Source organism: Heterodontus francisci, chromosome 12 (genome assembly GCF_036365525.1).
Source record: "Heterodontus francisci isolate sHetFra1 chromosome 12, sHetFra1.hap1, whole genome shotgun sequence".
Lineage (NCBI taxonomy): Eukaryota > Metazoa > Chordata > Chondrichthyes > Heterodontiformes > Heterodontidae > Heterodontus > Heterodontus francisci.
In genome coordinates, this window is record NC_090382.1 from 112,015,068 (window position 1) to 112,067,599 (window position 52,532).

Below are 52,532 nucleotides of genomic sequence, written 5' to 3' on the forward strand. Positions count from 1 at the left end.
TGATCCCTGCAGAACACCACTAGTCACATCCCTCCATTCAGAAAAGCACCCTTCCACTGCTACCCTCTGTCTTCTATGACCGAGCCAGTTCTGTATCCATCGTGCCAGCTCCCCTATGATCCCAGGTGACTGCACTTTTGTATCAGTCTGCCATGAGAAACACAAGCTTAAAACCACAGATGGGGAGGGACTTGTCACATGACAGTCATTCAAACATAAAAGTTAGCAGTGTTTCTTCTTGCTAAAAGAACAGGTCGCTCCCTTAAACTTCCTGGGTCTTGGTTCTTTCTTGGATATGAGCAGCCATTTTGTCTTCACTTCACAAGCCTTGCAATGTAGGATACAGTGTGGCAAATTAGGTGACCATTCTAAGCTGCCGGAAAAGTCATCTTTTTATCAGTTCTTTTTTTTAATTTCTTCAAAAAAATTCAGATCTCCAGTCAGTGAATTAAAGAAAATTATCATTCTTTATCAACAAAGCAGGTTGGCATGACAAGAGGCAGTTTTCATTATAAATGCGAACATAAAAATTCACAACATAAAAAACTTATCAGGAAGCTTAATCAGCATATTATATATTTCAAGCAAGTTGTGAGTAAACAGATTTAGTTCGGAAGAATATTCACACCATTTGCTTTATAAATGCATGACTTCACCATGTGCATACCTATCTAGCCCTAGCCACCCAATGTAGCATTATATCATAGTAATGATTACTTCGGAAGAGGATATGAAAAATATCCCTTCTTGCACATTTCCGAGTATGTTGCTTCCTAAGGAATAGCTGAGGTGAAAGTTTTTCATGGATAGTTTCTAGTCGTGATAACAATCGATAAGGAAAAAGAAATTCACAATCTGCCTGGAATATATTCGTTCTTGTTTAGGTGACCTTAGTTTAAGAGTAACATTTGAAGGTGTTTCTTTTGTCGAAGTTGTATTTTTGAGCGCTACGCTTGTGTGTGTGTATTTGGAGGGAGTATAGTAAACAGATTCGATGCTTAATCTATCACAATGAAGAAAAAATGTTCAAAAAGGAGGAAACATAATTTCAGTTGTACAACAATAAATCCAAGCCAACCACGAGGCTTGCTAAAAACGTCTCAGCTTTAAGAAGTGTGCTTCTCCTTGATTGGCTATGCCTCTACATGCTTACAGCTGCCAATGAGAGCGTGCAGTTCTGACCGGTGATCCCTACTGCTCACTTCACTGACATTCACAACCAGAGCCTGAAAGCAGACGGCGTGGCGCTTTTCAAATACTCGATATGTAGCTGGGGCGAGAACTCTTGAAAGTACGAGGATTGTTTTTGAAAATTATAAGAGTGACTTAAATATTCGCGTAATTGTTTTCGCGTAAACTCGTCGTCGTCTGGTAACAAAGGGATGTGCATCAGATTTATTCCTGGGAGATACTGAAGACTCGATGCATCTTGTTGAAGTAATTATACTTCTCGCAGGTGGCGATGGTCTATTTTAAAATATTTCAGCTATTTAAGTGGCAACTATTCTTCGTTTTGTTCTTGTCTGTCTTCGTTTCTGGACAGATTCGGTATTCGATTCCCGAAGAATTACAACTCGGCGCCTTTGTTGGGAATATCGCAAACGATTTAGGATTGGATGTAAAACAGCTCTTACTTCGCAGTTTTCGGATTGTGTCTGGTCCCAGGAAACAATATTTGAAGGTAAATTTAGACAATGGCGTTCTGTTCGTAAAGGAAAGAATTGACCGAGAACAGCTTTGTGGGCTAAGTCTTACTTGCGTGCTGCCCTTAGAGGCCGTGATTGAAAACCCGTTGAATCTCTACCATATTGAAGTGGAGATTCTGGATGTAAATGATAATTCGCCCAGTTTTCCAAACAATCAGCTGCGCCTTGAAATTTCAGAGGTTGTGGCACCAGGAACGCGCTTGCGCCTCGAGTCCGCGCACGATCCAGACGTCGGGACCAACTCCCTGCAAAACTACTAGCTTATTCAAAACGATTATTTTATTCTCGATGTGCAAACACGCAGTGAAGACGAAAAATTGCCATTCCTGGTGCTGAAAAAGTCCTTGGACAGAGAAAAGCAATCGGCTCACAGGTTAGTGTTAATTGCCAAGGACGGCGGGGTCCCTCCGAGGTCCAGTACAGCTCAAATAATAATCCCAGTTCAGGATGCCAACGACAACGCACCTATTTTTGCCCAGTCAGTTTATACGGTTAGTATTTTAGAAAATATACCCAAAAGAACCTTCGTAATCAAACTAAATGCTACTGACTTGGATGATGGTTCCAATGGAGAAATAGTGTACTCTTTTAGCAGTCATACCTCTGCTAAAGTTCGTGAACTGTTTGATCTGAATTCTCGAACCGGTGAGATGAGAGTCCGAGGTAATCTGGACTTTGAAGAAAGTGATAGTTTTAAGATTAACGTGCAGGCAACTGACAAGGGGCTTCATGCAACCCCAGTGTATTGTGATGTGTTCGTGAAAATTATTGATGTAAACGACCATGAACCTGAAGTGACACTGACCTCTCTGTCCAGTTCAGTGCGTGAAGAGGATCCTGAAGGGACCGTAGTGGCTCTCTTTAGCGCAGCGGACAAAGATTCTGGAGAAAATGGACAGGTGAAATGTCATATCCCAAAAAGGCTTCCTTTCAAATTAGATATTTCTTTGAAGAACTATTATAGAGTGCTTACCCAAAAGCAATTGGATCGTGAAAACATCTCCAAATATGACATCACCATCACATGTCGTGATTCGGGAACGCCACCTCTGATATCCAAGAAATCCATCATGGTGGAGCTTATAGATATAAATGACAATGCACCAAGGTTTACGCAGCCTTTCTATACAGCGTATGTGATGGAAAATAATGCGATTGGGAATTCTATAATTTCCGTGACAGCCTTTGATCCAGATGTAGGTCAAAATGCTCGGCTAAATTATTCTATCCTGGAGACTCGTGTCCAGGACCGGGCAGTAGCCACGTACGTCTCCATTAGATCAGGGAGTGGTGTTATATTTTCTCAGAGATCTTTTAATTACGAGCAACTAAAAAACTTTCAGATCGAAGTTCAGGTACAGGACTGTGGAGCCCCACCACTCACCAGCAACGTCTTGGTGGATGTTATTATCCTTGATCAGAATGACAATGCCCCCGTCATCGTACATCCATTACCCGAGTTCGGTTCCACAGTAATAGAGACAATGTCAAGGTTTGCCGAACCAGGCTACCTGGTTGCCAAAGTATCGGCCACTGATGTTGACTCTGGTCAGAATGCTCGCCTTTCTTACCAGATTCTCCAAGCTACGGACCCTGTACTTTTCACAATATCACCAGACACTGGAGAAATATGGGCAATTCGTGGTTTTGTGAACCAAGATGCCACCAGGCAGCGGTTGATCATTGTAGTCAAAGACGATGGAACGCCAACACTTTCTGCTACAATGACCATTATCTTGTCAGTGATTGAGGACCATATGGAAGATCTCTCCACTACAAGTAATTTATCTGAAGATCCCGAGTTTGCATACTATTCAAGTGTTTTTCTAGTCATCTCTTTAGGTGTAATATCTACTATTTTCTTCGTGGTTTTAATTATTCTCTCTATTAAAGTGCACACGAACAGGAATAGCTTTTCTGATCGCAAATGTGACCTAGGCACTTGTTGTTGCTTTGAAGCTAGGAATTCGCTCAATGGCATTCAAAAAGCCAGTCGGAATCTTCAGATACCTCCGAACTATATTGAAGTATTTGGGGGTGACCCACTTTCACAAAGTTACCGCTACAAAGTATGTTCCAATTCAAATTCAACTGTGAGAGAATTCATTTCCTCCAAGGTGTGGAGTTCATCTGCAGGAACGGTACAGAGCAGAACTGAAACGATGGTCAAAGAAAACAACCTTGGGTCATCAAGCCCTGAGTCTTTGCGCAGCACTGTATCTAATCAGGTGAGGCTCTTCTGAAGCAAAAAAAACTCTCCGGATTTTATTTTCTTCTATTTATATTTATTTATTTGATTCCAATACAACGAGGTGGACAACTGAATAGGATCGTTAAATTTCTAAACTCTCTGTTTTCCATATTATTTTATTTCCGACGTCATATGATGAATGGCAACTCATTCAATCGCGTAGTGGTTCCGTCAAGTTATCTTCATATTCCTTTATTAATCCGTAGTTGTAGCTGGTATATGCCTTCTCATCCCCTAAACCAATAAAATCGCGGACTCGGAAATAACTATTTACAAAGAGTTATATGTAAGTACATTTAGGCGCTCTGAAATGGGAAACGAAGTAATCGTTGAACAGTTGTCAATGAAATAGTAAAGAAAAATTAATCAAAATTCCGTGTGTCAATTTCCCATCGATCCTGCCTCAAGTAAAATGCAATGCTCAAGTTGCATTTGTTATGGCAAAAGTTGAACAGAAGCAAATCTCCTGGTATTGATTTCATTGGTACACAGGAGCTTTACCAAGATGCTGCCTGGTCTGGAGGGCATTAGCTATGAGGAGAGGTTGGATAAACTCGGATTGTTTTCACTGGAACGATGGAGGTGGAGGGGCGACATGATAGAGGTTTACAAATTATGAGCGGCATGGACAGAGTGGATAGTCAGAAGCTTTTTCCCTGGGTGGAAGAGTCAGTTACTAGGGGACATAGGTTTAAGGTGAGAGGGGCAAAGTTTTGAGGGGATGTGCGATGCAAGTTCTTTACACAGAGGTGGTGAGTGCCTGGAACTTGCTGCCAGAGGAGATGGTGGAAGCAGGTACGATAGCGACGTTGAAGAGGCATCTTGACAAATACATGAATAGGAACGGAATAGAGGGATACGGTCCCCGGAAGCGCAGAAGGTTTTAGTTTAGGCAGGCATCAAGATTGGCGTAGGCCTGGAGGGCCGAATGGCCTGTTCCTGTGCTGTACTGTTCTTTGTTCTTTGAGGAATTCATTGTAACCACCAAACATTGCCAGCATTGTTGATTGTTGAAATAAATCGGCAATATCAAAGTAAATGAGTATCCAGATGAGAATAGGAACCATGTCACAATCATTCTATGTATCGCTATGTGGCCACTTTACGCATACCATTGTGTCATTAAGAATGGAGCCAGTTTGTAATAAATAGTGCAGGATTGTACCTTATCTAGAAGTATTTCATCCTACATGAGTGCCCAAAAAGATGGCACAATTATTTTTTTGAAAAAAACTGTAGATGTTAGAAATCTGAAATAAAAACAGAAAATGCTGCAAATATTCAGCAGGTCTTGGCAGCATTTGTGGAGAGAGAGAAACAGTTAACGTTTCAGGTCGATGACTTTTCATCAGGACTTAATTCTGGGTTAATTCTGTTTCTCTCACCCTGTGGTGCAATATTTCATGCCCTTCAGCACTTAAAGACCCTGCCTCACCTCATCTGCAGCCAAAACCCTCATTCCTGCCTTTGTCACCTCCAAACGTGACTAATCCGATGCACATGGCTGGCCTCTACCGTTCTCTCCCCTGTTAACTTGAGGTCATCCAAAACTCTGCTTCCCTGTTCTTACTCGCACCCAGCACCTCAGGCTCACTGATCTACGTTGGCTCCTCGATTTCAAAATTCTTATCCTTCATTCAGATCCCTCGATGGCCCTTCCACTCTCCGTCATATCCCCACGCCCCACAACACTCGGAGATATCTGCGCTCTTCTAATTTTGGCCTCTTGAGCATTCCCCATTTTAATCGTTCCATGATTGATGGCCCTATCTTTAAGTGGAAGACCTTAAGCTGTGGAATTCCATTCGTAAACCTCTCCATTTCTATTTCCTCATTTAATACTATCCTTAAAACCTACCGTTTTGATCAAACATTTAGTCATCTACCCTACTCTCTCCTTAAGTGTCTCGATGTCAAATTCTGTTTTATAATGCTCCTGGTTAAGCACCCTAGGACGTTTTACTGCACTGAAATTGCAGTATAAATGCAAGTTATTGCTGCTTTTGTTGAAGAAGCACGAAACAGAGAATAGCGGAACCAAATAGAGAGAAATCTAGAAGCAAAACGCTGTGATGATCACTTTCACAAAACCTATTACATTTCTAACTTTTCTCAATTCTGAAGAACGGTCACAGACCGGAAACGTTAACTCTGTTCCTCTCTCCACACATGCTGCCAGACCAGCATTTTCTGTTACAGCTGCTATCCTGCCATTTACATCTCATCTAAACATATATTTTGTTTCTTTACTTGCTCCATTACTACTCCTTTTGGCTTTGTACCGTGGAAACTTTTGTCTTTTAACCTGTTCTGGCCTCTACCCTATCACAGATTTCCTTTTTGTTTATCCCTCCTCTCACTTGTTCAAAACCTATTATATTTCTAACTTGTCTCAGTTCTGACGAAAGGTCACAGACCTGAAAGGTTGACTCTGTTGCTGTCTCCACAGTTGCTGCCAGACGAGCTGAGTGTTTCCAGCATTTTCTGTCTTTATTAACAAGAAGAATAGATTCGAGAGATATACAATGATAAATGGCAGTCGTCCTTTGATATGAGCAAATGAAAGGTGGTGGAATTGGTAAAGGGGAATTGACAGGGTGAGTACAAAATTAGTATTATTAGTTTGCAGGATAGAAGACAGGGGATATCTGGGACTGCCTCTAGATCATTTCGTGAAACTAGCACTGCTGTCACAGGATGAAAAGAAACATAGAAAGAAACACTTAGACTGCATAATCCGACAGAGTTTATGTCCATGGATCATAGTGGACTTGTGTAAAATATCTAAAACACTGTGTTATCTCTAGTCTACAAGCTAAGGGCGAACCATGCTTTAGTGTAAGTGCAGAGGAAGACATTTATTGGGTATATGTACTGAGAGAAAAGTGTACAAAAGCTGCAAACATTTACACAACCGTAAAAGAGGGCAAAGCAGAGACTATTATCAAATTTGCCATGTTCTAAAAAAGAATAGTAGACTGAATCTTAATACATTATTTGAGCTATTTTGTAACTAAGATACATGGACACACAAACCTGAGAGAGCAGGAATCAGTCAAAATCTAACTTCTCCGGACAGCGGTGGATGACTGTGTCGAACTGAATCTCTCGGGAGACACAGGGAGCGGAAATTATCAGCAAGTTCAAATGGTAACTGCGTAGGTATTTGGCGAAAGGAACAGCCCTGATGATACCGGCTGCAGAATAATTATGAAAACGAAAGACTTCTAAACAGAGAGACGACAGCAATCTATTTCGTTTCACAACATTAAATTCAAATTTTATACTGAAATTTACCAAATAGTCAAGCTTTAAGAAAGGATCAGTATTTTCATTGGTGGGGCCTGGGTATTTTCGCCTGTACCAGGTCAGATACCGTGTGCCTGTGTAGCAAGTTTAGATTAAATAAATTAGCTAAAATATTCCCGAAGTTTAACAAGTGCATTTTTGTTCTAAATTATAACTGTCAAACCAAATAAACTAAAGTTGTGTAATTAATTTCATTTTATGGACTCAGACGATGCTATAAAATACTGTGAAAATTAGATGACTTCATGCTTGAGATGGTATGTTATAGAATGTAATTCTGGTAAACATTGCAAATGTTGGGATCTGGTTCCTGAGGAGTTTAGCTACTTGATTCTTTTAGACACACAACTGAATGACCGTTGTTATGAATATTGCGGAGAATTTAGGGTTAGTAATTAATCATTTATTCATCTAACAGATATTGGATGGCGATGAGACTGAATCAATGGGATTTTAGCTGTAATGATAAGAAATGACAATGCAAGTTTGTCGGGCGATTCAAATTTATGACGTCTTTAGAACGCTTGCTTGATAATCCAGTCAATCGGTATCGTTCGAACGGCCACAGTCTGGTTAGGAATACAGTTAGGTCTTGAAGTTTAAAGAGACGTGAAACATCACTGTGGTTCCCCTCTCAGCGTGTGCATGATCCAGACTGGGGAACCAGCATCTTACATAGCATCTGGTTGCGAATGAACAGCCAAGGCTGAATACTGAAACAGCAAGTACGCATGAGACGTTCCAACGTTAGTATTGGAAAAAATCCTTGGACAGAGAAAAACACTAAGCCCTCCGTTCAGTGCGAAGTGACGAGGGTTACAGCGTTCTTGAAGTAATCAAACCAAATGCAACTGATTTGGATGATAGGTCTAGCAGAGATACCATAATCACACCCTAAATAATGAACCACTAAGCTTCAATTGCTGCATAAACAGCTTGCAATAGAGAGAAAAAAAATACTGCAAATGTTATCTTTCCAGTGACCACTTTTGGTACAGAGTTAAGCCAAAACGCGCAATGAAGTTAGAGCCAAGTTCAAGACGTGACAGTGTTCAGTTACGTGCAACATTAGAGTGCCATTATTTTCTTGGAGATCTCTTGATCTGGAACAGCTAAAACTTTCTGATCCGAGATCAAGCGCAAGACAGTGGAGTCCCAGTATACCCCACAAAGTTTCAGCAGGTATTGTTATCCTTGGCCAGAACATGGCTCGATGACAATCGAGACAATAACCTGTTACGCAGATCTCAACAAAACTCGTGGCCAAGGTATTGTCTTTTGATGATGATGCTGGCCGGAATGCCCGCCTTTATTACCAAATTTCCAGGGTACATAAATGGAAACTTTTAATACTTTGAAAAAGAGGCACAACTGCTAGGAATTCATGATATTTTAGATTTCTAGAATAATTTATAACCCTCCAAATTACTGTAAAGGATTTTGGCTGCACAACTTTAAATGCATTCTCTCTGCAGATGCCTGCGCAACATTCTAGCTTTAAGAAATCCAAAGCATTTTGATTGCTTGAGTGGGAATGCGCCTGCGTTCACCAATGAGAAGCTGAAGTGTAATGAAGATCACTGCTGGCCGTTTTTTTCTGTCCTTCCCGTCTGCGGTTGCATGCAAGCAGACACAATGAGGACTGGGCAGCGAGGTGCTAGGGGTTGTGCGAAGTGTTGCAGCTATTGGTAATTCCGGAAGAATTTACAAGTCACTAAATCGTCTCACTGAATTTAAAAAGAAACCGATCTTTACGAACAACCCAGCTCTTCTTCCAGGTAATCAATGAGGAATGCTGGCCCCATTCAAAGCGTGGCCCATCGTATTGGAGATACCTAAGTACTTCGTGATGGAAATGCAACATTATGAAATATTCTGGATGTTAAAATGGCAGCTGTTGTATTTTATATCCCTTTTATGGGACTTAGTTTCTGGGCAAATTTATTATTCGATTCCGGAAGAGCTGCAACCGGGTTCCATTATTGGGAATATCGCGGATGATTTGGGTTTAGATGTGCAGCAGCTGTCGCCTCGCAGGTTTCGGATTATGTCTGGTGTCGGGACACAGTACGTGGATGTGAATCAAGGCAGTGGGATTTTGTTTGTGAAGCAAAGAATCGACAGAGAACAGCTTTGTGAATCAAACCCCACGTGTGTGCTTTCTTTAGACGCCGTGATTGAAAGTCCCCTGAATTTGTACCATGTTGAAGTGGAAATTCTGGATGTTAACGACAATACTCCGACTTTCCCAAGGAGCCGGTTCCGCCTTGAAATCTTAGAGATTGCTGCGCCGGGAGCGCGCTTCCAGCTCGAGTCCGCGCACGACCCAGACGTCGGAACCAACTCCCTGCAAACCTATGAGCTCAGCCCGAATGATGATTTCGTTCTTGACGTGCAGACGCGCATTGAAGAAGATCAAATTCCATTCTTAATGCTGGAAAAGCCTCTGGACAGAGAAAAGCAATCAATCCACCAGCTAGTGCTAATTGCCAAGGACGGCGGAGTCCCTCCCAGGTCCAGTACAACTCAAATATTAATCTCAGTAGAGGATGCCAACGATAACGCGCCTGTGTTTCCCCAGTCACTTTATAGGGTTAGCCTATTAGAAAACGTACCGAAAGGAACCGTTGTAATCAAACTAAATGCCACTGATTTAGATGATGGTTCCAACGGAGAGATAGTATACTCTTTTAGCAGCCATGCTTCTGTTACAGTCCGTGAACTATTTCATGTGGATCCTAGAACTGGTCACATTACGGTTAAAGGCAGTCTGGACTATGAAGAAAGCAAGGTATTTAAGATCAACGTGCAAGCAATGGATAAAGGTCCTTATGCAATTCCTGTGTACTGCGATGTGCTGGTGAAAGTTATTGATGTAAACGATAACGCGCCTGAGGTGACATTGACTTCTTTGTCCAATTCTATTCGAGAGGATGCTCCTGCAGGGACTGCGGTGGCTCTGATCAGTGCCACAGACCAAGATGATGGAGAAGGTGGACAGGTGCGATGTCATATACCAAATAACCTCCCTTTCCAATTAGATTCTTCGGTAAAGAACTATTACAGAATGTTTACCGACCAGCAATTGGATCGTGAAGATATCGCGAAATATGACATTACGATCACATGCAGCGATGCAGGAGCCCCTCCTTTGGTATCCAAGAAAACTATCCACGTGGAGATTTCAGATATAAATGACAATCCCCCAAGGTTCACGCAGCTTTTGCACACTGTACACATTATGGAGAACAACGCTGTTGGGTCTTCTATATCCTCCATGACAGCTGTCGACCCAGATTTGAAAGAAAACAGTCGAGTGTGTTATTCTGTCCTAGAGACTCAAGTTCAGGGAGCCTCGGTATCCACCTACGTCTCGATTAATTCAGATAGCGGAGTCATATTTTCTCGAAAATCTTTTGACTATGAGCAACTTAACAACTTCCAAATCCAAGTTCAGGCACAGGACTCTGGAATCCCACCACTCACCAGCAACGTATCGGTGGATATTATTATCCTTGATCAGAACGACAACGCCCCGGTGATTGTGCATCCATTACCCGAGTTTGGCTCGACAGTATTCGAGACAGTATCTCGGTCCGCAGAACCAGGCTACCTGGTTGCCAAAGTATCGGCCACAGATGCTGACTCGGGACAAAATGCGCGTCTTTCTTATCAAATTGTCCAGGCTACTGACCCAGGTATTTTCACCGTTTCTCCAGATACAGGGGAAATTTGGACAATCCGTAGTATTCGCGGGAAAGATGCCTCCAAGCAAAGGTTGGTTATCTCGGTAAAAGACAAAGGAACGCCATCACTCTCTGCTACAATGACCATCATGCTGTCAGTGGTAGAGGCTGATACGGAAACGCTCTCTGGTTCGAGTAATTTATCTAAAGATCCCGAGTTTGATTACAATACTAGCACATTGTTAGTCATCTCTTTAGGGACAACATCTACTATCTTCTTCGTGATTTTAATTATCCTCTCTGTTAAAGTCAATAAAACCAAGAATGGTTTTAGTGATCGCAACTGTGTCCTAAGCTCATGCCGTTGCTTTAAGGCAAGGCATTCACTGAATGACAGTCGAAACCTTCAGATACCTCCGAACTATGTTGAAGTATTTGGGGGTGATCCACTTTCGCAAAGTTTCCGCTACGAGACATGTTCGACGTTAGATGCGACCAAGAGAGACTTCATATTTCCCAAGTCGGATAATACATCTGGCTTCAAGATTAATATCAGAACTGAAACTATCGGCAATGAAGACAACGCTGCGTCGTCCATTCCTGCAAATATTCTAAATAGTGAGGTGAGGCACTGGTAAGATATTTAAAACTCTCGCTTTCTGCACTAATTTAGTTCACAAACGTTTCCCTTACGCGGAGACCAAAAACATTGTGGTATGCCTCAGGTTTTATCCGTATTTCTTTGCAAATGAATAATTGGGGCCCCGACCATTCCCTATAAACTGCACGTTGGACACAATTCAGTTCCTCTGCTTTCCTCTGTCCGGCTTGGAAACTAATCATGTAGCAATGTCCCAAAGCAATTGAGGATTTGCAAAGTTCAAGCAACAGGTTTTTTTTAAAGAGCATTACAGCGCAGTACAGGCCCTTCGGCCCTCGATGTTGCGCCGACCTGTGAAACCATCTGACCTACACTATTCCATTTTCATCCATATGTCTATCCAATGACCATTTAAATGCCCTTAAAGTTGGCGAGTCTACTACTGCTGCAGGCAGGGCGTTCCACGCCCCTACTACTCTCTGAGTAAAGAAACTACCTCTGACATCTGTCCTATATCTATCACCCCTCAACTTAAAGCTATGTCCCCTCGTGTTTGCCATCACCATCCGAGGAAAAAGACTCTCACTATCCACCCTATCTAACCCTCTGATTATCTTATATGTCTCTATTAAGTCACCTCTCCTCCTCCTTCTCTCCAACGAAAACAACCTCAAGTCCCTCAGCCTTTCCTCGTAAGACCTTCCCTCCATACCAGGCAACATCCTAGTAAATCTCCTCTGCACCCTTTCCATAGCTTCCACATCCTTCCTATAATGCGGTGACCAGAACTGCACGCAATACTCCAGGTGCCGACTCCACAGGTTCTTACTTGAGCCGCCTCCCGTCGAGTTCCAGTAAAATGTAGTTCTGGAATCTCTATTGGCTGGACAAAAATGTCGGGCAAATTTCCTAAAACTAGAAGAAATCGGAAATAAATAGCACTTTAATCAACAGATGTGATCATTACTACTACCGTAAGGACTGCTCTTCTGAGATTTATACTGTTGTCGCATTTATATTCCAATTAACCGTCTCTACATGATAAATATGCCGCGGGATCCAGCCGGACATTGCCGTGGTTACTCTGCCGGCCTATAGAAACAATTGCTACACCCAGAACAGAGGTCGATCGCACATGGCAGAGGTCAATTCCCCAATATTTCAGCTTCAAGTGCCGAGGAAGTGCGGATGGTGCACTGTCTAACCATTTACATTAATTTCGGTGTACGGGAGATCCTTGGGGATTCGGTCCCTGAATTTATACTGATACTTTACTGATGTCTCTTAACAAACAGGGGGCATTCTGAAGGGAGAGGGTGAACAGCCAGAGGTTGTGGGACACATTGGTACCAACGACATAGGCAGGAAGAGTGATGAGGTCCTGCAGGGGGAGTTTAGGGAGTTAGGTAGAAAGTTAAAAGACAGGACCTCCAGGGTTGTAATCTCGGGATTACTCCCTGTGCCATGTGCCAGTGAGGCTAGAAATAGGAAGATAGTGCAGCTAAACACGTGGCTGAACAGTTGGTGTAGAAGGGAGGGTTTCAGATATCTGGACCATTGGGATCTCTTCAGGGACAGATGGGACCTGTTCAAGAAGGACGGGTTGCATCTAAACTGGAGAGGCACAAATATCCTGGCTGTGAGGTTTGCTAGCGTCACTCGGGAGGGTTTAAACTAGTGTGGCAGGGGAGTAGGAACCAGAGCAGTAGGCCAGCAAGTGAAATAAATGAGGGGGAACGAGTAAATAAGGCCAGTAAGACTAAGAGGAAGATCAAGCAGGGAGATGTTGTGGAGCACCACGGGACTGGTGGGCTGAAGTGCATTTGTTTCAATGCGAGAAGTATAACAGGTAAGTCAGATGAACTTAGAGCTTGGATTAGTACTTGGAACTATGATGTTGTTGCTATTACAGACACTTGGTTGAGGGAAGGACAGGATTGGCAGCTAAATGTTCCAGGATTTAGAATTCAGGCGGGATAGAGGGGGATGTAAAAGGGGTGGTGGAGTTGCATTACATGTTAAGGAGAATATCTTTGCAGTACTGCGGGAGGACACCTCGGAGGGGTCGTGCAGCGAGGCAATATGGGTGGAGCTCAGGAATAGGAAGGGTGCAGTCACGATGTTGGGGGTTTTCTACAGGCCTGCCAACAGCCAGTGGGAGGTAGAGGAGCAGATATGTAGACAGGTTTTGGAAAGATGTAAAGGTAACAGGGTTGTAGTGGTAGGTGATTTTAACTTCCCCTATATTGACTGGGACTCACTTAGTGCTAGGGGCTTGGATGGGGCAGAATTTGTACGGAGCATCCAGGAGGGCTTCTTGAAACAATATGTAGATAGTCCAACTAGGGATGGGGCCGTACTGGACCTGGTATTGGGGAATGAGCCCGGCCAGGTGGTCGAAGTTTCAGTAGGGGAGCATAGCCAATGTTGTTCCTTTGTTTAAGAAGGGTAACAAGGATAATCCAGGAAATTATGGTCCAGTGAGCCTTACGTCAGTGGTAGGAAAATTATTAGAGAAGATTCCTCGGGACAGGATTTACTCCCATTTGGAAACAAACGAACTTATTAGCGAGAGACAGCATGGTTTTGTGAAGGGGAGGTCGTGTCTCACTAATTTGATTGAGTTTTTTGAGGAAGTGACAAAGATGATTGATGAAGGAAGGGCAGTGGATGTTATCTATATGGACTTCAGAAAAGCCTTTGACAAGGTCCCTCATGGCAGACTGGTACAAAAGGTGAAGTCACACGGGATCAGAGGTGAGCTGGCAAGTTGGATACAGAACTGGCTCGGTCACAGAAGACAGAGGGTAACAGTGGATGGGTGTTTTTCTGAATGGAGGGATGTGACTAGTGGTGTTCCGCAGGGATCTGTGCTGGGACCTTTGCTGTTTGTAGTATATACAAATGATTTGGAGGAAAATGTAGCTGGTCTGATTAGTAAGTTTGCGGACGACACAAAGGTTGGTGGAGTTGCGGACAGTGATGAGGATTGTCAGAGGATACAGCAGCATATAGATCGGTTGGTGACTTGGGCGGAGAAATGGCAGATGGAGTTTAATACAGACAAATGTGAGGTAATGCATTTTGGAAGGTCTAATGCAGGTGGGAAGTATACAGTAAATGGCAGAACCCTCAGGAGTATTGACAGGCAGAGAGATCTGGGCGTACAGGTCCACAGGTCACTGAAAATGGCAACGCAGGTGGATAAGGTAGTCAAGAAGGCATACGGCATGCTTGCCTTCATCGGTCGGGGCATAGAGTATAAAAACTGGCAAGTCATGCTGCAGCTGTACAGAACTTTAGTTAGGCCACACTCTGAATATTGCATGCAATTCTGGTCGCCACACTACCAGAAGGACGTGGAGGCTTTGGAGAGGGTACAGAAGAGGTTTACCAGGATGTTGCCTGGTCTGGAGGGCATTAGCTATGAGGAGAGGTTGGATAAACTCGGATTGTTTTCACTGGAACGACGGAGGTGGAGGGACGATATGATCGATGTTTACAAAGTTATAAGCAGCATGGACAGAGTGGATAGTCAGAAGCTTTTTCCCAGGGTGGAAGCGTCAGTTACTAGGGGACATAGGTTTAAGGTGAGAGGGGAAAAGTTTAGAGGGTGGATAGTCAGAAGCTTTTTCCCAGGGTGGAAGCGTCAGTTACTAGGGGACATAGGTTTAAGGTGAGAGGGGAAAAGTTTAGAGGGGATGTGCGAGGCACGTTGTTTGCACAGAGGGTGGTGAGTGCCTGGAACTTGTTGCCGGGGGAGGTGGTGGAAGCAGGTACGGTAGCGACGTTTAAGAGGCATCTTGACAAATACATGAATAGGAGGGGAATAGAGGGATACGGTCCCTGGAAGTGCAGAAGGTTTTAGTTTAGGCAGGCATCAAGATCGGCGCAGGCTTGGAGGGCCGAATGGCCTATTCCTGTGCTGTACTGTTCTTTGTTCTTTATTGGCACAGGACACCCTCCCACGGCCAAACTGTAAGGCGCTTTAAGAACCATTGCTCGGTCAGCTGTGAACGAAGCTTTCGCCTGGTTGCAGTTTACCTGATCTGTGAGGAGCTGATGTTGCTATTGGTTGCATCTCTCTGCCCTAATAATAAAACAAAGCTTTTTAAAAAGCAAATAAGCTACAGTGAATTAGGTAAAGGTGAATGAGATATATTTAAGACGAGAATAAAACAGAGTATTTTGTGAGACCGCGAAATCGAACCTTGTCTCATGATTCATTAATGGATTTATTTTCTTGGAGTCTTTGTTGGATTGGTGACGCTGAGAAATTATAAACTAAACAGTAGTGATATAAAAGTGTTTTGATGGTACGGCACAAATTGCAATTTTTAGGGGCATGCAACCGTATTTATGATTGTGAAACAATAAGTATGAATTTTACGCAGTTAAAAAACAAAACAAGGCTTGCAGTTTTGTAACGCCTTTCGTGGTGTCAGGACGTCCCAAAGCGTTTTGCAATCAAATTTATGCACAAGCAACTTATGCACAGCATGGTCCCACAAACAGCTCGGTGATAATGGCCGGTTGTTTTAGGTGCTGGTTGGGGGTTACCGGTTGGCCAGGAAACCAAGTAGAACTCCCCTGTTCTTTCTATAGTGTCATGAGATCTTCTACGTCCACTTGAGAAGGCAGTCACGGTCTTGTTTTAAGGTCTCGTCCGAAAGATGGAACTTCTGACAGTGCAGCACTCCCTCTGTACTGCACTGGATGCCAGTCTAGATTTAGGCCGGTTAGGCATATTTTTGGTCTCCCAGAGAATCAAAGGATATGGAGAACGCGCGGTAAAATGGAGGTTAGGCACAAGATCAGCGATGATTGTATTGAATAACAGAGCAGGTTCGAAGGGACGTTTGATCTACACCTGACCCTGTTTTTTTTCATGTTCTCACGTTCTTATTTTGTACTCATGCCACTGGAGTGGGGCTTGAACCCATAACCTTCTCTTTCCTACTAAAGCCTTTCAGCTTTAAGACATGCTACCATTTGCATTGCTCGACTGGGGATGCGTCCACGTTCACCAATGCAAATGTAAGGCCTGAAAAGGATAGAACCGAGTATTTTCTAAATGGTATAAAGCTTGAAACAATAGAGGTCCAAAGAGTCATGGAAGTTTGGGTATATAGATCAGTAAAATGTCACAACAGATAATCAAACAGACTAATGGAATGTTGGCATTTATATTGAGAGGACCAGAATACAGGAGTTTAGAAGTCATGCTTCAGCTACACTAAGCCTTGGTTAGACCACACCTGGAACACTGTGAGCAATTTTGGACATCACACCTTCGGAAGGATATTTTGGCATTGCAGGAAGTGCAGCATAGATTTACCAGAATGATACCTACACTCCAAGGGTTACATGGTAAGGAGAGATTGCACAAACTAAGGATATATTCCTTGGCATTTAGAAGGTTTAGGGGTGATTTGACCAAAGTTTTCAAGATATAAGGGGAACAGATAGACTAAATAGACAGAAACTATTTCCACTAATTGGGGAGTTTAGGATTAGGGGACATTGTCTAAAAAATAGAGGGGTGAAGTTTTGAAACGCTTCAACACGCATAGGGTGCGAGAAGTTTGGAAATCTCTTCTGCAAACAGAAATTGGTGGCAAAATTGCAACATGGATCCCTATTGGGAATATTGCAGACGATTTTATTTTAGATGTAAAACAGTTATTCAAACCAAGAATTTGTGTAGTGTGTTGTTTCCTGAAAGCAGTGTTTGGACATAAATTTAGGCTTTGATAATATTTTTATTAAGTAAATCATTGAGAGAGAACAACTTTGTGGGTAAAGGCACACAAATTTATTGCCTTTGGAGGCTGTGATTCGATCATAGAATCATACAGTACAGAAGGATCCCATCAGCCAAGGTACCTGTTCTGACTCTTTGAAAGTGCTGTCAAATTAGTCCCACACGCGCGCGTGTTCTTCCCTCATAGCTCTGCAAATGTTTCCTTTGCAAGTACATATCCAAATTTCGCTTAAAAATTATTATTGAAGCAACTTCCATCTGCCTTTCTGGCAGTGCATTCCAGATCATAACAACAAGCTGCAGAAAAATGGGCCTCATCTTCCCTCTGGATTTTTTGCCAATTATCTTAAATCTCTGATCAGCCACCCTTCTGCCAGTCAAAATGTTTTGTCCTTATTTACTCCAGCAAAACCCCTCATAATGTTGAAACGCGCTATTAAATCTCTCTTTAACCTTCTTGGCTCTAAGGAAAACAACCCCGTCTTTAGTCTCCCTGAATAACTGAAGTCCTTCACGCCTCGTATCAGTCATGTAAATTTCCTCTGCACCCTCCCAACGTATTGAGATTCGAAGTAATGTGTGGTGTCTAGAATTGGGGATAATATTCCAGCTGAGGCCTAATCAGTAATTCATAAAGGATTGAAAATTTGGATCTGAATCGTGTTGAAGTGGCAATTCTAGATGTAAATGACAACACTCGCAGCCCCTAAGAGTGAATTCGTATTGCGGTATCAGAGGTTGTGGCGCTGGGAAAGCATTCTCGCCGTTGCGAACAGGATCAAACACTGGAATCAGCTCCTTGCAAACAAACAATTAACCTTTATGACATTGCTAATGGCCAAGAGCGGAGGGGTCCCTGAAAGTTCTGGAAATAGAATCATGATGCAGGGCTGTTTTTCTGCAGTCAGCCTGCAGGCTTAACCTGTTAGAAAATACACCCAAAGGGACTTTTGTGATCGCATTAAATCCTTGGATGACGGTTCCAATGAGGAAATAATGTATAGTTTCTTCAGCCATGCTTCTGTTATAGCCAATAAACTATTTGACGTGGATCCTAAAACTGGGGAAATCGAAGTTAAATGTGACTTGAGTTGTGAAGAAAACCGTGGTTTTGAGATTTACGTGCGAGCAATTGATGAGTGTTAATGCAAACTCCCATGCGCTGCCAAATGGTGCCGGTCATTATCGATGTGGCTGATAATGTCCATGAGATGACTTTGGCTTCTTTGTCCAAATTCATTTCTAGAAGAATCTCTGCCGGATACCATGATGGCTGCAATCAGCGCAACAGTTACGTAGCCGAGAGAAAATGGGAAAATGCAGTACCAAACTGCAAATAATCTTCCTTTCAATTTGGACTCACCTTGGAAAGATTATTGTGGGTTATTACCCAGCAGTAACTGGATCATAATAGTCTATCGAAGTAACCATCTCATATAGCGATGCTGGAAAGCATTCTGGAATCTCACGCAAATCCGCCCAGGTGGATATTTTGGATATAAATGATAACTCACCATCGTTTAGGCAGATTTCGGAAACAGGCTACTAATAGAAAACAAAATCATTGCGGATGCTGTGCTTCCAATGACTGCGTTCAATGTAGGTTGAAGCCAGAGTATCCATTATGTTAGTTTATGCTCGAGAGTGAGGATCAAGGCATGTCAATGACCAGTTATGTTTATATTAATTCGGGGAATGGTATCATGTTTCCTCAGAGATGCTTTGAGTACGAGAAGCGCAACAAATTTCAGTGAGGTTCAAGCACAGGACTTTGGAGTTCCACTATGAAAACACCTTCCCTGTCCATTTGCCTATGTACACGATTAAGCAAATTAAAATCAAAAAGTTAAGTTACCGTTGCCTCGATGGCTTTGTAGAATCCACCCTACAAATATTCTTTGCAATGTTAATTGAAGCATTTTAACAATCAGGGACACTGCAGCTAGTTTTAAAATAAATGAGCAAGGAGAAATATAATTGTGAACGAGACATACAGGATTAAAGCAAATAATTTTAGGATTTGGCAAAATCTCGCTCATTTGTTATAATTTAATGTTAATTGAGTTTTGTGTTCTGCATGAGTGCCTGGAAAAGTTATCCTTAGGATAACCATTTTAAAGTTATCTTACAGGCTAGCTTATAATGCACAGCAAATATTCATATGATGAGAAATACATGTTTGCATTTTGACTGCGTTACAATAAATGCATTTTTGCACAGTTAGCACAGACAATGCAGTTTGAAGAAGTGGGCGGTGTTTTGATTGGTTACATGCAACCGTGCTTCCATTCGCCAATCAGGGGCTGAAATGTAGCATGAGATCGTCAATATTCCCTTCCCTCCTCATCTGCCGTCACATTCGACCAGACTGGAAAAAATGAATAGCGAGCGACGCAACGCTGAATTAGGATTTTGTAAACGCATCTTTTGGTGATTCTGGAAGAAATAAGGACATTTGTAAAAAAATTGTGACGGAGATTTTTCAGAAGTACAGGTACATTTGTACAATCAGCAAATTCTTCGGGGCACACAATGCTCTATAACCAGGTGTATCCCGAGAAAGTGAATGAACACTGCTGAAATAAATTGCACGTTCTAGGGCCGAAATGAGATTACATCAAACATTTTGTTTTTTAAAACCACAATTGCACTATATTTTCCTTTGCTTGTATCTAGTGCAAGGAGGACTTCACTATTCGGTTTCAGAAAGGAGACAACTGGGTGCCTTTGTTGGGAACATTGCAGACGATTTGGATTTAGACGTAAATCAGCTCTCAGCTCGCAAGAACACAAGAGCACAAGAAATAGGAACAGGAGTAGGCCATGTGGCCCATCGAGCCTGCTCCACCATTCAGTACGATCATGGCGGATCTTAGGCTGCAAATCCACTTTCCCTCCCACTTGCCATATCCCTTGATTTCCTGAGAGATTAAAACTCTGCTGATCCCAGACTTAAATTAATTCAATGATGGAGTATCCACAACCTTCTAAGGTAATGAATTCCAAAGATTTGCAACTCTTTGAGTGAAGTAATTTCTCCTCATCTCACTCCTAAAAGATCGGCCACTCGTGTTTTAGATTCCCCAATCAGCGGAAACAGTGTCTAACCTATCCAGACTCTTTGGAATTGTGTATGTTTCAATGAGATCACCTCTCATTCTTCTAAACTCTGGAGAATATAAGCACAGTTTACTCAGCCTCATCCTAAGGATCAATTTAGTGACCCTTCGTTGTATTGCCTCCAATGCAAATATATCCTTTCTTAAATGTGGAGACCAAATCTGCACCCAGTGCTCCAGATGTGGTCTCACCAAAACCCTACACAATTGTAGCAAGACGTTTTTATTCCTAGACTCCAATCCCCTTGCAGCAAAAGCCAACGTGCCATTTGCCTTTCCAATTGTTTGCTGTACCTGCATGCTAACTTTCTGCATTCCTTGTACAAGCATTCCCAAGTCTCCTTGAACATCAACATTTGCAAGTTTCACACCTTTTAAAAATATTCTGCTTTTCTATTCTTAAGACCAAAGTGAATAACTTCACATTTCCCTACATTATATTCCATCTGCCATCTTGTTGCCCACTCATTTAACTTGTCTGTATCGCTTTGCAGACTCTCTGTGTCCTCCCCACAGCTTTCCTTTCACCTACCTTTCCACCTACATTTGTATCATCAGCAAACATAGATATATTACTCTCTGTCTGTCTCTTCATCTAAATCATTAATATAGATTGTAAATAGCTGAGGCCCGGGCACCGATCTTTGTGGCACTCCACTACTCACTGCCTGCCAACATGAAAATTCCCTGTTTATGCCCACTCTTTGCTTCTTGTCCATTAACCAATCATTTATCAATGCTAATATATTACCTCAAACTCTATGAGCCCTTATCTTGCCTATGAAAATTTTGTGTGGCACCTTACCAAATGTCTTTTGGAAATCCAGGTATACTACATCTATTGGTTCCCGTTTATCTAACCTCCTAGTTGCATCCTCACAAAACACTAATAAATCTATCAAATAGGATTTCCCTTTAGTAAAACCATGTTGACTGCTTCCAATCATACTGTGCGTTTCTAATTGCATTGTTAAGACTTCCTTAATAATAGATTCCAGCATTTTCCCAATGACTGATATTAGGCTAACTGGACTGTAGTTCAGTGTTTTCCTTCTCCCTCCTTTCTTGAAAAGCAGTGTACCACTTACCAAATTCCAATCTGATGGATCCATTCCCGAAATTAAAGAATTTTGGAAAATCATAGCTAATGCATCCACTATCTCTGCAGCATCTCTTGCAGAACCTTAGAGGGTAGGTCATCAGGTCCAGGGGATTTGTCGGATTTTAGACCCTTACGTTTCTCCAATACTTTTTCTCTGCTGATATTAATTTCCTTAATTTCCTCATTGGTTTTAGCCCCTAGGTTACCCTTTATTTCTGGTACTAAACTTTTGTCTTCTACTATGAAGACAGACACAAAATATTTGTTCAATGCATCTGCCATTTCCTCATTCCCGGTGATAACTTCTCCTGCCTCTGCTTCCAAGGGATCAAAGTTTACAAACTCTTCCTTTTTAGATACCTATAAAAGCTCTTACAAACTGTCTTTATATTACTAGCTAGTTTGCTCTCGTTCTTATTTTTTTTTCTTTTTTATCAACTTTTCGGTGGCCCTTTGCTGGTTTCGAAACACTTCCAATCCTCACATTTGCTAGCCTTTTTTGAAATAATGTAAAACTCTTCTTTTAATCTCATACTATCCTTAACTTCCCGAGTGAGCTACGGATGGGTCTTGTTGCTGAGCTTTTGTTTTTCAAAGTAATGTCGTTTTTGGATCGTGACCAGTCCCAATAAACAGTATTTGGACCTTAATTTAGACAATTGTATTTTGTTTCCGAAGGAACAAATTGATAGAGAACAGGTTTGCGGGTCGAAACTAAGTTGCATATTATCCTTGGAGGCCGGAGCTGAAAATCTTTTCAATCTGTATCGTATTAAAGTGGAGATTCTGGATGTAAGTAACAGCGCTCCTAGCTTCCCAAAGAGACATTTCCGCCTTGAAATCTGACAGGTTATGGCCCCTGCAGCGCGCTTTCCTTTGGAGTGCGCCCACGACCCCGACCTTGGGAGCAACTAACTGAAAACGTACCAACTAGCTATAAACGAGTATTTCACCCAAACATCGAGACTAGTGTGGTGGGGAAATTGCCCGTCTTCGCATTGGAAAAAGCCTTAGAGAAAAACAATCGACCCACAACTTACCAGCTGACTGACTTGCCAATGACGGCGGTGTCCCGACAAGATTTGGCACTGTTCAAATTAACGTTTAATGGTTGATGCGAATGACAACTGGCCAGTTTTCTCGCAGTCGTGTTATAGGCTTATTTTGTTAGTTAACGTACCTAAGGGAATATTGGCTGTCAAACTAAATGCCACTGATTTGGAGAAATACTGCATTCTTTCATTAGTCATAATTCAGCTATAATCCGCGCACTGTTTGATCCCGATTCCAGAATGGATGAAGCCAGAGTCGGAGGGAAAGTGGATTATCAAGAGAGCAAGATTTGCAAGCTGAATATTAAAGCAATGGACAGGGACAGAACGCAACCCCAGTGTACTGTCGTATGCTAAAAGCAAAATACTGCGGATGCTGGAAATCTGAAACAAAAACAAGAAATGCTGGATTCACTCAGCAGGTCTGGCAACATCTGTGGAAAGAGAAGCAGAGTTAACGTTGCCGGACTGAACATTGAGTTCAATAATTTCAGAGCATGACAGCCCCCCACTTTACTTTCATTTTTAGTCATTTTTAGTTATTTTTTCTTCCTTTTTACATTTTTTGCATTTATTTCATTTCATCTTAGTTTGTTCAGTTTGCTTACCCACTGTTTTTTTCAGGTTGTTTTTCTTCAGGTTTGCACTTGCTGATGTTCTATATTCAGTATATTCACACCTAATCTGTACTATATTCAGGCGCAAGACTCCGGATTCCCATCGCACAGCCGTAACGTCTCACTGGACATTATTGTCCGTGATCAGAATGATAATGCTACAATCATCGTGCATCCTTTATCCGAGTTCCGCTCCACACCGACTGGAAAATGTACCTCGGTTGACAGGACCTGACTATCTGGTGGACAAGGTGTCAGTTATTGACTCTGCCTCCGGCCAGAATGCGCGCCCGAGTTACCAAATTCTTCAGGCGACTGAATATGAACTTTTTACTATTTCACCCGGCACGTGAGAAATCTGGACAATCCGTGGCATTGTGAACAAAGACCCCAATAAGTGGTAAAATAAGGGACACCGCCTCTTGCAGCTAGATGTCAATTACCTTATCACTGATAGACGGTGATACAGAATTATTCGCTGAGAACAGGATCCCGGGCACACGTACGATATGAGGCTTTACGTGGTGATACCTTTGGGTACGAACACTTCCATATTTCTTCAGATTTTAATCATCTTTGCTGAAATAGCTTTGATGACGGAAACTGTTCATTCGGGGTTTGCTGCTGCTCTGAAACAAAGGCTTCGCTGAATGAATTCCAGAAAACCAGTAAAAATCTCCAGCAAACTCCCAACTATGTTGAAGCAACATCCGCTTTCCCAAAGGTTCCACTACGGGACGTGTTCAACTTTAGAAGTTGAATTTTTTACAACAGGTGCAGTCCATCTAAAATGCAGAATAACATGTGGAGTGAGACACCCTCGAACATTGACATCGCAAATTATAATTTTTTTATTCATTCATGGGATGTGGGCATCACTGGCTATGCCAGCATTTTCTGCCCATCCCTAATTGCCCTTGAGAAGGTGGTGGTGAGCTGCCTTCTTGAACACGCTGCAGTCCATGTGAGGTAGGTGCACCCACAGTGCTGATAGGAAGGGAGTTCCAGGATTTTGACCCAGCGACAGTGAAGGAAAGGTGATATAGTTCCAAGTCAGGATGGTGTGTGATTTGGAGAGGAAGTTGCAGGTGGTGATGTTCCCACGCATCTGCTGCTCTTGTCCTTCAAGGTGGTAGAGGTCGCAAGTTTGGAAGGTGCTGTCTAAGGAGCCTTGGTGCGTTGTTGCAGTGCATCTTGGAGATGGTACACACTGCTGCCACTGCATGTCGGTGGTGGAGGGAGTGAGTGTTGCAGATGGGATGCCAATGAAGCGGGCTGCTTTGTCCTGGATGGTGTCGAGCTTCGTGAGTATTGTTGGAGCTTTACCCATCCAGGCAAGTGGAGAGTATTCCATCACACTTCTGACTTGTCTCTTGTAGATGGTGGACAGGCTTTGGGGAGTCAGGAGGTGAGTTATTGGCCGCAGCATTCCTAGCCTCTGACCTGCTCTTGCCGCCATGGTATTTATATGGCTACTCCAGTTCAGTTTATGTTCAATGGTAGCCCCTAAGATGTTGATAGTGGGGGATTCAGCGATGGTAATGCCGTTGAATGTCAAGGGGAGATGGTTAGGTTCCCTCTTGTTGGAGATGGTCATTGCCTGGCACTTGTGTGGCGCAAATGTTACATGCCACTTAGCAGACCAAGCCTGGATATTGTCCAGGTCTTGCTGCATTTCAACACGGACTGCTTTAGTATTTGAGGAGTTGCGAATGGTGCTGAACATTGTGCAATCATCAGCGAACATCCCCACTTCTGACCTTATGATAGAAGGAAGGTCATTGATGAAGCAGCTGAAGATGGTTGGGCCTAGGACACTACCCTGAGGAACTCCTGCAGTGATGTCCTGGAGCTCAGATGTTTGACCTCCAACAACCACAACCATCTTCCTTTGCATTAGGTATGACTCCAACCAGCAGAGAGTTTTCCCCTGATTCCCATTGACTCCAGTTTTGCTAGGGTTCCTATCAAGGGCAGTCACTCTCGCCTCACCTCTTGAGTTCAGCTCTTTTGTCCATGTTTGAACCAAGGCTGTAATGAGGTCAGGAGCTGAGTGGCCTTGGTGGAACCCAAACAGAACATCACTGAGCAGGTTAGTGCTAAGCAAATGCTGCTTGATGAAACTGTGGATGACAACTTCCATCACTTTACTGATCATTGAGAGTAGACTGATGGGGCGATAATTGGCCGGGATGGACTTGTCCTGCTTTTTGTGTACAGGACATACATGGGCAATTTTACACATTGCTGGGTAGATGCCAGTGTTGTAGCTATACTGTAACAGCTTGGCTAGGGATGCAGCTGGTTCTGGCGCACAGGTCTTCAGTACTATTGCCGGAATATTGTCAGGACCCATAGCCTTTTCAGTATCCAGTGCCTTCAGTCCTTTTTTGATATCACGTGGAGTGACTCGAATTTGCTGAAGTCTGGCATCTGTAATGCTGGCGACTTCAGGTGGGGGCCGAGATAGATCATCAACTCGGCACTTTTGGCTGAAGATTGTTGCAAATGCATCTGCCTTAACTTTCGCACTGATGTGCTGGGATCCCCCATCATTGAGGATGGGCATATTTGAGGAGCCACCTCCTCCAGTTAGTTGTTTAATTGTCCACCACCATTCACGACTAGATGTGGCAGGACTGCAGAGCTTAGATCTGATCCGTTGGTTATGGGATCGCTTAGCTCCGTCTATTGCCTGCTGCTTATGCAGTTTGGCATGCAAGTAGACCTGGGTTGTAGCTTCACCAGGTTGACACCTCATTTTGAGGTATGCCTGGTGCTGCTCCTGGCATGCCCTCCTGCACTCTTCATCGAACCAGGGTTGGTCTCCTGGCTTGATGGTAATGGTAGAGTGGGGGATATGCCAGGCCATGAGGTTACAGATTGTGGTTGAGTACAATTCTGCTGCTGCTGATGGCCCACAGCGCCTCATGGATGCCCAGTTTTGCATTGCTAGATCTGTTCGAAATCTATCCCATTTAGCATGGTGATAGTGCCACACAACACGATTGACGGTATCCTCAACGTGAAGGCGGAACTTCGTCTCCACAAGGACTGTGCGGTGGTCACTTCTACCAATACAGTAATGGACAGAAGCATCTGCGGCAGGCAGATTGGTGAGGACGAGGTCAAGTATGTTTTCCCCTCATGTTGGTTCCCCCACCACCTGCCGCAGACCCAGTCTAGCAGCTACATCCTTTAGTACTCGGCCAGTAGTGGTGCTACCGAGCCACTCTTGGTGATGGACATTGAAGTCCCCCACCCAGAGTACATTTTGTGCCCTTGCCATCCTCAGTGCTTCCTCCAAGTGGTGTTCAACATGGAGGAGTACTGATGCATCAGCTGAGGGAGAGTGGTAGGTGGTAATCAGTAGGAAGTTACCTTGCCCATGTTTGACCTGATGCCAAGAGACTTCATGGGGTTCGGATTCGATGTAGAGGACTCCCAGGGCAACCCCTTCCCTACTGTAGACCACTGTCCCGCCACCTCTGCTGGGTCTGCCCTGCCGGTGGGACAGGACATACCCAGGAATAGTGATTGCCATGTCTGGGACATTGTCGTTAAAGTATGATTCTGTGAGTATGGCTATGTCAGGCTGTTGCTTGACTAGTCTGTGGGACAGCTCTCCCAACTTTGGCACAAGCCCCCAGATGTTAGTAAGGAGGACTTTGCATGGTCGACAGAGTTGGGTTGTCTGTTGTCCTTTCTGGTGCCACGGTTGATGCCAGGTGGCCCATCTGGTTTCATTCCTTTTTAATTGACTTCGTAGCGGTTAGGTACAAATGTGTGGCTTGCTAGGCCATTTCAGAGGGCATGTAAGAGTTAACCACATTGCTGTGGTCCTGGAATCACATGTCGGCCATATTTCCTTCCCTAATGGACATTGGTGAACCAGGTGGGTTTTTACAACAATCGACAATGGTTTCATGGCCATCATTAGACTAGATTTTAATTCCAGATTTATTAATTAAATTCAAATTCCACCTTCTGCTGTGGTGGGATTCGAACCCATGTCTCCAGATCAATACCCTGGGTCTCTGGGTTACTAGTCCAGTGATAATACCACTACGCCACTGCCTGTGGTGAGATGCTTCTAAATAGGAAAGATATCACCCAAAGATTGCTTTTGGATGTGTCCAAAATACTCAGAACGTTATAACTCAACAAAGCATGATATAGGGTATATGCCCCAAAAGAGGAGTTATCAATTTTCGCATAATAAAATAATGAATAAACTGAAATTGAAGTGTTTTGGCTATATGAAGTCCAACTCATGAAACATGGTGGAGTAATGTCGCGTGCAATACAATGAAACGAGAGTTTACATTTAGAAACAGCTTCAACGCGTCTTCTGCTTCTGAAGGAGAATGTTGCCACTTAATCATGGGATAGCTATGAGATGGACCGTTGTGCCTTGGCTGCCTGCTGTACTGTTCAATAAGAGGATGGCTTTTTGTAATATGATGGTGTCAATGATGTCAAATTAAGTAGTAAATTGGAAATTCTAAAAGGTTAACATTGGAAGGCTACAGAATGTTCCAACTTTCATCCAAGTCTGCACAAGTTTTTTTTTGCATGGACTTGTTAGACTAACCAGTGGCTCCTGACACATCCAATAACCATTAATGTTTATCAAGACTCTGTTCAAGAACATGTTTCGACGTAGAATTCCAAATTGTAGCCACTAACTTTGTAGATTTTTTTGTTAGCACTCCTTATTTTGCTTTTGTAATTATCTTAAACTTGTGCCAATCAGTGCAAAAACCCTTTGTTCTTTCACCTTACATAGGGGTGTGGCATCTTTTCGGTCAGCTCTTAAACGTCTCAACTGTAATTAAGAATTACTAACTTCTTAAGTCACTCTCATAACTATAAAGCTTTGCCCGAGTTCATCTGAGATACATTTTCCATTGTATTTTTATAAGTGCCAAATCTATACAGAATAATTCAACTAAGGTCTAACGAAGATCTTGCGCAAGTACAATGTTAAATGCTTCCTGTGTGCTCTAAAGCTCTCGATACAAAATGAATGACGCCATATGCCCTTGATAACACCTTATCTACTTGACCACATCTGGATTACTATGAACAGTTTGGGAACCACATCTTAGGAAGGACAAATTGGCCTTGAAGAGAGTGTAGCATAGATTTACCAGAATGATGTCTGGTCTCCATGGTTAAATTGCAAGGAGAAATTACACCAACTAGGGTTGTATTTCCTGGAATTTAGAAGGTTAAGGATACTTTGATCGACGTTTTCAAGGTATTAAAGAGAACAGATGGAGTAGATGGAGATAAACTATTTCCGCTAGTTGGGAAGTCTAGGACTGGGATACATAGTTTAAAAATTAGAGCCAGATGTTTCAGGAGTGAAGTTAGGAGAGACTTTACAGGCACAGGCTGGTAGAAGTTTGGAATTCTTTTCTGCAAACAGCAATTGGTGCTAGGTCAATGGCTAATTTTAAATCTGAGATTGATAATTTCTTTGTGAACCAACGATTTTAATGGATATGGAACAAAGGCGGGAAATTGATTTAGGTTACAGATGCACCATGATCTCATCAAATGGCAGAACAGGCTTGAAGGGTTAAATGGCTTACTCCTTTTCTGATAATTCTATGTCTCTACGTTGCACTTTTATGCTCAATGACACGTGTATCTGAACATTAACATCCCCATTTCCTTGGTCTATTCTAAATCTAACCATTTCTGCAATATTTTATTTTCATAAACTTGTCTTTCAAACAGATTGCTTCTCTTTTTTTTGCATTGAACCATCTGCACCAATTTTTCAATCCTGCTCTGCTTCTGTTTTTTCACAATACCTGTCACAATTTGGCAAATCTTAAGTTTACACAATTTAGTAATTGTCGATGTTGTTCTCCAAATTTGTATTATTTGTTGCAATTTTGCGTGTCATACCTTCAAACAAAAATTAATGTGTAGGATTGTATTCATGGAAGTATGTGAAATATGATTTACAGATTTTTGCCTTCTAATTGTAAGAAAAGGTAAGGAAAGATGAAACGATGGCTGCAGAAGTCAGGGTAGAAGTTAAGAACGATGCAGACATTTAAAATACAGATTTGGATGTGATTGAAACCCGTAAAATATTGAGCTGAGTCGATAATAAGGAAGCAAACTGTCCATTTGAGTTAGAATATGAGCACTAAAAGAGAGTATACATGGTTAAAATTAACAGACATCAACTAAGAATAATGAAAACGATGTCGAAATTCTGATCTGATACAGTTAAGGTCCAGTTGTAGCCAGAGAATCAGCAAGAATGGCTTTTCTCCTTGCTCCCACATCGTTATCTCTGGTCTCACTTAAGGCTCCATCTTTGGTTACCTCCTAATTCTCATCTACATGCCGATCTGCAGTAAACATCATCCAAAAGCACAGCATTAGTTTCCACATGTATGCTGACGACGCCCTGCTTTAATTCAATACAATCTCTCCCGACACCTCCACTTTCTCAAAATTATTTGACTGCTTTTCAGACATCCAGTACTGGATGGGCAGAAATGTCCTTCAATTAAATATTGAGAAGACTGAAACCATTATTTTCAGCCACTGCTGCAAACTCCATTTGCTCGGCACAGACTCCATCCGTCTCCTTGCCACAACTGTCTGAGGCACAACCAAATGTTTACAAACTCAGTATCATATTTGCCCCCAAGATGAGCTTCCAACCATATGTCTACACTATTATCACGACACTAAGACCACATACTTCTACTTCTGTAACATTGCCCGACTTATGATGTTGGTTCAAGGATAAATGTTGGTCGAGACAACTTTTCTATTCTGATTTGAATAGTGCAATGGGATCTTGATAGCTACATTAAAAGATAGTTAGAACAAAGAAGAAAGAACAAATAAAATTACAGCACAGGAACAGGCCCTTCGGCCCTCCAAGTCTGCACCGATCCAGATCCTCTATCTAAACCTGTCGCCTATTTTCTAAGGGTCTGTATCTCTTTGCTTCCTGCCCATTCATGTATCTGTCTCGATACATCTTAAAAGACGCTATCATGCCCGGGTCTACCACCTCCGCTGGCAACACGTTCCAGGCACCCACCACCCTCTGCATAAAGAACTTTCCACGCATATCCCCCCTAAACTTTTCCCCTCTCACTTTGAACTCGTGACCCCTAGTAATTGAATCCCCCACTCTGGGAAAAAGCTTCTTGCTATCCACCCTGTCTATACCTCTCATGATTTTGTACACCTCAATCAGGTTCCCCCCTCAACCTCCGTCTTTCTAATGAAAATAATCCTAATCTACTCAACCTCTCTTCATAGCTAGCGCCCTCCATACCAGGCAACATCCTGGTGAACCTCCTCTGCACCCTCTCCAAAGCATCTACATCCTTCTGGTAATGTGGCGACCAGAACTGCATGCAGTATTCCAAATGTGGCCGAACCAAAGTCTTATACAACTGTAACATGACCTGCCAACTCTTGTACTCAATACCCCGTCCGATGAAGGAAAGCATGCCGTATGCCTTCTTGACCACTCTATTGACCTGCGTTGCCACCTTCAGGGAACAATGGTCCTGAACACCCAAATCTCTCTGTACATCACTTTTCCCCAGGACTTTTCCATTTATTGTATAGTTCACTCTTGAATTGGATCTTCCAAAATGCATCACCTCGCATTTGCCTGGATTGAACTCCATCTGCCATTTCTCTGCCCAACTCTCCAATCTATCTATATTCTGCTGTATTCTCTGACAGTCCCCTTCACTATCTGCTACTCCACCAATCTTAGCGTCGTCTGCAAACTTGCTAATCAGACCACCTATACTTTCCTCCAAATCATTTATGTATATCACAAACTACAGTGGTCCCAGCACGGATCCCTGTGGAACACCACTGGTCACACGTCTCCATTTTGAGAAACTCCCTTCCACTGCTACTCTCTGTCTCCTGTTGCCCAGCCAGTTCTTTATCCATCTAGCTAGTACACCCTGGACCCCATGCGACTTCACTTTCCCCATCAACCTACCATGGGGAACCTTGTCAAATGCCTTACTGAAGTCCATGTATATGACATCTACAGCCCTTCCCTCATCAATCAACTTTGTCACTTCCTCAAATAATTCTATTAAGTTGGTAAGACATGACCTTCCCTGCACAAAACTATGTTGCCAATCACTGATAAGCCCATTTTCTTCCAAATGGGAATAGATCCTATCCCTCAGTATCTTCTCCAGCAGCTTCCCTACCACTGACGTCAGGCTCACCGGTCTATAATTACCTGGATTATCCCTGCTACCCTTCTTAAACAAGGGGACAACATTAGCAATTCTCCAGTCCTCCGGGACCTCACCCGTGTTTAATGATGCTGCAAAGATATCTGTTAAGGCCCCAGCTATTTCCTGTCTCGTTTCCCTCAGTAACCTGGGATAGATCCCATCCGGACCTGGGGACTTATCCACCTTAATGCCTTTTTAGAATACCCAACACTTCCTCCCTCCTTATGCCGACTTGACCTCGAGTAAACAAACATCTTTCCCTAACCTCAACATCTGTCATGTCCCTCTCCTCGGTGAATACTGATGCAAAGTACTCGTTTAGAATCTCACCTATTTTCTCTGACTCCACGCATAATTTTCCTCCTTTGTCCTTGAGTGGGCCAATCCTTTCTCTAGTTACCCTCTTGCTCCTTATATATGTATAAAAGGCTTTGGGATTTTCCTTAACCCTGTTTGCTAAAGATATTTCGTGACCCCTTTTAGCCCTCTTAATTCCTCGTTTCAGATTGGTCCTACATACCCGATATTCTTCCAAAGCTTCGTCTTTCTTCAGCCGCCTAGACCTTATGTATGCTTCCTTTTTCCTATTAGCTAGTTTCACAATTTCACCTGTCATCCATGGTTCCCTAATCTTGCCATTTCTATCCCTCATTTTCACAGGAACATGTCTCTCCTGCATGCTAATCAATCTCTCTTTAAAAGCCTCCACATATCAAATGCGGATTTATCTTCAAACAGCTGCTCCCAATCTACATTCCCCAGCTCCTGCCGAATTTTGGTAAAGTTGGCCTTCTCCCAATTTAGCACTCTTCCTTTGGGACCACTCTCGTCTTTGTCCATGCGTATTCTAAAACTTACGGAATTGTGATCACTATTCCCAAAGTAGTCCCCTACTGAAACTTCAACCACCTGGCCGGGCTCATTCCCCAACACCAGGTCCAGGATGGCCCCTTCCCGTGTTGGACTATTTACATACTGCTCTAGAAAACCCTCCTGGATGCTCCTTACAAATTCTTCTCCATCTAGACCTCTAACACTAAGTGAATCCCAGTCAATGTTGGGAAAATTAAAATCTCCTATCACCACCACCCTGTTGCTCCTGCATCTTTCCATAATCTGTTTACATTATTGTACCTCTATCTCACGCTCGCTGTTGGGAGGCCTGTAGTACAGCCCCAACATTGTTACCGCACCCTTCCTATTTCTGAGTTCTGCCCATATTGCCTCACTGCTCGAGTCCTCCATAGTGCCCTCCTTCAGCACAGCTGTGATATCCTCTTTGACCAGTAATGCAACTCCTCCACCCCTTTTACCTCCCTCTCTATCCCGCCTGAAGCATCGATATCCTGGAATATTTAGTTGCCAATCGTGCCCTTCCCTCAACCAAGTCTCAGTAATAGCAATAACATCATACTCCCAGGTGCTAATCCAAGCCCTAAGTTCATCTGCCTTACCTATTACACTTCTTGCATTAAAACAAATGCACCTCAGACCACCAGTCCCTTTGCGTTCATCATCTGCTCCCTGCCTACTCTTCCCCTTAGTCACGCTGACTTCATTATCTAGTTCCTTCCAGGCTTTAGTTACTACCTCCTTATTGTCCACTGACCTCCTCATTTGGTTCCCATCCCCCTGCCATTAGTTTAAACCCTCCCCAACAGCGTTAGCAAAAGCACCCCCAAGGACATTGGTTCCAGTCCGGCCCAGGTGTCGACCGTCCAATTTGTAATAGTCCCACCTCCCCCAGAACCGGTCCCAATGTCCCAAAAATCTGAACCCCTCCCTCCTGCACCATCTCTCAAGCCACGCATTCATCCTGACTATTTTTTCATTTCTACTCTGACTAGTACGTGGCACTGGTAGCAATCCTGAGATTACTACCTCGTAGGACCTCATCCCGTTTTTTACCTATATCATTGGTGCCTATGTGCACAACGACAACTGGCTGTTCACCCTCCCCCTTCAGAATGTTCTGCAGCCGATCTGAGACATCCCTGACCCGTGCACCTGGGAGGCAACATACCATTCGGGAGTCTCGTTTTCGACCACAGAACTGCCTATCTACTCCCCTTACAATCGCCTCAGTGTAATGCTGCAACCAAAAAGGACACTTCCCAGAGTGCAAACCATCACAAGTGGTGCACTGAGGGTCAAACAAGATTAGGCAGAAGCAGAACGGGTTAAATGCCCACATTCTGTGTGGTGTTGTTCTCTGATTCAAAGCTGGGTGGTGGGCCTTAAACCCAAGATCTTCAGATTCAGAGGCAAGAGCGTAATTATTGAGCCAATGCTGACACGTAGAGTGTGATATGTGGACAAGCAGTTCATATTTCCAGGAAGACCGAACCCACTCAAGCTAGTTTAAACACAAGTGTGCTAACAAAAGAAAACAAAAAAATGGAAATGATGATATCAGGGGAAATCAGTGTAATGCAATGCAGTTCATCAAAGGCTTGCACTGAACCAGTGGAGACTGTGGCCGGGTTATGCAACCACCTTCCCACTTGTCTTTGATTGGAGTGCATTATTGGCACGGTGTGACTTTGACACATTCCAGAGATGTCTCTGTGACCCAAACTGTATGTTCGGTCCTAGGGCCTTTTGCATCTGGAGGCAGACTTTCTGGCTGTTTGAGGAGGTCATAACTATGTGGGGAGGGTAGAGAACTATCAGCAAATCGTTTGGTGGCCTGCCGCATGGAAGGAAAGGGAGGTGGCTAGTGACCCACGATTTTGGCAAGGACGTACGTCCTCCACAGGAGGCGGGAGGCATAAAATTGTGTGGGAGGCAGGGAGTGCAGGGCAGGTCCACAGAGCCCCACCAGCACAAGCCACCCGCGCTGGAGCACCTCCCACCCGCCCTCCTGAGCGACTCACACCCTCCTCGCCAGGGCCCAGCTGATTGTCCCTGGCGAGACCCGAAACCCCACTTGAAAGAGGCTGACGACCACAGCCCTCTTCTGGCTGGGTGCATTTCCAGCAATGGTCACTGCTCCCAGTGGCGCTATTTGGACTAAGGAGCTGCCGGCCCGCTGTTTGGCCGGCAGTCCTTGGTGGGACTTCCTGCCTCAGAGGGGCGAAACTCCCACCGGGGCCAATTAAGCACCTGTGCCAAATAACATTACAGCATGGCTTCCAGGCCTTATGAAGGCGGGCTCGCCCTCGAATTTTTGGCCGGTGGGCGAGGCCTTCTCCCCAACGTAAAATTCCGGCCAATGTTAGTTTCAATGATGGAGTTTGTGCACGGCTATCCGTACCTCTTCATTTTTCGACCTTTAACCACTTCCACTGTTTTTTGACAATTGGATGCTCGGGCCTTATACCTGGTTCCTGTGTCCGGTGCTAAGAAAAGTGCAATTAGCAGGAAACACGCGGAGGACATTGAGCAACATAGAAACATAGGAATCCAGACGAGAATAGATCAATATCCATCGAATTCCCCTTCTACAATCCTGGTAGTACAGTGATACAATGAGCATAACTGGAGGACATCAATTTAAAAAAAAACAGAATAGAGGATTATGCTGATAGATTAGGTGAGGAAGGATGGGATAAACGGCATGAACTGGTTGAACTGAATGGCCTGTTTCTGTGATGGACATTCCACGTAATTCCACCCCATTCTATGTAATTAGAGTGACACGAGGAATCACGGGTTACACAGAACTTGCAGAACTTTAGTTCCAGGGTCAGCTTTTTCCCCCTTCCAAACATGCTACACTTACCACATGTCTTGTCTCAAATTGCTCAGATTGTGTATTCCAAAATGTTATTTTCTGTAAGAAAATGTCTACTTTCTATTCGACTGACCTAACGATAATTGTTTCCATCGTCACCTTCGAGAATCTATTCCATAGATTGACAACTCACTCACTGACATGTTGTTTCGACGGATTAGTTTTGAATTTATACCCGTTTAAGCAGAACCTGTGCCTTTTTGTTCTACTGTTCCCTTGTTGTATTTCACTCATTATACTGTTCGTCTGCCTGCATCTTGGCGGCAAAATTTGGTGAGCTCATGTGAGCATGTGGCAAGGACGTACCTTCCACTCCTAATCCAATGGAAGAAATGCTCTGGAGAGGAACTGAAAATTTAGGTTTTATGTCAGTACTCAAGGGTCAGTCAGATGTGAACAATTGTTGAGTTGAACACCTGGACGTAAAAATTACAGGAATCTTGCCCAACGATTGTATACATCCTGGAGCTACTGGAGATCTTGGCACGCATAAATATTCTGCAACTTTTTTCAATTCATTTTGGAATCGATGCTGAATTTATCCAATACGCAGCGCTTTCTCTCCGTTGCCTAAATGTATTAATGGAATGGGATTGGTGGGCCTCAAGCCTTCTCTATTTCTATGCTTACTATTCGGCTAATAGTCGAAATATATATCCAAGCACAACTTCCTTACTTATTCAGCTTACTTCAGCTTGATATGCACTATAATGTTGGATTCACATGTGCTTTGATAGAAATGATAATAATCAAACATCGCAAAATATTTCTCCCAGAACTAATAACAAATATAATCAATGCATATTTATTATACAATGCGTTTTTAAAGTGAAATTATCAATAACAATGCGGAATGTGGCTTAAATGCAATTCAAATTTATTATCTGCATTTAATACCGAAATGCAAAGGAAGCTGAGGGGATGTGTTCAGTCATAATAATGACAAAGCAACACGGTATCCATGAAGGGCTTTATATTATTAGGCTGCGCCAGCGAGTGTAAAGATGTTTTTGAAGAAGTCTGAAAAGGAAACAAAATCTTCACAACAGTAAAATAAATGGTCACTTAGATTTTTATTTGCGCAATTCTAAATGCTACTTTTACGCATGGACGAACGAAGGCATTACAGCTTTAAAAAATGTTCCGCATCAAAATTGGTTGAATTTGAACATGCCGTTCACCAATGAAAAGCTGAATTGTGCCTGGAGATCCTCACTGCCCCCTTTCCTTCCCAGCCACGATTATAGACAATCAGAAGCACTGCAAACTGGATAGCGAGCAGCCTAAGGATTCATAACGTCATGTAAATGCATCCATTGAGAACTTTAATCGAGATATGATGGTTTTCTTTAAACACTCGTTTTTTTTAACATCATACAGGTATTTTGCATCATATAACTCTTTATTTGGTTGAAAAGTCATAGATTCTTAAGTCCATTCGAAAGCATTGTCGAACGGCTGTGTGGCGTGCTCTACTATTTCGAATGTTCTGTGCTGGAAATGTAACATTACACAATATATTGGTTATTAAAATGGCAACTGTTGTACTTTATGCCCCTGTCCTGGGATTTAGTTTATGGACAAATTCGGTAGTCGATTCCTGAAGAATTGCATGTGGGCGCCTTTGTTGGGAATATTGCAGCCGATTTGGGGCTAGGTGAAAAACAGCTCTCAGCTCGCCGTTTTCGGATTGTGGACGGTACCAGGAAGCGGTATCTGGGCATTAATTCGGACAATGGGGTACTATTTGTAAAGAAAAAGATTGATAGAAAACAACTTTGTGGGCCAAGCATGGCTTGCACGTTGTCTTTCGAGTCTGTATTGGAAAATCCTATCAATCTATATGATTTCGAAGTGGATATTCAGGATGTAAATGACAACGCGCCCAGTTTTCCAGAAGGTCAGTTCCGCCTTGAAATCTCAGAGCTTGCTGCGCCGGGGCCGCGTTTTCCCTCGCGCGAAACGAACGTTGGAACGAACTCCGTACAAACTTACCAGCTGGCCGCAAACGGATTTTTCACCCTCAATGTTCAATCGCGCAGTGGAGATGAAAAATTGCCAGCGCTGGTGTTGGAAAGATCTCTGGACAGGGAAAATCAATCGAATCACAGATTAGAACTCATTGCCCAGGATGGCGGTGTCCCTGTAAGATCTGGCACTGCTCAAATATTGGTAATCATAGAGCACGCAAATGGCAACCTACCTGTTTTCCGCAGTCTGCTTACACCGTTAACGTGATGGAAAATGCACCGAAAGGGACCCTGTTAATCGATCTAAATGCCACAGACTTGGATGATGGTGCCAATGCAGAGATAATGTACTCTTTTGGCAGCCATACTTCGGTTAGAATCAGTGAACTGTTCGGTATCGATTCTGAAACTGGCGAAATAAGAGTAAAAAGGAGCTTGGACTATGGAGCAAGTAGTGTTTTTCAGATTAATGTGTAGGCAAAGGACAAGGGTTCTTCCTCAGTCCTCGTATACTGTGACGTGGTCTTGAACATCATCGATGTGAATAATCATCCTCCTGAGGTGACGCTGACTTCTTTATTCTGTCCGGTTGGTGAAGACGCTGCGCCGGATAGTAGCTCTAATCAGTGCAGCGGACAAAGATTCTGGAGAAAATGGACTAGTGCAATGTCAACTAGCAAATAACATTCCTTCCCAACTGGAATCATCTTCAAAGAAGTACTCGAGATTACTCACCAAGCAGCTACTTGATCGCGCGAATCTACCTCCAAATACGAAGTTACTATCACATGGCTGGGGAAAACCACCACTCACCTCCAGTAAAACCATTCCGGCTGGAGCTTTTGTTTATAAACGATAATGTACCCAAGTTTGCTGAGCCTTTATATACGGCATACGTGATGGAGCACAACGTTATTGGAGCTTCTATATTTTCAATAACTGATTCTGATCCTGATTTAAATCAGAAGGCACGACTAACTTACTCCATCATAGAGAACCAGGTTCTGGGAAAGTCAGCATCGAATTACGCCCATGTTAATTCAGAGAGTGATGTCATATGTTCCCAAAGATCGGTTGACTATGAGGAATTGAAACAATTTCAGATTGAAGTTCAGGCACAGGACTCCAGAGTCCCACCACTCACCAGCAGCATTTTGGTAGATATTGTTATCCTTGATCAGAATGACAATGCGCCAGTGTTCGTGCATTCATTCCCTGAGTATGGACTAACAAAATTAGAGACAGTATTCCGCTTTGCAAAACCAGGCTATCTAGTTACCAAGGTGTCTGCGATTGATGCAGACTCTAGCCAGAATGCTCGCCTCTCTTACCAAATTCTCCAGGCCACTTACCCTGGTCTTCTTACTATTTCACCCGATACAGGGGAAATCTGGACAATCCGTGGTATTGTGGACAAGGATCTCAGCAATCAAAGATTGGTCATAGGGGTAAAAGATAATGGAACACCACAGCTCTCAGCTACCTTAACCATTATCTTGTCAGTAGTAGACGGTGATGCAGAAATGTTCTCTGATGTTAGTAGTCTGGCTGAAAAGTCCCTGCTGGCTTCAAATATAAGCCTGTACATAGTTATATTTTTAGTGGTAATCTCCTCTGTTTTTCTTGTGGTTTTAATTATTCTCGCTGTCACGATCTACAAAGACAGAAATGGTTTCGCTCACCCCGACTATTCGCTGAACAAGTGCTGCAGCTTTGAATCAAGGAGTTCGTTGAATGGAATTCAAAATGCCAGCAGACGTCTTCAAATTATGTTGAAATGTTTGGAGGGGATCCCCTTTCCCAAAGAGTCCGCTGTGACACGTGCACCGCTTCAGATTCGACTAGACAAGACTTTATGTTTCCCAACACGTGCAGTTCAGTTGATCGTAAGAATAACGTCAGCGGCGGCTCTATTTGGAAAGACGCAAACCTGCTGATGTCATATTCTGCAGATTATACGAATGCTGTAAACGGCATGGTGAGGTGATTCTAATAAAGTAATCTTCCTGCGTTCTCTTTGGAAATTAGGATATGGGATAGGGTTTGTGGTTGATAGTGAGGAAGAAAGCTGTAGAAAAGTGGCAAATGGAATTCACTTGGAGAACTGTGGCTTATGCTCTTGGGGAGTGCAAACAAGGCAAGGGAATGCACAATAAATGTTAGAATTATGAAATATGTAAAGGAACAGAAGGACCTTGGAGACATGTCCACAAATCCCTGTAGGTACAGAATAAGGTGAGTTAGAATATATATGGAACGCTTTCCTTTATTAGCAAAAGAACAGCATATAAGAGCAGGGAGATTATGCTAGAACTTTATAAAATGCCAGTTAGGTCAGGTTAGATTATTGCCTACACTAATGGCCACCGAATTGCAAGGAAGATATGATCACTCTGGAGAGGGTATAGAGAGGAGATTTACAAGGATAGCGCCAGGACCAGCCAATTTTAACTATGAGGAATGATTGAATGGGCTGGGCTTTTTTTCTTTGGATCAGAGGAGGCTGAGGGGTGCTTTAATGGAGGTATAACATTATGAGGGGCCGAGAAAAAGTAGATAGAAAGGACTAATTTCTCTTCCCAGGGGGATCAATAACCAGGGAGCATAGATTTAAAGTAATTTTTGGAAGGTTTATAAGGGATTTGAGTTGAACTTTTCACCCAGAGGCTGGTGCAGGCCTGAACTCACTGGTTAATAGGATGGTCGAGGCAGAAACAACCATCGTATTAAAAGAAACTTGGACGTGAACTTGAACTGCCTTAACCTACAGGGTTACGGACCAAACGCAGCAATGTGGGATTAGGCTGGATAGCTCTTTTTGGCCGCCACAGAGACGATGGGCCGAAAGGCCTCCCTCTGCGCCGTGAATTCTCTATTTATTTACTTAAGTTCAAAAATTTAAATTCCTTTGTTGTCTTATTTGCCAGAATCTTTTAACGAGCTTTGCTGAAACGGCCAAGGTTGATTTCAAGCATTGTTTCACGATTAAACTCGAAATCAGCACTATCTCCTTCAAAAACATCACACGTTTCTTATGGTATAAATTATTGCTATAAATAGTAACAGTAATACTTCATAAGATTAAATCTCACACACGCTTCTGCATTGTGTTATAAAGCTATAATAATAGCAGATGTGCCCTTTCCATACCAATGCTGTTCCACCTCGTTATTGTTGTTTGGGACAGGCTTCATCCTGTAAAAGCAATTTCTTAATATTTTAATTATGCCAAAAATATTGACATTGGTTCCAGTTAATATTACGATTACATTGGAGTGAAGTGGTGTTGCCAACAAGAAGATTAATTTGGAGTTATTTGATTTTATTGTAATTTTCAGCGGTACATTTAAGTACATCTATTTCCATATGGGCGGGAAGGAGTTTTCCTCCGTGAGTTTAGTGCAGCGACAATTAAACCGTTTCATGTAAACGCTGTTTATGATTTCCAACACCAAACCTATAAAGGATAGCCCATCACTACTCTTCCATGAAACACTAAAACACGTGTATTTCAGCATTTTCTGCATATCTTATCCGAATGTTGTTTTCTATATGTTCATATCAAAGGACAGATTAGCAAAGAAATATAAACCACGCAAATTTTGAAATGTTTGATTGTTTATATTTTTGACTGCACAACCACAAATGCAAAATTGACGCAATGATTTTTCGAGACATCCTAGCTTTAAGGAATGCTCAGAAGCTTGGTTGGATGCATGTGATCATTTTTCCGTCTACCAATCAGAAGCTGCAGTATGACTGGAGATCCTGGCTGCCCCCTTCCCTTCCCATCCAGCAGTGCGCAGTTGCAGCCACAGTTCAGTGTGGAACCTCGGGTCGCGCAGCTTTCTAAGCGGCGTTGCACTCGAAACCAGCGGTGAATATTTAGAGAAACAAGAAGGTCGGCACAGAAGTAATGTCAATATATTAAAAAGCGCAGGTAGTTGGGTATAAGATGCTTCTTCCGTTACAGATCATATATTAATTCGAATGAATTATTGAAGCGAGCATTCGCGCTGAAACAATTGGAATGCTTTGTGCTGGAAATGAGACATTATAAACGACATTGGCTGTTAAAATGGCCACTATTGTTCTGCGTGTTCTTCTTCTGGGATCTAATTTCTGGACAGATTCGCTATTCAGTTCCTGAGGAGCTGCAGGTGGGTGCCTTTGTTGGGAATATCGCAGATGATTTGGGTTTAGACGTGGAAAAGCTCTCAGCTCGCAGTTTTCGTATTGTGCCCAGGCCCAGGAAGCAGTATTTCGACTTAAATTTGAACAATGGTAATTTATTTATTAAGGAATATATAGATAGAGAACAGCTGTGTGGGGCGAGCGCTACGTGTGTGTTATCTTTAGAAACAGTGATCGAAAACCCTTTCAGTTTGTACGATGTTGAAGTGGAGATTCTCGATGTAAATGATAACGCTCCTACCTTTCCAAAAAAACAATTCCGCCTTGAAATCTCCGAGATGGCCGCACCAGGAACGAGCTACGCCCTTCAGCGCGCTCACGACCCAGACGTAGGAACCAACTCCCTGCAATCATATCAGCTCCTTCCAAATGAATATTTCGCTTTAAAAGTTGAGAGCCGAAATGGGAATGAAGACATGCCAGTGTTAGTTTTGAAGAGGCCCCTGGATAGAGAAAAAACATCTAGCCACATGTTAGTCTTGTTTGCCAAAGACGGGGGGGTCCCTGAGCGGTCCGGAACTGCTCAGATAATTATCAGTGTACAAGATGCCAACGACAACACCCCTGTGTTCCCCCAGCCAGTTTATAACGTCAGCCTGTTGGAAAATGCACCCAAAGGAACATTGGTAATGAAGCTAAATGCCACTGATTTGGACGATGGTTTCAATGGAGAGATTATGTATTCTTTTAGTAACCATGCCTCCGCTAGAGTCCGTGAGCTGTTTAGTCTGGATTCCAAAACTGGTGACATCAGAGTCAGGGGAAACTTAAACAATGAAGAAAACAATGTTTTTGAAATAAATGTACAAGCAATGGACAAGGGAGCTACCGCAATTCCTGCTTATTGTCATGTGTTGGTTCAGGTTATAGATATAAATAATAACTCCCCTGAGGTGACTGTTTCCACCTTGTTCAGTCCAGTTCCAGAAGACTCGGTGCCCGGGACGGTTGTAGCTCTGATCAGTGCAACAGACAAAGATTCAGGAGAAAATGGACAGGTAAAATGTCAGGTCACAAATAACCTTCCTTTCCAACTGGATTCATCCTCCAAGAAATACTTAACGTTACGTACACAACAGATACTTGATCGCGAAAATATCTCGAGCTACGAAGTCACTGTCCTCTGCAGTGATTCAGGATCTCCTCCTCTCACATCCAAGAAAGTCATCCTGGTAAAGGTTTCGGATATAAATGACAACGCGCCACGCTTTGCGCAACCTTTATATCCAGCTTACGTGATGGAGAACAATGCTATTGGAACATCTATCTTTTCAGTGACAGCTTTTGATCCAGATTTAAACCAAAACTCCCGACTAAACTATTCCATCACGCCGAGTCAGGTTCAGGGTGAATCAGTGTTCAATTCCGTCCATATCCAATCAGAAAAAGGAGTCATATTTGCTCAAAGATCTTTTGACTACGAGAAACTCAAAAATTTTCAGTTTGATGTTGAAGTTACGGATTCTGGAGTTCCACCGCTATCCAGCAAGGTCTCTGTGGATGTAATTGTCCTTGATCAGAATGACAATGCTCCCGTGATCGTGCATCCACTGCCCGAATATGGATCTACAGTAACAGAGACTGTGTCACGATTCGCAGAACCAGGCTATCTAGTTGCTAAGGTGTCGGCCACAGATGCCGATTCTGGCCAGAATGCTCGCCTCTCTTACCAGATTTTCCAGAGTACTGACCCTGGACTTTTTACCATTTCACCTGAGACAGGTGAAATCTGGACCATTCGTGACATTATGAGCAAAGATAGCACAACGCAAAGGTTGGTCATAGGTGCAAAAGACAATGGTTCACCGCCGCTTTCAACTACAATGACAATGATCTTATCACTTACAGACGGTGACACGGAAATGTTATCTGACGTGAGCGGTTTGTCTGTAGATCCTGGTTCTCTTGGTGACATCAGCTTTTTCTTAGTTATATCACTAGGCATAACCTCGTCAATTTTTCTCGTCGTTTTAATTATCCTTGCCCTTAAGGTTCATAAAAACAGAAACCGGTTTGGTGCTCAAAATGGTTACGTGAGCACGTGTTGTTGCTTCGAAGCAGGAAATTCAAATGGAATTCAAAAAGCCAGCAGAAATCTTGAAATAGTTCCGAACTATGTGGAAGTGTTTGGGGGCGATCCGCTTTCTCAAAGCTTCCGCTATGACACGTGTTCAACCTCAGGTACGGCCATGAGAGATGCCACGTTCCCTGACAAGCTTAGGTCATCAATATGCAAGAATAACGTCATGAGTGGGAATGAAGAAGTTCTCCGGAACGTCAACTGCCAAAACGCTAGAAAAATTGAGGTGAGGTACTCCTGAAAGCTGAAACATTTTTTTAATTTGTTTTTAATGTGCAGAAATCCGCTGAAGTATTGGAGCACAAGGCTCTGGTTTTGTCTACTTGATGGCAAAGAGAATTCAGATATAGGTTATAGTACCACACCTGAATTAATTTTGATATTTCTGTTGCTAATAGTTACGCAAAATCAAAGTTCCATTCGAATTTTAAACTGAGTATTCTAAGTGAAATGACGGGGGTAATAGTGTAAAATCGCAACAACGTGAAAAGATCGGTGAAAAGATAAGTTAAAAATTAGCTATAAGACACCAAGATTGGTTTATTGCAGTTCCGAAGAAGGGTCACTGACCCGAAACGTTAACTCTGCTTCTCTTTCCACAGATGCTGCCAGACCTGCTGAGTATTTCCAGAATTTCTTGTTTTTATTTGGTTTATCGTAGGTTGCATTAGCAAACAGACCGAAAGAATCAAGATATTTCACACTTTTCAAGTTCTTCCTGAGGATGAGTTAAGATACGCAATGATGTCATTGACCTGAATTTGGCAGGAAGAACGAATCATAGATATATACTTGAGGTTTCGGAGCAAGAAAAATATCAGGGCAATGAATATGCAGAGTACGAGGGGTAAAATTGACTTAAAAGCTGTGATGAACATCAGGACAGAAGGAGACCATTGAAAACCTCAAACCTTGAACCACCTTCCGATAGAACATGTCTGATCTGTATCATAACTTCGACTATCTGCCTTGCTTCCAAACCTCTGAATACTTTTGCATAACATAATATACCACTCTCAGCATTGACATTTTCAATTAACCATCCTTAACAGGATTTTAGGAAGACAGTTCCGATTCCACTGAACTGACATCATCCTGGAATGACCTGGCTCTAATTATTCAGGTCATGCCCCATCGTTTAGGACCCTACTACCAGAGGCAATAGCTTCTCTCTATTTACCGTTTTAAAGCCTTTACTCATCTTAAACATTTCAGTTGGACCGCGTGATATTTTACATTCAAATGAATATAAGATTGATCTATGCAATCTGTGTTCATAACTTAACTCTTTTGGACCCGATATCATTCTGGTGAATCTGTGCTGCACCCACTCCAAAGCCAATATATCCTTCCAGAGGCATGATGCTCACAATGGAATGCAAAACTCCAGATGGGGTCTGACCTGAGCTCTGTACAGCTATAATATAACTTCCACTGCCTTGTATTGCAGCCCTCTTCAGATAAAGACCAACATTCAAATAGGCTTAAAAGTTATTTTTAGACCTGTCCACTAGCTTTTAATGATTTATCTTGTCAGGCAAACTCCACCTGCCAAGACTGAGGCATACATTAATTTTGCCACATGAACATTAAAATTGCAAGCCCAGACATTTCATGGTAACAGACAATGTTGAAACAATGGGGATCCAGCAGTTGCTTTTCCAATCCACAGAAGTGGTCAAACCAGTTCTGGCTGGAGCTTTTGGACTTGCAATTCCAACCAAGGATGTTGAAGGGACTGTTCCATATAAGGAGCACCCTGGGAGCTTTTTGAATTTTAAACTGCCAACATAGGAATTGCCAGGGAGAACGCCTCGTGCTCATGGACTTCTCTCCTGTCTCTTGTCTGCTTGCCTGTTCATCTCTTAGGGAACGGAAACCATTGAAGACACGTAAACTCAGAAAGAGAAAAAGGTTTTCTACATGAACAAGGTTTTTAGAAGATTATTGGACCCCAACTGAACATCAGACCATATCTTCAATCAAGGACTGCAGCGAGCTGGAGAAACCATAACAAGACATTGCCTCGAACTGTTCTACTTATCTTTTCTTCTGTCTTTTCTTTCCCTAGTTGCATGTTTATATCACATGTGCATGCTAGTGTGAGCGCGTCGAATATCCATAGGTGTGAATCATATCTGAGAGTAAGTTTAAGGTTTAATAAATTTCCTTTTTCTGCTTTAAACCAAATTAAATCTGTCTCTGCTCATTTATTTGCCTGGTAATTGGAAAGTTGTGAACAAGGATTCACAAAAAGGGAGTTTTAAACACATTGTGTTTAAAATTAAACCCTGTTACAATAAGACCAGGTGAAAATAGTAACATACCCCCTAGACATACTGCTCACCTGTTCATAGCAATGTACATAAACCCTTAGATCTCTCTGCTCATCCATATAGAGTCATCAAGTCATAGAGTCGTACAGCATAGAAACAGGTAACAGGCGGCACAGTGGCGCAGTGGTTAGCACCGCAGCCTCACAGCTCCAGGGACCCGGGTTCGACTCCGGGTACTGCCTGTGTGGAGTTTGCAAGTTCTCCCTGTGTCTGCGTGGGTTTTCTCCGGGTGCTCCGGTTTCCTCCCACAGCCAAAAGACTTGCAGGCTGATAGGTAAATTGGCCATTATAAATTGTCACTAGTATAGGTAGGTGGTAGGGAAATATAGGGACAGGTGGGGATGTTTGGTAGGAATATGGGATTAGTATAAATGGGTGGTTGATGTTCGGCACAGACTCGGTGGGCCGAAGGGCCTGTTTCAGTGCTGTATCTCTAATCTAAAAAAAAGGTGCTTCGGCCCACCGCGTCCATGCCGACCATAATGCCTATCTATACTAAAACCACCAGCCTGTATTAATTCCATATCCCTCTATGTCATGCTCATTCAAGTACCTGTCCAGATGCCTCTTAAATGTTGCTACTGTTCCTGTCTCCGACAGCTCATTCTAGACACCCACTATTCTTTGTGTGAAAATTTTACCCCTTTGATCCCCTTTAAACCTCTTCCCTCTCACCTTAAATCTATGCCCTCTAGTTTTAGTCACCCCTACCATGGGAAACAGACTCTGGCTATCTACCCTATCTATGCCTCTCATAATTTTATATAACTCTATCATGTCACCTCTCAGCCTCCTTCGCTCCAAGGAAAACAAACCCAGCCTATCCAATCTCTCTTTATAACTCACGCCCTCCAAACCAGGCAACATCCTTGTGAATCTTTTCTGCACCCTCTCTAGCTTAATCACATCTTTCCTGTAGTGCGGCGACCAGAACTGCACACAGTACTCCAAATGCGGCCTAACCAACGTTATGTACAACTGTAACATGAGGTCCCAACTCTTGTACTCAATGCCTCGTCCGATGAAGGCAAGCAATCCATACGCCTTCTTCACCACCCTGTCTACCTGTGTTGCCATTTTCAGGGAACTATGTATTTGCACCCCAAGGTCTCTCTGCTCAACAACACTCCCCAGGGCCCTGCCATTCACAGTATATGTCCTGCCCTGAGTTAACTTCCCAAAATGCATCACTTCACCCTTGTGTGCGTTAAATTCCATTTGCCAATCCCTTTCCCACTTTCCCAGTTGATCTATATCCTGTTGTAACCTTAGACAACCCTCTTCACTGTCCACTATACCACCAATTTTGGTGTCATCTGCAAACTTACTAATCATGCCCCCTACATTCACATCCAAGTCATTAATATATATGACAAACAACAGAGAGCCCAGCACTGATCCCTGCGGCACGCCACGGGTCACCGGCCTCCAATCTGAAAAACAACCCTCCACTATCACCCTCTGCCTCCTATCATCAAGCTAATTTTGTATCCAATTGGCGAGCTCACCCTGAATCCCATGTGTTCGAAATCCTCAAACTTCCCACATTGAACTCAATCTGCCACAGTTTTGCCAATTATTTAATCTCTTAATGTCCTTTGAAGCTTGTTGTTCCCATTTACACTACTTACTGTGCCACATACTTTCTATAGAGAGATTACGGAGGGAGGAAGAAAGGTTTGAGACCAGTAGTGAGAGAAGGATCACCTATCCTACAACTCGATTTTCAGATGAATGCTCTGTGTCACTAACAAAACATTCGTGTTAACTCAATTTTTTGCGAACTCTTTAAGTGGATTCTCTGCACCATTAAAAAAATCGCACATTCACATAAGCTAGCTATATTTTGTTGCACTATTCATATAAAATTCAGAAACTAATAGAGAAAATATTGATTAAATGCATATCTACCACTGAAGGATCGGCCAAGATGGATTTGCAAATATTAGTTCATTGTTTATGCTACTTGTAGTTTAGTGTAGCGCTAGTTTTATGTTTGATGGTGGCAGAAATTCTAGGAAATGTATCTCCTAAGGTTGGTCTTGCATTCTGAAAGACATACAAATAATTCTACTTAATTTGAATTTTATTGTTCAATTTGTGTATTGGGAGAAGAGTAATGTTAGCATTGGAGAATTGAATAATTTTCCATTTCAAGCAATACCCATTGTGAACCAGCCCCTGGTCAGTCATAACACAGCTTAAATGCACAATATACCGTCTCTTGTTGGATTCAGTGGGTGAATTAACCTCAACTTCAAAGCACTGGTCCATAGCAGCAGTGTGATATTTCACATTACCACACTAGATTTGATGCGGTAGATTGTCAAAGCAGTGGCAAATTAGAGGGAACATTGTGCAGTGGAATTATGCCCACTGTTAATTTTGCTTAGTCTGCCTCTCATTTCGTCAGGAAGAGGTGGAATACACTCATCTCAGTATCACGGATAGATGAATTAAATAATAACATAACAGGCAATGTGCTCAATCACTGTGCAATTTCCCTAATATTGGTATCATCAGCAGACAGTGTTCCAACTGTTCACTACCATAGAACAATTATGATGTTAAGCATAATATTAAAATAATTTTAGATGTAATCGGTGGAGCACTAATGAAAAGTATTGAGTGTACTGTTTAATGTATAATTAATTAAGATGTGTATTTTTAAATGACAATTTGCAGTGGTTTGTTTTATGGCGACTTTTTGAAATTTCACTATAAGACTATTCTTGAAGAACTGCTTAGTACAGGAATGAAAAGCAGCAAGGTTACAAAACAAAATGCTTGCATTTTTATTACACAGCAATTAATTCGGACAAATGATTGCGAAGGTAGTCTACTTAATGATACGTTGATTAAAGCAATTGGTTAAATCTTTGAGTTCCGCTTTTCACTAAAGGAAAGCTGAAATGTGACTAAAGATCATAACACCGCGCTTTTGCAATCCGCAGTACTATATCCATTGCAAAACTAAATGGCGAGTTGCGCAATGTTCGATTAGTATGAATCTAATGCCTTGGAGAAAATGACAGAAATAATCATTTCAGCATTCAAAAAAGTGCCGGTATTTTAAAAAGGGCATCTCTTCCAGGAAAAATGCAGCCATGAACTTTATGCCAAGGATTGTCAGAGCGCTTTAATGGGCAGGAAGTGCAGATAAAATCTAGTTGACGTGTAACTGAACTTGAGAGATGCTAACCTAAGTCCAAGAAACTCTTCTGGCAAGTGACTGAAACTGTCAAAACCTCGGAACTCTCATCTAAATACAAGTGGCGGATGACATAAGAAACCAACGGGGTCAAGAGGGATCAGCATCTTGACTCCACAAAGCCGCGTAAAATACGGATTACTCCAAACTGCATGAGTACTTCATATGCACGGTTTAACCACCTGCTACGTAATTAAAAGATGAAAGATAACCTGGTGTGCCATTGTAGTCAGACGATCCAAAACAGGGGAGCAGCTTGTGAAACATTGCTCACTACGATCCATTCCCCCGCGTAAATGATTCATATCACCAGAGGCCGTAGACTGCAGAAGAACTTGAAAGTCAACATTTAATGTAGCTTTGCGATCTAAAATATGAAAGAAAAAGACGGAATGGTGGCTACAGTACTGAAGCATTTGGAAGGCTTGCTTATTGGAAGTTGAATAGTTTAAGCTAATTACTAAAATAGATAGCTGCTATAAGTTATGCTCCGTTGCTGCCACTTAATTTATGAAGAGAAACGTTATTCAATTATTGAAGAGCTGCAACTGGTGCATTCGTCATAATTATTACGATCTATTTAGGTTTAGATATGTTACAATTCTCAGCTCGCATTTTTCGCATTGTATCTGGTCGGGAAACATTATTTGGACAGGAATTTAACAATGGAATTTTGTTATGAAGTAATTACTTTCTGTGCATAGCATCGGTTGGACATTGCATTAAAAGCGGTTGAGTGAAAGATCCCAGAGCTTACCGAACTAATGTGAAAATTCTAGTAAATGACAATTCTTCGAGTTTCCCTAAGGAGTCGGATCCATCTTGAAATCCCACAGGTAGTTGCACAAGGGTTACGCTTTGTCCTTGAGGGTGTGCAGGTTCCGGATATTGGAAACGATTCCTTGAAAGCTTGTTCTGAACCATTATTACATTGTAAACACACAAGCCCATAGCAGTGATGGAATGTTTCTATGCTTGTGCTTGAAAATTCATTGAACAGAGAAAATAGCAGACACACAAGTCAGTCATCATCGCCAAATATGAGGGCGTACCTAAAAGATCTGGGGCCGCTTAGAGACTGACTGACTTGAGCGAGTGTTCCAACGGAGTGATAGTGTTATCATTCTGCTCAAGTGTGTGAGCTTAGAACATAGGAACAGGGAGAGTCTATTCAGCCGCTCGAGCCTGCTCCGCCATTCAATTAGATGGTGGCTTATTTGTACCTCAACTCCATTTACCCGCCTTCGTTCCAAGCTCTTCATACACCTAACAACATGTTTCGATATCTGTCTTAAAAGCTTCGACTGTCAAAACATCCATGGCCTTTTGGTGGAGAGAATTCCAGGTTTATACTAGCCTTCGTGTAAAAAAGTGCTTCTTGATTTCCTCCCCTAAATGGCCCACATCTAATTTTAAAATTCTGTATATGTAAGCATTAGTGCTTACAAGTGCTGTATTACCTGGTTATTATTCAGTGATAAAGGGAGATCGTCATGAAAGTAACATTTAGAAGTGGAGTGAAAAATATTTATATTGGTTCCAATATGTCGGGGTTAAAATTATGTTTCCTGTAAATTGGAGTAGAGTTGCCAACAACAAGGTTTAATTGGATTTGGTGTGTATAAATTTAGCTTTCAACAGCACATCTAAGCTTTTAACAACTCCTCAGCTGTTAAGTACTCAAAGATCTGTCAGGATTTTCTGGAAATCAAAGTACCACATAAAAGGCTGATTAACAAATTGAGGATCATGGAACAGGAAGATCGTTGCCAGCTTGGATGAAAAAATGATTTAAGGAATGAAAGCAGTGAGTCGTGGCAAATGTTTGTTTTTCCGATTGGAGGTTGGTAGACACTGGTGTTCCCCAAGGTTCAGTGCTAGGACCACTGCTTTTTCTCATATATATGGTTATACTCCAGAAAGCTTGTTGTAGAAAGACTATGCTGGAGCCAATCTTTACTTAATCTTGCATTTATCTTACAAAGTAAAAAGATTACAAACATGCAGCTCCTCACACAAACCCTCACCTAGTTTCAGTAAGTGTCTCCTTATATACTCAAGTAAAACCTTAATTAGCACCCTCCACCTGCATATGATTAAACACAATTAACAGATTCCCTTTTTTTCTTTAAATAAAACTTAGGGTTTAACATGCACAAACATCTCAAAACAAATCGAAATAAACTCCATATTCTCTACAAAGCATTACATTGCGAGATGCCCCTCCTCCAGGACTCCTAACAATGTTTTGTACAAGCATTTCTTTTTGAAAAACAATCAGTTAGTTGATGACCTCCACGTACCCATTTAATTATGGAGCCTTTCTCTCCAGCATTTGTTTCAATCCAGCAAGGTCAATCCATAACCTTTTTTGCTCACACGTTTATAGAATGTACATTATCCCACAAGAAATGATTATCTACATAACATTCAATGAGTATCTTATTTTCAGTACGCCCCTTGTACAGAATGTCACCGACAATATTTGACAAACAGAACCCCATATTGACTGCCTCCACAAGAACCACTGTTTCTGCAGTTGAAGTACTTTTAATAACCCTGTTTATTTCCTTCTCAAGCTTTAAGACATTTCCCATTTTCACCCATCAAACATATTATGAAACTAGCTACACTGGAATACCCATCAGCAAGATTATCATGTGAAGCATCACTAAAAATGACTAGTTTCATATTTTTTGGGTCACCTAAGGATGGGTACTTCAGTACACATTTCTCCAGATTTTATTTTTTTAATGTTTTACTTGCCCTTAAACCATTTCAACTTTTGGGTGCTTCATCGTAGTAATAAACTCCAACACATCAAAACTATCATCAGGTCTAGTCTGACTGCACAACCAGTTTAATTGACCAATCAAGCTTCGCAATTGCTCTGTCTTTTCTTTAGCTATATCATCATCTTTCTGCGATGATCTATCACGATTAAATGGAATGGGAGTAACACTTTCTAAAGAGGATTGTTGATTTAAAGTTATTCCAGACCTACTCTGTTAATATCTAACCTAATATTTTTTAAAGCCCCACAATCCTTACTCCGAAACTAAAATTCTAATCTATTCTTACTAATAACACATTTCTCAAATCCTGCAGTACCACCCCATAAGGAATCATCAACGTGCATCATGATATTGCCTGAAAGTTTCCTTTATGATACCAATAAACATTACAGGATCTGCTTTCGTTAAGCACGACAAATTTTCAGCAAAGCAGATCTCCCCGAGAAATAACACACATTGGAAGCATCATTACGGCCGTAGATGCATTTGTTTAGTTTCCATAGTTTCCAATCTGCATCTGCTGCCTCTTTATAGGCAGTTTCAGAAACACTTCTCTCTGAAAAATATCCACCCTCCAGAAACGTGGCTTTAATGTATATTGATCTACCCTCCCATGAATATGTGGACAAAAGAGCTAAAAAGATTTTCAAGATTAATTTTCCAGCTGTAGGATCGTCTACTCTAACATCCATATCACCCAGTCGCTCTTCAAAACTCCATGCAACTAGCCTCACCTTTT

General features: G+C 42.4%; 2 protein-coding genes and 1 pseudogene across 2 annotated transcripts; all 3 read left to right on the top strand.

Annotated features, from left to right (window-relative positions):
- Positions 1–1,462: 1,462 nt before the first annotated feature.
- On the top strand, positions 1,463–3,949 carry LOC137375750 (protocadherin-10-like). Its single transcript, XM_068043139.1, is given in 1 exon segment — positions 1,463–3,949. A coding segment is annotated over 1 exon segment (2,487 nt).
- Positions 3,950–9,115: 5,166 nt separating this feature from the next.
- Positions 9,116–18,463, top strand: LOC137375751 (protocadherin-10-like). The gene is made up of 3 exons (XM_068043140.1): positions 9,116–11,586; positions 15,510–15,694; positions 18,348–18,463. The coding sequence occupies exons 1-3, from the start codon at positions 9,116–9,118 to the stop codon at positions 18,461–18,463; spliced, it is 2,772 nt and encodes a 923-aa protein (XP_067899241.1).
- Positions 18,464–36,707: 18,244 nt separating this feature from the next.
- On the top strand, positions 36,708–39,164 carry LOC137375752 (protocadherin gamma-A11-like; annotated as a pseudogene).
- The last annotated feature ends 13,368 nt before the right edge of the window (positions 39,165–52,532 follow it).

Coding starts and splice junctions, on each gene's coding strand:
- LOC137375751 (XM_068043140.1), top strand. CDS start 9,116: ATGGAAATGCAACATTATGAAATATTCTGGATGTTAAAATGGCAGCTG. Junction 11,587..15,509: donor AATAGTGAGGTGAGGCACTG/GTAAGATATTTA, acceptor TTATTGGCACAG/GACACCCTCCCACGGCCAAA. Junction 15,695..18,347: donor AATAAGCTACAGTGAATTAG/GTAAAGGTGAAT, acceptor CTTCTGTTATAG/CCAATAAACTATTTGACGTG.